The following is a 72,089-nucleotide window of genomic DNA, read 5'->3' as shown; positions in this document are numbered from 1 at the left end:
AATAAAGTAATTTCAGAAAGCTTAAATACAAACTGTGCTGACTAATAATAGAATGTTCTTGATATACAAAGCATTTTAATGCTATAGAGTCTTTAATGTTGCCCGAGTCATTAATTTGACTGTAGTAAATTCCACACACTGCCTGGAAGCAAAGATCTTTTAGTTGCATAGGTCCACAATGGAAGATAAAGACAATTAAACTGCATCTCATAATATGGGTTGAAGACAGTATACAAAAGTCCTAGAATATGCCTGAAAACGACTACCAAAAGGGAGCTGCATTTGTCTTGGCCATTTGACAGCTTTTGTTCCTCATTCCACAGTTTTAAACATTAAATTGCTTTTACATTGACTCACTGTTTAACTTTAAACTTTATACCCAGGAGCCTTTTGGGAATATCTGGTAACACACAAACAGAGTTTCTACAAATGGTAGCATTGTATTACACACTCTGGCTTCACAGATTCCAAATTTTCAGCTCTCAGCCAATGAAGCACTTCTAGAAACCTTCAAATGCCACCCCAGATGTACAAGCAACATTATCTTTTTTACTTGCTTCCTAAAGTTGATACAGATTTTTCCCAGTACATTTTCCGAGACAAGTTAAAATTTGGATCTACATAACTTCTAAGTTGCACTGACTTTGTAGATATGTTTCCATTACCATCAGTATCATGAGTCAAAACTATTGTGAAGAAAAACAACTTATTCTGCTTCACGTATCAGCTAGCGAGTTTTCTATTATATCGTGACACTAACATCTTTCTTGCTAATATGTTTTTGCAGTCTTTTTCCAAGACCTTTTAAAATATTTTATCTTTTTCTTAAAACATAATTCATTCAGCATAATAATTATATTTAACAAAATAGAACAAACAATTTCCATTTTGGATGATTATAAGTCATATTACTTTATAGCCATATATTCCAGATCATTGCTGACCACTCACAGCTGAGACAGGGGTCCTAGTTTGACTGAAGTTTGCATATTGCAGTTACTGATAATCTAAAAGATATTCTAGAATGAGAAGTTGTTTTTCTGGGTAGCATTCGCAAAGGCACCTCAGTGACTTAATGACTAAATATCCTTTTTAAAATCAAATGGGCACTTATCTAGGAGCCCGATTTTGAGTGTACAGCCAGCTTTCAATGCACAGACCTGCAGTCCTTTTGATCATGCAGGAAAGCACTTGCATAATTTTGAAAAGCCCAGTAGGTTCTTTAGCTGATCTTAAGGCATCTAAATGCATTCAAAATCCGGCTTTAAGTCATAACTGATAGTGAGACTTGGTTTATAAGCTTCTTTGATTCTTGCTCTAACTTCTGAATATTTTACCTACTATATGACACGATAGAGAAAAACAATACAACAGCCTTCATGCAGCATACTCGTGATTACATGGAGTGATATGAAAGCCAGCTTAAATCAGTGTAAGGCATTTCATTGACTTGAACCGGTTTTGGATCTGGCCACAACTGACAAAAAACTCTGTTGATTACTTTTAATAGTGGCACTTTTCATCTATTTAATTATTCCTCACAATAGCCTTTAAAAGGATTTCTTTTCTACACAATGCATAGATAAATTATACTGATAAAACATAACGTGACACCATTATTCCCTAGGAAAATGGTCATGGCTTTTGGTTTTTTTTCTAGATGTTTAATGCAACTAATCCTCCATTTTCCCTGAACAGAGAAACCTACGTATATGATCATTTCCAGCAAAGATCAAAGGAGAATTTAATTTCATGGCTTATCAATAAGAAAATCTTTCATTTTCCCAACTAATGTTTATATTCATAGGTTGGAAATTGAGATAAACTCCCACAGAAGAATAAAAAGGCATTAACTCTCCTCTGAAGGCTGCAGTCTGCTCAGTTAGAAGGAAAGCAGCTCCTGCCAGACTGCTTGCTCCCTGACTAGATGGTGGGCAGAAAACAAGGACAGACTTAGTGCTGCTGCTTCTGCACCAATGTGCCAGTTAAGCACAGTGAATGCCTCCACCAAATAAAGAGGGAACAAGGACTGAAGCGTGACTTCCTGGCTTGAGAGGGTCAGAACGGTGCTACTCCAGTCCCTGTGCTCTGTTGCAAATGGTATCACTGCTGTTCTTCAGTTTGCTCTTCTGAAAAATGAGAAGAATATTTACCTTATGCAATATGTAGGGATTTGATGATAAAAAGCACAGAAAGCATCGATGTTATAAGCTGCTGAGCAGTTCTATCAAATATAATTTGACGTTAGTCCAGGAGCTGATAGGGATCCTAACCTTACAGGATCACAGCTTCAGAGAATTCAGCCATCTTTTCAAGTATGCCATGAATATCTGCCTACTAAAGACAATCATTTATGTTTGACTAGGGTATAGGTACAGTATGTGATAGAGGAATATATATTAAGATGTCCTGAACCTGAATTCATTAACAAATTCAGAGCATAATTAATTACTAGCCAAGGTTATGTCTCCAAGAATGACTAAGTATGACTGGCAGGACTGCTCTGATTAAACAAATGTCCATCCTAAAAGCAAAGGAGCTGTGAGAAATAAGGAATGTGCAGAATCCCAGAGAGAATGACGCCCATTCATCTTGTCTATACTTGCAGAATCATCAGCCTTGAGTAAGAAAAGACATATGACTACAGTTTTCTAATAAAAGCCTGCATTATATGAGAATGAGATTCATTATGTTGATAAGGATTTTAAAGTATTCGTTTTGGCTAACTGGGAAAAGTCAGTCAGAGAAGCAGAACTGTTTTGTAGTCATTTTTTAGCATAAAAGGCAAGTATTGGGATGGGATGATCCTTGATTGGCAACACTGCAAAGCAAGTAAACACCTGTTCAATTGTAAGCATGTGATTAATCCCCAACCTCTTCAGTGAAACACTCAGGGTTGTGCTTATGACTCTGGTGCAACTCACAGTTCATTACTCAGACACGCAAAGATAGCCTCAAGAGCCTGTTTCAAGGAAAGAAATCTCCAAGAACGTCATTTTGATTTCAAATCCACTTCCATCCTAGAGAAAAAGTCTGATGTGAAAGTACCTTTCTTTCGCCTACAAGAGGCGAAAGAGATATGTTCAGGTCTCCTGGCCTGCGGGCCTGTGCCATTCCACCACAATCAAGTAATATCTGTAAAAGTTTTCTGATGAGATGAGGAGCATGAATTCCAGGTTCTCCAAATCACCAAGATTGTATTAGAGAAAAACGAAATATATATATACTTGAAGTCACCACACGGGTTTTTACTGGAAGAGGAAGGCTTGGCTGCAGTACAATCCTGTGCCTAAAATGTAGAAGAGGAATATGGGTTTTCTTCCCTTTGGGGTTTAGTCTTGTTTATTTTACAAGGCTAACATCTCAAAAAGGTGACTTATGCTCCAAAGCTATGTGTGAGTAATTTATATAATTTAGTATAATTTAAAAAACAGATCACTGAAACTCTGACTCAGTAAAGCACTGAAAGATGTGCTTGAATGCCACTGTCAATAGATGTCTTTTCCTAAAACTAAGCTGGGCACATGAGCAGACAGTGGCAGGAAGAAGTAAACTTTTATCAAATCCACTTATTCATTTGGCAGCCCCATATTGTATCCTCTGTTGCATCAGCATTTTGCTTTTTATTTCCAAGAATTTTATCCAAGTATTTTATTTAGAACCAGATTGATGAAACAATAGGGATCGCCACAACCAAAAGACTGGCACGTGTCACCAAAGACAGACACATGCAGGACAACCCCTTACGGGCAGAAGAGCGCTGCTGATTTTTCTTTCGTGAGAGAGAAGTCATAGGAAATGAGAAAAGTAACAGCTACAGAATACTGGTGTTGTGTCCCAGAGGGTAAACTGGTAGATTAAATTATGAGGTAAGAGCTAAAAAGGAGCTTCCAGTACCTAATATTTTAACTAAAAGTCTAGAAGAACACCAGAAAAGCTGTGCTGACAACCATTTTCACATAATATTTTTCTAAATTTCTTATTCTACCCTAATGCGTCAACGTAACAATATTGCCTATCTTGTCAAGGCTCAAAAGGAAACACATAGAAAAGGAAAAGCTGAAGAGACAACAGTGAAAGAGTAAACATAAGTAAGAGAAATGCAACTTGACAGGCAAGTTTCAGGCTTTTTTTTTTTTTCCTCCTAAATATAACTGCAATTTCCTAGGGTACAGTAGTGCTCAGATTTTGACCCACTAGCGTTTATCGTATAGGCATCAATGTCATTCAGCCTTCATTCTGATTTCATTAGTCCTTACAACAACTCCATGTTACAGTCTTCTCACCCTTCACTTCAGGTCTCTGGTTATTTCTGTCAAAACTAGCAGCCTCTCACTACTAGTGACTTCTGATGAACATAAAGGAATTTAGCAATTAGGAGGAGCCAAAGGCAGCAATATCTGAACTTCCTCTGCCCTGTAGAGTTCTCTTACATTACTGTAGCCAAACATGAGGTCTAACAACTCGCTGTGTCTTGTTTTCCAAGATCTTACTTTAAGAAGATTTATTTTATTTGCCAAGACTACTTCTTCCTCCAGACAAAATGGATGTAACCAGGCCTCTTATCTTTTCTGCATGGGAGTCTGTCGTGGTTCAACCCCAGTCAGCAACGAAGCACCACGCAGCCGCTTCCCCCTCCCCTCTCCCAGTGGGGTGGGGAGGAGGAGGGGGAAAAAAAAGTAAAACTCATGGGTTGAGATAAGAACAGTTTAATAACTAAAGTAAAATAAAATACCCTACTAACTAAGAATAATAATAGTAATATAATAATAATTGTAATGAAAAGGAATATAACAAAAAAAACAAATAACACCCAAGAAAAGACAAGCCATGCACAATGCAGTTGCTCACCACCTGCTGACCAATGCCCGAGCAGCGATCCACCCCTCCCGGCCAGCTCTCCCCTGTTTATATACTGGGCATGACGTTCCATGGTATGGAATACCCCTTTGGCTAGTTCAGGTCAGCTGCCCCGGCTGTGCCCCCTCCCAGCTTCTTGCACACCTGCTTGCTGGCAGAGCATGGGAAACTGAAAAGTCCTTGGCTGAAGACAAGCGCTACTTAGCAACAACTAAAACATCAGAGTGTTATCAACATTATTCTCACACTAGATCCAAAACACAGCACTGTACCAGCTACTGGGAAGAGAATTAACTCTATCCCAGCCGAAACCAGGACAGAGTCCCACTTAGTCACATTTTGGAGGACATTCACACTTCTCTTTGAAACAGAAAAAAAATAGAAGCCCTACTACTGCAACTAGGCTACATAGCTAAATTATACCAGGGAAGAAAATGTGACAAGGGCAACTAGAACAGGACCAGTTCTTCAAGGTGTAAATTTTATAGGATAAGTCAATTAGTACTGAAGGAAAATACAATGCATCTAGAAATCACTGTCTGCCATAAGCATCAGTATTTCACAGTGGCGTAAAAATGAACGGTCCAAATTGTTTTCCTATCTATCATTTAAAAACACATGGACACACAAAGTGAGCCAATTTGCCAGCTGCAGCTATACAATTTTCAAAGGTAAACTGAGATCTTACTTAAACACTAGTCACAACTGCACTCCTCCTTGTGCTCAAAAAGAGCAAGTTACTTTTAAATCAAAATGTACCAGCGACCTTTGCAAAGTGCTCTTGCAACCATTCCTAAACATCTTTTTTCCCCCTCCATCACTATTTTGGAGTTTCTGCTTCAAAATGCTTTAAATTTAGTTCTGTCATTTCCCATATTACTTGAAGGGCAAGCAATAGTTGCTTATAAAATTATGTCATAATTTTATGTCAAAATTATTGTCATAAAATTATGAGATAGCAATTTCAGCTTCCAATGTATCTGTTGTTTGCAGCATTGTTTACAGTCCTTGACATACACAGCGCTGGAAGTGTTCTCTCATAGTCGCAGAAGCGTGTGGATCTGAACCTGGCTTCATATGGTTGCATTTTTCAAGTTAGCCAAAGCAGAAATTCTGAAATTCTGGCTGGCTTACACTTTTATGGAACATTACTCTGGCTACAAAAGACAAATACTACCTGTTCAGCATAAATGGACTGGTACAAAGTTAACTTGTCAATAATTTTAAAAGTTAACAGAACCTGCAAAGGGTTTTACACAGGGTCAGCATTTTTGCCATGTGCCTATAGCAATTTTTCAGTACTAAAAATACTAAATTGGAATTTATTCTGTCATTAAAACACAGCCCAACTCTGCAAGCTACAGAGTATCTGGACAGAAGTGCAGTCTCCTGAGCGGAAAGGCCACAAAATCAGTTGACAAATCTAGGAATTATCATAAAACAAATGTATAAGGTGGCAGTGGAGACAGCGGAATGGAACGGAGTAGAGTTTAACCCAGTGTCTGTCAAGGTTTAATAGTACAAGAATCATAAAAGACCCAAATATTCCCAATTTATCAAATGCTTCGAAGTCCATGCTAGGTACCTTAGGGAATTACAGCGGAGCACTGAATCCAAGTAGCAATGGAGGGACATCTTGCCCAGCTGCATCTCGGTCAGGTGCTGTCCTCAGATGTACACACATTCAAATTTCTCTACACAGCTGAGGGTCGTGCGTACCTCATCTGCTTACATCTCCGTGAATCATGAGACACGGTATCATTCTACCCTCCTTCTACACTTCAAAAAACCCTCTAAATCCGTCAGGATCCACTGAAGTTACTCACATCTAACACCTCGCCTTCCTAAAGCCTGCTGCTCCCTTTTAAGATTCAACAAGATTTGGCAGTATTGCCAAGAGGAATCGGCCTATATGAGCATGCAGCTTTAAATTAAGTAAGAGCATCTAAACTTCATTATGTGTGGTACCCTGGAAGGCTCAGCTGAATGACGAGTTTACAATAATAGCTCAGCACAATAATTACACCAGTCCCAGATCCGTTGTTTTGAATTTCATCCCTAACCTTCAATTTGGGTTTCACACACATAGATACCATTGTAGAATTGTCATTTCAGTTCTGTTTTGCATATAATTTTGTTTAGCATTCTCAATTCCAGCTACCACTTGTACTACATCACATCTTTGTGACAGCTTTCTCTCAAGCTAAAGGTTCTTGGCAACGCACAGTAGATTAAAATCATTCTTATTAGTATTTTACCATACTAGCTCTATTCCAATACAGCTCTGTAATTCCATCTGCCTCTCAGCACTGATGTGTTTTGCTGAGCTCAAAAATCAACCTAAACTGATTAAACTATTAAAAAAATTGCATAATTTTTTAAAAGAATCTTGAATTATGCAGTATTTTAGTAAAAGGTATAATGGTCAGAGTAAAGTACCGCAGTTCCTAGAACATACTTTTTTCAGATAAAGTTCTTTTTCTCCCATTTCAATTAAAATATGAACTTCTGTTACTTTGAAAAGCACCTATTTCAGATATAAACTATATACTTAACATTTTAAACTATGTGGCAACTTCTTTGTTTCTAGAACTGTTAGTCTAACATTTCAGTATGATCTGACCTATTAATTTTACACTCTAAATATTTAAGCCACTTGCTTAAAATACAAAAAAATCCATATAGAGAGAGAGAGAGAAATGATTAATCATTTACATTTTTATAAAACCTTTCATCCAGGAAAATTAAGAATAGTTTTATAGATTGTACAGAAGTTAGTTCGTCTGTTACTGTAAAGCAGTACTTCTGCAAAGCAGTGCTTCAGATGTTGAATACAGGAATCATTTAACAATACATAGCAACCTTCCACAGCAAATAAAGAGTAATTTATCCAGCTGAAGTTGGAAATTCAATAATTTAATGTCAGTGTAGTACCCTAGATCCACACTGGGGCATTGCCTGATATTGGAGTGGAGAGTGCCTCACAACTAACCTCTGGGAAGCACCCACCTTTAGGCATACAAAATTGTGTCTGTACAGTTGTATTGGGTCTGGCTGAGATGGAGTTAATTTTCCCCATAGCAGCCCTCAGCGCTGTGCTCTGTATTGGGAGCTAGAACGGTGTCGATAACACACCAGTGTTTTGGCTACTGCTGAGCAGTGCTCGCACGGCAGCAAGGCTCTCTCTCCAACATTGTCCTTCCTCACCAGTAGGCTGGGGGTGGGCAAGATCTTGGGAGGGGACAGAGCCAGGACAGCTGACCCCAACTGACCAAAGGGATATTCCATACCATATGATGTCTGCCTAGCATAAAAGCTAGGGGGAGGAGGAGGAAGGGGGGGCATTCGTTTATTTACATTTGCCTTCTGGAGCAACCACTACGCGTACTGAAACCCTGCTTCCCGGGAAGTGGCCGAACATCGCCTGCTGATGGGAAGTAGAGAATAAAATCTTTTGTTTTCCTTCGCTTTCGCGCATGACCTTTGCTTCTGCTTTATTAAACTGCCCTTATCTTGACCTACGAGCCTTTCGTTTTATTTTCTCCCCCTGTCCAGTTGAGGAGGGGGAGTGATAGCGTGGCTTTGGTGGGCACCTGGCATCCAGCCAGGGTCAACCCACTACAACAGTCTCTACTGATATTGATAGGTTTGTGCTGCTCTGGCTATCATGGTGATGATGGCTCTACTGAAAAACGAACTCAAAATCTGAAATGTCATTCATTGTTCCAAAAAATACAAGCATGAATGAGAGCCTTGGCTGTTATAATGCTAGGCTGGGTTTCAACTCAGGAAGTGATACAGCCTCAATGATTTCATGACGGCAGTGGTACTGCTATACCTCTTAGACAGTATACGTGGTATTTCCTCTATTGATGATCCCATATGCTTAGTCTGTCATGCATGGTTTTGGTAAGCACAGTGACTTCTCTTCTTCATATTACTTGTTGACTTCTGTCCACATTATCTTCTTCAGTCAGTGTTTGGTCAGCTTGTTACAAGCCTCAAGACAGGGCATATATTCATCTTAAGAATGAAATAGGACAAGACAGCAACTCAGAGGGAATTTATGTAAAGTTGAAGTAGAGCAAGTGACTATGAACACATTCAATGGGTGTTTCAGAGCACGTAGGAGTGACCTGCAGTTTTCCAAGGTGCAATTTTTGACCTAGGCCCTGTCAGATCTGCTACCTGCCTAGCTGAAACACTGCCTCTGGCCCCCAAATGCAACGTGGCAGCTGAAATCAGCTAATGCCCTAAGGCCAGCCCTACGCTGAAAAAATAAGAAGCTACTTCAGCACCTTTACTATGCTCCTGCCTAATTGACTTGAAATAGCCAGTTGTCTGACCCCTAGGATGTGCTGCGAGGCTTTTTGGTATTGTGCCTTAAAAGTGCTGAAGGGCAAACATGCCGCAGGGGTATTACGATTAATCATTGGCTCTGCATAGTTACTGAATTAGGTATTGGGTGATTACTAGTTGTTTTCTTTCTGCACTGATTATAGTGTTTATTCACCAGTTTTCTGTGCTTTAATTTGATTGATTGAAGTGCCTGGAGAACAGATAGTTCTGGTCCTTTTATAAATTCAGAAGAAAAACACAAAATAACGCACAATAAATCTGCTCTGGCATTAACCTACATTCAAGAAAAGTGAACTACTTAGCTGATTTGCAGCTTTAATTGCGCTTTTCCTGATGCAGGGTAAAATCCTATCCTCAGTGGAAGAAGCCATTCTGGGGAAAAGGCAGAGTGCCAACCACATGTTGTTTCAAGACCCACCCTGCCATCCCAGGGCCGGCAGACAGCCATTCTGGGCACAGAGGCACACACTGCTACTTATTTTAGGAATGACTAGCATCTCCTCAATCACAGATAACATTAAACTAACTGGCCAGAACAGACTGAATTATAACTCCTAGTTAACCATCTGTGGTCCCTCAGGCTGGCTCCAGGAGTGCAGGACCTGTCCCCTACCCCAGTCCCACCCAACCCCTCCTATCTTTTTCCCCAGTGATGGAGAGCAAACTAGAATGCAACTGCCAAATGAACTGGTTCATGGAGCTGATTCAGAAATCCTGGAGCTGAAAAGCTTGTTTTTTCTCATGAGTTTTCAGTTCAGCTGCATGAACTGGCTGACCAACGACCTGCAGGTTTGCCAGTACCTCAGTGAGGACGATAGCAGGAATACAGAGCTGAGGGTGCAGCAGTGAACAGTTGAACCTGCAGGCTCAGCTGCTCTCTGGAAACTTTCTGGAGTGTTAGGTTGGCTTTTCACGGCTACAAAGGCAGGGAAAGAGCAAAAGGTATCTCGCCCAGTAGCATATGTGCAGATCAAAGGGGATTTTTTCCCTTAGACTTATTTCCTGAACCTGTATTTTAAATCTTTTCCTAAAACATAAACCTGAAGTTAATAGAAGTATTTGGACATGAATTAAAATCTCCCTCTTTAAAGTCTCATCTCCATCCTGCTCATCAATGAATACTGTAGCTAGGTTCTGTTTTTCTGTCCCATCTAGTTCTGGACTACCTGCATATGAAGGCAATTTAGTTATTCCAGATTCACATCAGTATAAATGAAAGCACAATTTCTCTCTCTTAACTTCACTAATCAAGCAGGGAAAAAAAACCCACAACAACCCCAAACAAATGCTCTCTCCAGGAAAAAAAAAAACAAAACCAAAATTGTGTAACTTCAACCTAATACCATTTACAAAGAACAAGATAAAGCATACCACTGCAAAACCTAAAATCTCTCCTCCCATAATGTTGGCAAAGCTTGCCATTTTTTGCTCCATCATCTTACTGTTATAAACTTTCTCTTGCAACCTTTTAAAAACACTATTTTCCACATTGCTTGTGTGTTGTATAAATTCACATGAAAAGTAACACACATATTTTAAACCATCTAATATGCTTTGATTGTAAAACTTAAATCTCTCAGTAAACCTTCCTGTACAGTAAAGACTGCCAACTTCATAGCCTCAGAAAGTCCTAAGATCCTGAATCTTAAAAAAAAAAAAAAAAGATAAAAAGTGAAGAAGTTATTATTGTAGATAACTTGGAAAGGTTTCTGAAAGTTAGGTACAACGTTCCCTTTTGCCTGTGGCCACTACACTTGAAATCTTAATCATTAGTGTCTCCAGCACTCTGGATATGAAGGTTTTAATAAAACAGAGCTAATAGACACTTTTAAGAGTCTCTACCCCTTTAAAAGCAGTAGGTGCACACATAATGTGCCATCTCCTAAAGAATTATTGGCACATATTTGATATGACCCACAAAATTAAGCCATGGCTTCACTATTTCAAACTTGAACTCATGAAACCTTTGAACTCATTACATTATCACTCTGTTCAATAGATACAGAATTGAGCTTAAAATCAATACATAATCCAATTACTAACCTTGTGAACAACAGATAGATCTTTCCCAATATTCTTTTCCCCCCTTACTGTAAATGCATACATGGGCTGATATAAAGATTTTTGGATGTCTAATTGTTTATAACTTGTTTCATGTTTGCAAAAGGAATGTGATTTTGATGATCGCAAATCAGAAATCTCTCTGATTAGAAACCACTCACCACCCAAAAACTGGCAATATATAAACAAAAAATCCTCGAAACATCTGAAATGGGGCATCCACATTATCACCATTTGAAAATAAAGCTCCACGTGCATACTAAAAGGACACTTCCCATAAGTTAAAGCGTAGATGGTGTACACTGCACAATGAGCTCTTTGGGGGAAGAACAATCTTTCGATTCTCTTCGGTTTGTACAGCATCTATATTGTCATACTAGACTTTTCAGTTTGGCCTTCACTGATGTACTGTCGATTCCACTTGGGAATTTAGAATGGTAATTTTTCCCCCACTTCCCTTGAACAATTAAACTGTAATCTGCAATGCAGTAATAATTTACAACGTGGCTCTAGGCAAAAAGCCTACTGCAGATTCTCTGTTAGAAATGCTATTAACAGAGCTAATATCAAGGTCATTCTCAAAGCCTGTCAAAAGCATCTATAGAAGTTCCCCATCTTTTTGCATATGGTTAAGCTTCAAGGTTGATTACATTAACAGATGCACATAAGATCTGATTTTACTGAATGAGGTGTAACATTTATTGCCAAATGATTTTAATGGCTTGGGAAGCAGAAGCTGCAAACACAAATGCGTCTCCAACAGAAACGTTAATATACAGCCTCATTTAAAAGTCTGCAAAGACAATATGTCTTGATACCATGACATATAAACATAGAGTATTTTGGGGTTTTTTTAGGGAGTTGAAATCGTGACCTCTGTATATTTTCTTACATACTGATAAAATAAACTAAAAACTTAAAACAACCTGTTACTTCAGTCGCTTGTAAGTTTTAGGCCGTTGGCAGTAAATTTACTTTTATATAAATAAATGTTATCTCATTACCAACAATCTCCATTAGGATCTAGCAGACCATGAAATAGACTTTGCAAGATCAAGCAATGTGCTAAGGCCCAGAAAAACATTATTTTAGCTCCCAGCTTCAGAAATTATGAGGGAAATGAAGCACTATATTACAGTTTGAAGCACGCACACTAAATAAGCCTTTTTAGTCAAGGCATTAGGAAAGAGAAGTGCAGATTACTCATAACTGTGAAAAGTACAGTTAGGTTATTTGGCACCTGCTTCTTAGCTTAATTTCCTGCTGTTATTAACTTCTTACAGAATGTGCTTTTTGCAGAGGAGAGGTTGTAATACTTCTAATACAGGATTAGGACAAACTCATTTTAGACACTAGGGGAGGCAAATATATTCTAACACCTTACCAGAAACAACTTCCCTGTTCAGAGCAAAAAAATATTTACAGATCTATGGTAAGAAAAAGATCAAAGTAAAGCAAGAAAAGACAAAAATATTGTTCTGAATGCTAACTAAAATATTAGAGCTTTCATTCTGTTTGAATAGAAATAATGTCCAGTTTATAAAACACACTGAGCTTTATATCTCTTCACGAGGCTAAAAGGATACATTTTAAGTCAGTTCACTAAAATAACATAGGATCACATTTCATTCCCTAGATGCCACAAGACATCTAAAACTCAAACAAAATGTAAACTATCAACCAAATATGGTACTGAGCCATCATATCTTCAGTTAGCACTTTGTGGGAGAACAGTGATTTTGATTTTATAAAAGAGCAAGCTATTGCACCTGGCTTCAGACCTGGCAAAGACTTAAAGGCTTGGGGGGGGGGGGGGGGGGGGGGAGGATAATTTAAAAAAAAAAAAAAATCACAGAGGGAACAAGGTTTTGATTGGCAGTAGGTGGTTCAGGAAGGAGACCTGTGGAGGAGTTAGGGTTAGCCTGTTTTCCTACTAAGGCAATGCTTACACAGCCACACTGCCTGTCAAGACAGGTTTTAATCCTTCGGCTGATTTCAGGCAATTCTGAAAAAGGAGCTGTGGCTTCAAACTTAATTGTACTCCTCAAGGTTTCTTGTCAACTTGTGTTTGTAGAGAAGAGAGGCCCGAATTAGTACAGCCCAAGAGGGAAGATTAGCAGAATTCAATGATTAAAGATTTTTGCTTGTCAGCAACCATTTCACTGGTCAGCACTCCTCTCCTAACCATAGCACCGCTGTCCTTGTCCTGCAGTGGGATGGAAAGCAGGGGAAACCAACTTCTTCTGGGGGCTTATGGTACAACAAAGTCCATAGCAAACAAGTTTAATTCACTTAATACCTTAAGAAACAACCTGTTTCTCTTAGCTAAAGAAAAGAAAATCTATTTTCCAGTCTGTGAATACCATATAAAAAAAAATTTGAAAATGTTGTGAGTCACAATAAGAATGCTTTCAAAATTCTGTATTTAGCACTTCTTCCAGCCTTACTTTTTCTGTATCCATATTTGAAATTATCAGAATCAATTTTTAAATTACCATTTAATTTAATATGACCCTACACGTGTAACAATTAAAACCAAAGTTTTGTGACACTGAAATCAAACCATCACAATAAAATTATAATGATAGGTTCTAGAAGTGCATTCAAATATAGGTATATAGGTGCTTTAAATTGTCCATAATTGATAAATTAAACACACCTTTGTGAGAATTTATGGTGCACATTCATTTTCTCCAGCAATTCCAGCTTTTGTTTTTCAAAATATTAACAATGATCAAAATTCTTTCCAGAATCTGCAGTTATTCTGTGCAATTGGCTTCTGTCTTTGTATCTATACCATTATTATAAAATCGGAACAAAAAGAAAAAAAATTATTTGTTTGCCATGTTAGTGATGTTTATGGTAATAGCAATTTTACAGGTTAAAAGTCTAGGTATTATGAACTCTGTACGCTTTAAAAAAAAAAGGGGGGGGTGTTTACAACCAATTTCTCTATATTCTCTCCCCCAAATGACTCCAAAATGATGCTGTCTCTTATGTATATTATTTCTCCCAGGCCACACTCTTGAAATCAATTGAAAAGCTTCTACAATGAGAGATCTCGAGAGCTTGAGACTAAGACTGTAATTCCTTTGGGCAATTATAGGTTTTTCAGCCTTAGCTGATAAACAATAGAGGCCAGAAAAATCAAGCAACACTTTTACTGAAACTCACTTATGCCCCATTCCTGCAGCTCCTCTACTGTGTTATATCCTGAAACAATGCACAGACTTGGCAGCAAACACACCCCAGCACAACCACTGCTTTTCACTGTTCTCTTGGTCCAGCTTCCAGGTCTTTGGGGCCATTTGCCATCATTTTTATTATCATGCAACTAGTAGGAAATGTGTATCATCTGTTGGACTCGAAGTACAAGATTACATTCTCCACCACTGTTTACTGGCACATTTCAGGCCATTTGAAATAAATACTAAACTGTGCAGCCCACAGAACCTCGTGTTCAAAAAAATAGCACTGTCCTGTGGGGTTGCTGAGGTAATAGGTAATCATTAATCTCTATGGGGAGAATTTTAACTGCTAAAAACTCAAACCCATTTGAGAAAAGTACTGTGGGCACTAATTTGTCTGTCTGTCTTTGAGAGACATAAGCTCACTCACTGCAGGGCTCTCCAAAGAAACTGTACTGAAAATCACGCTGCTGCTCTGAAGTGGATTTAGTCCTTTTAATGACTTCAAACACGTCTGAATTACTCTATCTGGGTTCCAGTATAGCTCCTATCATCCAATTATCTAAGTGCCTGGAGCAGTCTCTCAAGAGTTAACTTCCATTCATCCCCTCCTGCCATGGTTGAGACAACCTCGCACAGCTCTTTCCCACAGAGCTTTTCTCAGCCTGTCAGAAAATATCTCCCCTTCACCTCATTATAATTAGGTCATGTTCAATAAACCACTAGTCATTTGAGATCGGTTTATCATCATCTCTCTTAACAAGACAATATTACCCCCAAAATCCGAGAGACTTAAACTAAGCATAAATTGTTGAAATAAACAGTTGAAATGAAATACTGTCCTTACGTATTTTTCCTTGTAACAGCAGCCTTCGTGAGTCTCTCTTTTGCAGCTTCACCTGGATCATTTTTGTACTGGCTTTGGCCGGGACTGGGTTAACTTTTCACAGCAGCCCATATAGTGCTGAGGGTTGGATTTGTGACTAAAACAGGCTTGGTAACGCACCAATGTTCTGGCTATTGCTGAACCCTGCTGGCACTCTGTCAAGGCCTTCTCCATTTCCCACTCTGTCCCCCCGGGAGCAGGCTGGGGGTGGGCAAGAGGCTGGGAGGGGACACAGCCAGGACTGGCCAAAGGGACACCCCAGGACCACCTAGCGCCATGCTCAGCAGTGAAGCTGGCAGTAGAGGAAGAAGGGGGTTGTCTTGCCAAGGTGGCTGTTGCTCAGAGACTGGTTGGGCATTGCTCTGCTGGTGGGAGGTGGTGAGTGATTGCCTTTGCATCGCTGAGGTTTTTCCTTCACTTATTAAAATGTCTTTACGTCGACTCCGGAGTTTTCTCGCTTTTGCTCTTCTTATTCTCTCCCTCATCCCACCAGCCACTAGCCTGGGCCTATTTGACATTATGAGACTTCACTGCTCAGGTGCCAAAGTTGCTAGACATTTAGCACAGATGTTTCTGCATTCAACTTCCTTCCTCCCTCAGAAATGACTCTCTGTCATAATTTATGGAATAAGAGTCATAGGGGCAGAGGGATCCAACTGCCATTGACTTTCTGCCTCTGAACAATTTGCCTTTGTTCTTTTAAAAATATTTCTGGAAACGCTTCTATCCCCCCAAAACAATACAGCTTCAGTACCATGTTACTTAATGACCCATTGCACATATAATGTTTGGCAAATAAATAATAAACTAATCAGAAAAGCCAGTCTTCCAAAATACTGAATACAGTTGGGGGTACGCAGGCTAGCACATACTATGAATGAATCTGCAAACCAAAATAGAAAATACAGGAACCATATATTATCCAGCATTATTGGCTTAGTCACCTCATTTTTAAATAGTCAAGTTGAAAGACTGATTGTTCCAGATGGCACTTGGGTGATAATATGCAACTGCATTAACAATGTTTACTAGAGATGTTTTTAAAAAAAAAAAATGCAAATAAAAGCACAGTGTTACGGCAGCATTGTGAAAATGGGTTTCTTAGCTCTTGAAACTTTTACAGAAACAAGAGAGTAGCACTACAGATTGTATAGAGATGCTTTTCTTTGAGGACAGATTTTTCTCTTTTGCTAGGAAAAAATCTGTGTTTACCTGCTAAAAGGCAAAGTGTCTCTGTGGAATAGACCCATGGAACCCCAGTGACCATATATGAATGCTTGGTGAAAATGACAGCCCTGCACATCTCTCACCGAGGATTAATGTGCTGAATCTGAAATCCGTTTTGTTTTACTGTAACCACATTTAAAGGTTATGAGCCATATGTAATGGAAGTGTGACATTTCAGGAAACATTCATCTTTGAAGTTCAAAATACTGAAGAAGAACCTTTTACAATTTTAACCAGCTCTCCTATGCACACACCACTAGAGTGATCACTTTTAATTTTTACCTTTTTAATCTCATTTGGGAAATATTAAATGAGAGTCCCACATTCATATATGCCTCTTGTGTCAGAAAATCCACGTCAATAAATTTGACATCCATGCACCAGCATTTTGCTTTGTCTGTTTCTTTAGCAGAATTTCCTAAATATTATCTTTTCCTTTTTTTTTTTTCTTTTTTTTAGGTAATATTGTAAAATTCATATTTCTAGAAGTAGGTTTTAAATCACTGTCTGAAAAAGCCTCTCCATTAATTATAGAGGACCAGAGTACAAGAACTTAGGCACTTAAGAGGTGATGTTCAGAATTCCTCTCAATGAAGCCAACACTTTAAAAAAATTCCTCTGTTATCATGCCAAGTTGAAACAAGTTTTAGTTTCACTAAGGTTAACATTTTAAAATAACTACTCAAAAGATAGTTTCAAAAATTCGAAGCAGTAAAACTGACTGTGTCCCTTTTGTAAACCAAGGAAAAACAGCACTACACCGCCTGCTAAGGAGCTACTCTCCTCTTTTGCAAGTATATTTAACAGATATATAAGCTCTTTCCTAACTGAAAAAGTTCTAGAGATATGTGAAAAGGATGATGTCTTTTATTAAATCAGTCTACTGAATTTGCTGCCCTCCTTCAGTCAAATATTACTACAACTGTAAGAGGAAGTTGGACATCAACCTTTTTTTAAATGGTCATCTGATTATAGACTTAATTTTGCTTCTCTGCTAACTTAAACGCAACTACCAGCTTCCACACTTGTTATTCAACAGCTGAAAAATGAAACATATACAGACTCTAAAATTTACAGAGCATATTCTTTTCACTATTATTAAAGCCTTTTAGTTGCATGATCAGCTCGACATAGTCATAATAATAGTTTCCTAAATCTTTCATTTGGTTTTAATTTTCTATTCTGGTCATTAAAAACAAAAACTAATGGACAGCAATCGCAGTGCATATTAAGGTTACATCAAATCTAGACATAATCAATTTCCTCTGGTGTCTAATAAAGGTTTCCTGAAAAGATGCATGCACTTACTGGTCCTCAAACGCATTTTAAACAGACACAAATGTAAACTTGACTCTGTGCAACTTCACTTAAACTTCAGTTTAAAGTGTGTGTTTAAGTGCTTTGCTGAATCCATTCAGCATTGTGGTATAGGGAAGATTACAGTGTTTCAATGTTAATTTTCAAAACCAGTTCTATTAGAAAAGACTTGTTCTGATCCTTTCAAGCTGACAGGAAAGCACTGGAGAAAACAGAATCAGGAGCACAAAGAAATCTTTATTTTCTTTCCAAGACAGAACAAGGAAAAGTTACTGCTGGAACTCTTGAGTTCCCTTTTGCCACAGAGGTTTGCATTATGAAACTCTGTACAGGCAAATATTATCATATGATGGTATGGCATGTAAATGCATTCACTTCACAGCATCGTAAATCTAGATCTAAAAGCTGAAGAAAAACTAAGAAGAAAATTTGTACGCATAACCTGGGAGAAAGGTGGGGAAGGAGTAAAACTTTTCAATATATAAAATCCTAGAGAATCTGACCCAGCAATGCATACTTCCTGAAAATCAGAACTGTAGCCCAGATTTTTCATGTATTTTACATTTCAGGATTAACCAATTCTTTGGCACCTCTCAGCCTCTCTTCTGCACTTCAACTTACTTGCTACAACAAACTGCAAGGTATTTTCAAGCCCACTTCTCAGAGGACTCCTGGCCTCCGCTGAGCCCACGCACCTGCATTTTCCTTCTGTGAAACCCGGTATGTGCAAAGGAAACAGGCTGGAAGATTATTATGCCTCTCCTACCATGCTTCCTGTTTCATGCTTTACAAATAAATAAGTATATAGATGTTGTAGTACAAACCTTGAACATTCACTCCTCTGTAAGAGAGTTTTTCACACTTTAGCCACACTCTAAAGCCCTGAATATAGCGCTTTACTTACCCAAAAGGATTGCTTAGCGGGCTTAAACAGTTTCAGCAACTCTCAAGAGTTCCCTTCAAGGAAAGACTTGGCCTGGAACAGTCTACTTAAAATCCGTATGTTGTACACCATCTGCAGTGATTTCTCCTGTGTCCTTCACTGCTGGAACCTCACCCTTTCCTTGCTGACTTCTAAAGTGGTAAAAGAATCCCTAGTTCCCTGCTGCCACGATGCCTATGGACAGTACAAAATGGTAACAGTTAGCTTGGTGAACTATGACAGCAGCTTCCAGCGCTGACCAGGTTTGTTTTACTGTTACCTCCTCCCACACCTTTTGCTGATCCATCCACACGTAGACTAATGCCTAAATTGTTATTCTCTGGGTCAAGATTGTCTCCTTGCTTCTCTGTTTTACAGAGATCTTTCATGGAGAGGCTTGGTCCTTGCAGTGCCTAGACATTACCATAATATAAATTATTCTACTAATAATGATATAATTATTAATGTTACCACATATGTCATACAGAGAAAGATTTCTAACAGCACCATAAACAAGTCCAGGCTTTGCTTTGATGTATGTGAGCCCGCTCTTGAATAACAATACTAAAATACAACCTTAGCACTTAAACATTATACACATCCCCTATTTATGATCTCCATGCAGTAGCAATCAATATTGCCCTTTCTGAAACAGCTCTCTACAAAAAACAGTCTTCAAACACTGGTAAAGTCTCTGGTAACATACTGCACCTACAGGTAGCACAACAGTAAGGGAAATTCAATCCTTTGATTTTAAAACTTTGCACAAATCTTGACACACTGTCTGCCTCCACAGTGGTGTTTTAGTACTCAAACATTACTTCATGGAAAGCCCAGATGTAGATGTCTTTTCAGTAGGGGTAATCGTGTGACAGACTCGTCTGTCTCTAGCTAAGCCACGGTGACCTGCACTGCACTTCGTGGTATGTGTTAGCAGCAAAAGGAAAGTGCTGCCTAGGGGAAAGGAGACAGGAACTAGGTATGTTTACTATATTTTTGGTAGAAAAGTCACAGAACCCTTCCCCTGCTTTTCTGGACTATCGGTCTTCAAAACACAGCATTGTCTTCCAAGGACTTTTGGAGGAAGAACCTCTGGGACAGGGTGGAATAGCAGGTCAGGAAGTGAGTGAATTCAATACTTACTCAGAGATCTCTCCAGGAATTTTCAAGGATCCATGGCCATATCAATGCTCAACTTGAGGCAGATTCTTTTTTTTCCTTTTTCTTTTTTTCCTTTTTAATTTCTCCAGGCATTGTTTTATTTCACTGAAAACCAAAGTGGTATCAAAATCTCATTTTTTACGGAAATCTTACTGTTGTACATTGGTTAACTGTAATGAAAAGATCCTCTATCACATGGTATTATTAAAATAGAGACCTTCTGCACAGTAAACAGGAGAAAGTGAGAGGTTTACCATGGCCTGCTGTACTATTTTAACTGGCAATTAACACACCTATTATTTTATTCTATCTTTTTTCACTAGGAAAACAAGTTGGCTGTTAAGAGGATATAGTCTAGAATTTACACTATCAAAGTAGTTAAATATTACTGGATTTTAGCATATTCAGCAAGTACGGTAAATGCTACTACTTTCCACACTCAGCTTTGAAAATGTGGTCTGTAAGTATTAAAACATTCCCAAACATACAGGGAAAAAAACCTGCAGATATACAAACCAGGATGAATAAAAAGGGTACCTGTGAACATTTTGACCCCAAAATTGTACTCAATATATAAAATATATAAATTTTAGAAACACTGCCTGGTTTTGGTGCCCTTGAATGCATGCAACATTTTTCTTAAGAGACCAAATTCCTTCAAAGCATTTCTGACACCTTGGACATCTATTCAAAATTACAAAAGCTGTAAGGCATCGGTAGACTGTTGTCTCATTTTCCTCCATGGTTTGTCAAAAGTGGTACAAACGTCAAGGGCTACTTAAGTTATCTGTAAATAAGACAACTAGCAAGAACCTAGAGGCCTTATCAAAAGGCTAGAGAAGAATGGGCCTTAATTTAATATATCATTAAATAACATAGATCTTTGAATTGCAAATATATGATCTGAATACTCTGTTAAGTAGTTTTCTTGTAGGGGAATCATCTGACTGTACATCTCAGCCATTGTGAATTACTGCTCAGTATCCCTTTTTATTACATCCACTGATAGACAGTCAGAGACTGGTGAAAGATAAGTTCCCTAGAAACCGGATTCAGTCCAGTCACAGTAATTGCAAAGGAATCTCCAAGATACATGGCTACTCCCAGAGTTAAACACTGTTTTTTCTTCAACTGGGACCTGACAAAGGTGCACTGCCTAACAGCTGCCCCTGTAGGCTTCCTTTTGCAAGCTACTATTTTGCATCAAACTGAACTAGGAAACAATATATCCCAAGCCCTTTGAACTCTGAAACATTGTGAAGGTGAAGCATTCTGCCTCTACCTGCATGCTGCTGCGCTAACACTTTTTGTTCCCTGAAGAGCAACCAGTGTCCACCAACACTTGGCCTTGGACTCCTTTGTCACTAGGTAAGGAAAAGCATAAGTCAAATTTATTCTGGCTCTTGATTGCAAAGCAGAAAACAGTTACCAAAAGGAAATCGGGAGAACAAAAGATCAACATCTACCTGGAACTCAGGGTGATTATGGGCTGCTGAATAGACTTCCTTCCGTGGATATCTCTCAGCTGCCTGGACTGAGGCGCTACTTCAGCAGACATCCTCCCCTCATTGTTTCTTCTTCGGAAGAAACAACTCTTACCCTGGTTCATGGTCTTCTAATTATATTTCTTTTCTTTTTCCTAAATATTGAGCACAAATAAATCTTAAAAACAGATCCTGACCCCCCCAATACTTGCTCTTCCTGCGATTCAGTATGCTGATACCGTTGTACACCAGATGCAAAATACCATGTGTAGCTCGCTGGGAACAACAGCTCTTCTAAACGTAATCTCTTCTCTCTGGATGACTTTCCACTGTGTGGTTTTTTTTAAACATGGTTCACTCTCCGTGCAATGCATGTGAAGTAACTTCGACTTACAAGCCCACCGCTAGAGAATATTTTCAATTAGCCCACTTTCTCTAACCTAAGCAACTACGTTCAGCTTACTGCAATACTTCCTAAATCACCATATGCACTTAGAAACCATTTATCACTCAGATACCATACTACTAACACCATTTTCAACTTATCCCCAGGATTTTTACAGAGACAGAACACATCACAGAAATGGGTGGATTTAAGAAGGTACCATGTTTGCACTGTGCAGCACCTTCTTCCCCATGCATGCTGTCTGTAGGGAATCCACCACAAAGCTGTAAAAGGAGAAATGACCTGAGAAATGTTTTCAATATTAATTTAAAACTACAGCAGGAATGAGTTTTGTAATAGATACTTACTGTAACACAGGAGCGTGTTACATCAGAAGACTCTTAATCTCACCATAACATGGTGATTATAAATTACCAAAAGGTCTTTTGTGGATCTGTAAATCTCCCAGATGTCTTTAGCAGACAGTCAAGTCCCATTTTTTCACACATCTTCCAGTCACTTGCCTATACTCAGAGAGTATAGTTTCCCACATTGCCTTGACATTTCATCCTACAAGTTAGAATTGGCCAAAGAATATTAAATTTTAATATTGAATTTTAATAACATTTACATAATAGGAAAAACCCCTCTACCTGGAAGACTATGAATTATGAATATGTCTGAATTATCAACAAGATAATGAAGATAGTCGTAGGTAATTGATTTAATTGCAGTTTTTATGCACCCCAAGTCTTCCTGCCTACTCCGTGACTGATCTGGTACTTAAACAGTAACATGGGTTCCCTCCTTTACCTTTCCAAACCCAATGTAAGGTTAAGAAATAGCCTTGAATTAATTGTACACGTATTTTGAAGGTTTCACCTTCTCTGGAAGGGAAGATGGGAAATGATAACAGAAAATAAAAACTTTAAATGTCTAAGACCACCAAACGTAAGCAGATGCAAAATGGTTTCTGAGGCTCTTTTTCCTGCCCTTTGAAAGGGACATCATTAGCAAGGCAAAGTGCTTCTGCAGCAGGCACCTCCATCCTGTGAGCAACTTGACGATGTCTGATTTAAATTTGTAACAGGGAATATGCAAGGCCTTAGACTTTAGGCACTCAGAGACTGTAACCGTCACAGTCCTGATCAGAGCTGCTCTTAGTGTCCCCACTGTACATCTACCAGTATTCATAGTCATCTACAGTTCCCCTTTAAACCCTTGTCTCCTACATCTCCAAGTAGGAGGTAGGATTTTTATATAGTCTTTAAAAAAAATTGATAAAGGAAAAAATTGCTAATGAGGTCCTGTGTCCTTTATATATTTTCATCAGAGGTTCTCCTTAAGAATATTAAGTGGGAGGAAGAGATACACTTTCTTTTGTTTCTCTTTAAAACCAAATGTTCACTCTTAACACTTAATTTTTGTTCATCAAAAGCATAATTTAGAGCTGTTTAAATACATTTTGCTCATTTCTAAAATCATAAAAAGGTAAATCAAATCACATGATGTACAAGTGAAACCAAAAGCATGTTTTAAATTCTAAATCTGTGTTTAAAATTATTGTGAAATGCTATGAACTAGAGCATCTGGTAATCTAAATTCAATGTCCACAATGTGGGCTCCAAAGAAAAATAAGTAATACAGCAATCTGACTTAGCTCTTAAAAAAAGCTTTAAAAGCTGCTTTAAAAACTAATGGCATAAATGACCATATAAGGTTACATTTCCATCATCTGAACTCCCTACTTACAGTTACCTCATTTTTCAAAATGTAGACTTAAAAATTAAGAAAGATTAATTGTAAGCCAAAGAATAGCAAGGTCTGTCCCTTGCTGGAATAACTCTTTAACCACTATAAATCTGAAATCTTGTTAGGGATGGTCTTCAAGTCAAAACAGTACATCTTTAATTTGAAAGTTATCTTCCTTGACTCAGAAATCCACTATTAATATTACTTAAGTGGAGTACTGCCAGTACCCATTTCAACCACGTCTGCAGTTCATTAGCCATCCCAGTGTTCAGGTACCTGGCCTTGAACCACTAACTTCACTGGGAACTGTCAGGTAATCCAAATATACCATTGCTCCACAATTACTAAGCACTTTTCCCTGTGTTTTAACTCACCTCTTTAGTTCAGGTTAGAGATCACCGAATCTAAAGGGCTCTTTTACACTTGTAGTAGCTTACATAGCTGGAGATACAAGTTGGAATTCAGGTATCATTTTTATATAGACTGACACCTCGGTCTATATATCACATTTTCAAAGAGGACTGAGGCAAAAAAAAAAAAAAAAAAAAAAGTAAGACATTGTCATACAAGATGATATAGGTCATACAGGTCTCCTGAAGCAGGATCCCATAATAGGATGACTAGAAAAGAGTCCTACAATCTCACAACAGATACATGTGGAAGTATGGAATCACTATGGAACTGCTGTGCTTTACCTTGGTGACTTTCTTGGGTACTTGCACATATATATGTTATTGCTCAGGTGCTCAGGCCCAGGCTAAGCAGGACCCCAACTAACAGCCCTTTTTTCCCCCCTTTTTTTTTTTCTTTTTTTTTAAACATGAACTCTGTAGAAAAATTATAAGGCAGTACATTGCTTGCAGTGTACAGCAGTACATGACACAATATACATTTATTCAAGCAGTACCACAAAAGCATATCTCGATCAATGTGTCTGAGCTACAAAAATTTTGTTACCTGCAATCTACTAAACATTATTCTGTATCTAACATAGGCTTAATTAGAAACAGAGAAAGAAGTTTTAACAATTTGTGATTAATTTTTATGTATTCTGTAAAAATCTCTAGGATGAAAACCATGTCCCTCTTAACAAAGTTATCATTTTTTAAAATTATTTCATCTTCCTTGAAGGGGTACCTTTCCCTCATGCCCGACAGAAGTCGCCTCCAGAGGCTGAGGGCTTGTGTCTTTTTTCCAATCGCCTTGTCAATGCCCCCTTCCCTAGAAAGGGATCCCAATTGCTTGGCTTCCTTACCCTCTAATTCCAAGCTACTTGCCCCATTATCCCAGCATCGGAGCAGCCAGGTGATAATGTGCTCGCCTGGATGACGGCTGAAGTCTTTTCGCATATCTCACAGCTCACTCGGGGATAGTGACTGGGTGATTATCTCCGGTTCTGCCTCTTCCTCCTGTTCTCGTGATGGCCCTGCTTCACCTTCATCCTTTGCTAAGCGAACTGATTTTTTTGTATATTTCCTCTTCTGTATAGGGGCGATTGATATTGGCACCAGTTGATTCTCTAGTTCAGCTGCATCATCCATCGCCAAGGTTTGAGTTGCCACAGTGCCTGTTGCTGGGGTTTGAGTAGCCACAGTGCTTGTCATAGGGATTAGAGTAGCTGCAGTAGCTGTCGCCAGAGTTTGAGTAGCCACACTGCTTGTCGCTGGGGTTTGAATAGCTGCAGTGCCTGTCGCCAGAGTTTGAGTAGCCGCGGTACCTGTCGCCAGGGTTGGAGTATCTGCAGTCATGGGAGCTGATCTCTGGGTGGTATTTTTAAATAGTTGTTTAGCCCTAGACAAAATCTGAATCACATTCAGGAACAGGCTGATTCCTAGCAATAGGATCAGACTAAGTTCAACATCCCAAGGATATTCAAAATTTACAAACTCCTTCAATGCTATTGTAATTAACCTGGCAGAGAAGGGGAAGAGTGGGAAGATGTCTCCCCAATAGGTTGGCTCCCCGAGGAGAAAAGGTAGAAAGTGCAATTATTAATGTTCTCTAGGAGATAGCACCCGAAGTACGGAGATTTCTCCTCCACAGATTGGTTCCCAGAGGAGAAAAGGTAAAAGGTACAATTATTAATAGTCTCCCATAGGAGGCTCCCAAAGTACAGAGGTGACAACAATGCTGAGTACAAACACCCGATTAGTTTCACGGCCTGCACTTCTATCATATCATAAACCAGTGTTACAAACAACAACAACGTGATAACTCTAGCCCGGTTCCCACCGATGATAAACAGCACAACAGGGAGCATATACTGCAAGTAGGGCATTACATAACGCAACTTCAAGAACCACAACACCAACTTTGAGAGCAAACGAACCCACATTGTAACCAGTAACTATCAAACCACTACAATGAATACTTATAACAAGTTTGTTTTAACACGCTCCGATCAGATCCGTTGTTATCTCAACCCTTCGAGCCCCACATTGGGCGCCAAAAAGGCTGTCGTGGTTTAACCCCAGTCAGCAACGAAGCACCACGCAGCCGCTTCCCCCTCCCCCCTCCCAGTGGGGTGGGGAGGAGGAGGGGGAAAAAAAGTAAAACTCGTGGGTTGAGATAAGAACAGTTTAATAACTAAAGTAAAATATAATACTAACAATAGTAATAATGAAATATAATAATAATAATAATAATAGTAATGAAAAGGAATATAACAAAAAAAGGAAGGGGGGGGGAAGAAAAAAACCCAGTGATGCACAGTGCAGTTGCTCACCACCCGCTGACCGATGCCCAAGCCAGCAATCCGCGCCTCCTGGCCAACTCCCCCTGTTTATACACTGGGCATGACATTCCATGGTATGGAATACGCCTTTGGCTAGTTCAGGTCAGCTGCCCCGGCTGTGCCCCTCCCAGCTTCTTGCACACCTGCTTGCTGGCAGAGCATGGGAAACTGAAAAGTCCTTGGCTTAAGATAAGCGCTACTGAGCAACAACTAAAACATCAGAGTGTTATCAACAGCATTCTCACCCTAAATCCAAAACACAGCACTGTACCAGCTACTAAGAAGAGAGTTAACTCTGTCCCAGCCGAAACCAGGACACCACATCTATAAAAGATCTGCTCTATGTTTCCTCAATCACAAAAGAAAAAAAAAATTAGAGACTTTTCATTTGTACAGTGCATATATTTCTTTTCTTTCCTTTCTCTGATGCTCCACCTGTCTGTCATGATCACAACACAAGTCTGACACGACATGGTAGCTTACATGATCTGTGGTGTGAGCTATATGAATACTAACAGAAACCCACTTGTCATGGCTAAAACATACCCAAGCCATTTGCTATACAGCAACAGCAGATTAATCAACAGAATGGCTCATTGCTTAGATACAAACTCTAGTATGGTTGGGGCTTTGGCATCTCACAGGAATAGTAATAAATCCAGACTAGTGAGGAAGTCCATAGGAGCACTGGTGGTAAAGGCTTCTCTGCTGCTGAGCCAAGGCCACTTTACAGCACTGCTGTTCAGCGCCCTGAACTCCTGCAATGCTCCTTTTCTGCTGAGACACAGAAACCCCAATCACAGCATTTCTTTTTCAGTGAGAAAAGAGTTGTGTACTGGGTAAATTCCAACATAATTTATGATGCTTTACTTACCCAAGTTGTGCTTGCTTCTTCCATGCAGTGATACCATTCTTTGTTTCACTCCTCAAACCACTATTTCTAATTTCTGGACTTCTGCTAGGTTGTAGTCTAAGGCTGGTAAACTGATATCTCTCCAAATCCACTAGCATACGAATATCTTTGTGATATTTTAATATTTGCTAAAAATGAGATTGATGGCAATGCATCTATGGAAACTTCTAATGCAGCTATTGCTTGCAGTCCCAGGTACTTTTAATTCACACAAATATATCTCATATTGTGGCTGATGTAATGGTACCTAAGCAATACAACACTTCTGTTTATTTGTTTGCATAACAGAGAAGTTCTGATAATCTACTAATAAAGAGCAGTGCTAGAGACCAAGGACAGGTATTACTCCAACCAGGACAGGGCAAGTGTAACTGCAATTGTTTCTATACCACACATCAATTTTAGCGATAACAGACAGGAAAGAGAGTGCCACCTGGGTAAAGCCAAGTCTGACACTAGTGATGTTTTTGGTGGGCTGTCAAAGTTCAATGTACAAAATAGACTGCTAGCCCAAACACGGAAAAAAAGTGTATGGAAACAATCATAATATAAAAAAACACTTGGCAAAAGTGTTTGCAATTACTGCTTATTTATGGAAATAGATCACATTAAAATTACAAAATTCTACTTAAAAAAGCACCACTATAAATTTCTAAAAAGTGACTTTTGCAAGATTTTAACATTATAAAGGCAGCATAATTAGATACATCTCATGAAGTGTAATCAGATAAACTCCAGACAAGTATGGAATACTGCAGAACAAAAAAGATATAACAAAAAATCATTAATAAGAATATATTTTCTCCTTTTCACAAGGTTTTAGCCTTAAGGTGGGGGGGTTACGGTTGCTCCAACACACAAGAACATTCTCATGCCGCCAAAATCCAGGCACTAAAAAGAAAGTCTGCCTCAATTCTGCATATAGTGAATGACAAGAGATGGGGTCCTTGTGGGTGCGTTTCAGAATTCCTACGATGGGCTCTGTTGACGACCACTGGACATCTAAAAAGTCAGAGTTGCAATCCTTCTCTTACATTACTGACAAAATATCTAAAAGTCTGTAAGACTAGTATTCCAAATCGAGACAACATAAACACCTTCATAATTATCAAAACAATCAGAAATCAAAACAATCAGTTCCTTATCAGTAAGGCACTAAAATATAAATACAACAGTGACATGTAAGCTCAGTTATCACACTAGAAATGAAAAAAACTTACTTAAGAATGACTTAAAATAAGAATAGGAAGATCATTAGTCTGTTCCAAATAATAGCTGGTTACAGATTAACACCAGTATAAGATCAGTTTTTAGGTACTTAAGACATCAGATCTGTTGATCAAAGTTACTTAGATGAAGACAACAAAGCAGGGAAAAGATATTATCAGACTTTTCACAAGTAAAACACTTCCATTAAGTAAAATATCAGTCTTAGTCGAGAACTTGGGAGTCCAATCAGCATTTTGCAATAGCAGCTTATGCTAAATATACACGTATGTACATATATGTATATACATGTGTGTAGATATATACAAATTTCATTTTTATATATTTAAGTAAAATTTGTGTATATATGTATATAAATGTATATACCTTTGTATATATAGATAAAATTTGAATATGACATTTGTAAAAAATAACAGATAAATGATATATAAACTTAAGAACTCAGAGGAAGTTCAGTCAATGCAGGGTCCTCATTCTGTCTAGTGAAGAACACATTCAGCTATTATTTGTTTTGGAGAAGTAAGGCAGATTTGAAGTGAATCTCTCAATCATCTTCCCACTTCCAGGTATTGCTTTGGTTGCAGAGCAGTGTTGATGCACGTGAACCAGGTTCCCTGCAGAGAAAACTAAGCCAGAAGCTCTTATCCATATGCACGCCAAATGTCTTCCAAGCCCGAGCAGATACGTACAAGTTCAAACGGCTAATTGAGCATAAACATACCGAAGATGTTCAGTCGAGGAGACAAGTCTCAATTTAGGCTGAAGCAAAATCTCAGACATCTCTACACAGCGAAGATGTAGAGGCTTTGGCGCCACTGCTAGTCTGCTGAGCGGCTCTTACTGCACTGAACTACTCGACAGGAGAGACATAACCCCATACTAGCAGACACAGTAGAAGACAGTACCAGGGGAAAAATGTCTACGGCCAGGGGACAAAGACCTCCTAAGTTTTTGTTTTCTTCCTACCGTACTTGCTGTTAAAGTATCCGGATAATGCAGTTGTATACACAATAAACCTTTATAAATTTAGACAGCTGTGTCCAGAAGCAAAGAACTTCTACAAAACTGAAAAAAAGGTTCCTGACAATGTATGTATTTGGTCATGGGGCAGGTGTACATCATAGCAAGTACATGCTGTATAAAACTAGATATTGGTCCATACTTTTGTAGTATAGCACAATTTTTCACGTTTTAAACAGTGAACACCACCATGCTTTCATTAGCCAGTTTCTTTTTACCCAGTCCCCACCTTCCTGAAAGGAACAGGGAATGAGATGACCCTAATCCTTTGTTTCAATTGCCAATTAATTATTAAGGAAAAAATACAATGTTAGTAGAAAGCAAATCCAATCTATTTATACTATGATTGTACTTAATAATTAAGCTGAAAATAAACAGGACATAAAAAGAAGAAAGAGAAACATCATTTAATATCATATGTATACATAATTTTACTATATGACAGAGATAAAATACCACCTCTTCTAACAAAGACGTTAACAAAAACTCTAATATAAAGTTTTGTATAATACCTTTGGAAAAAAACTGCAGTATTCCAAGTAATTAGAAAAATAATTAGAAAAATATTGTAATGGTCTAGCTGACAGTATCTGCAAAAAAGACTGGGGAGAACTGTAACAGGACTGGAAGATGAACAGCTGAAGGGATAGCTATAAAACCAGTTTAATCTTCCCTGTCAAGTTCTCCTCCTTTGTAAACTAGGAAGTTTTTAAACAAAACATCACCACCAACAAAAACAAATACAACCAACAGCATGTAAGTCAAAGAATGTAAGGCTGTAGTCTGAGAAAGAAACGTTTTTCCATCCTTCGTCAAGTCTCATCTTCCTCTAAAACAAATTAAGTGACAGCTGCCAGACTTTAAAAAAAAAAAAAAGTCAGGTGTTCACATGTAGAGCTTTTATAAAACAGTAAGCAAATTAAAAGAGAAATCTTTTTTTTTTTTTTTTTAAGTATATTGATTAATGTTCCATATTAGAACTAGATAACAAGCGGGAGATGAGTTTCAAGAAACTGAAGCCCAAAGTATGCTTTGCCATATTCATGTAACTTTGTGCATTCACTGTACAAATATTCTCCACTCATTCACTGAGTGTGCTAGCTGTTGATAAAGAAAGAGCTCCCTTAAAGAGAGCAGTTCTTAAAAGTTGTTGACAACTACATCTGCTTTCTGCCAGAGCTCTAAATTTACCCTTAGGAAAGCAAGCACGAGCATGTTAAGCTCAACCATCTCAACATATAGTTTCTAAAATGAGTGTATCTAAATAAACAACTAGAACTGCTCTTGATATTCTACAAGAAGTGAAATAGTAGGCCTATTATTGGTATACTAATTTCCTACTGTGAGGCATTGAAGTCAGCAAGTTCAAAATATTCCCCTGATTTTTTATTGCTTCAAATTCTGATCATTATTTCTTCGTGCTCTCTCCAGATGGAGGTAGGCCCTTCTTCCCACAGTGAAACTGCAAGTTAATTTGCAATAGTAAGAAAAATGTTTGATTTTTTTAGGAAGGAACTGCCAAAAATCCCCACAAAGTAAGAAAACCGTAAGTTTTCTTGTAAGGAAAAAATATCTATTAAGGTTCAGGTGACATAGCCGCACACTGCGAACTGCTAGATTTTACAGAAGACCAGACATTCCTACCCCAGCCTGAACAACCAAAGAAGATGAGAACTTTCAAGTCAAAATTAAACTGCATTAATGGTTGGCAGCAATGAAATCAGCTGCTCAACTATTTCGAGGAGTTTCAGAACTACTTTTGGAGAAAAAAAAAAGGTACAAAATAAAAATGCACTAAATTTTGAAAACCACATTCCTTTAAAAAGATACAGGGCATCTATTTGGGAATCTGTAGTTATACCAAGGGCACATTAAATGGATGCACTAAGCCTCCATTAATAATATCAAAAGCTAGAATCTGTAGTAAAAGTTAGGCATATACAAAAGCATCATGTTCAGAATAGAAAGATGTGTATCAAAATTGTTTGACTAATAGACAAGCTACTTGAAACCCTGACACCCCTCCAGCCCCCCCAAAAAAGCTCTTCTTTCTATCTGAACACAAGCTGTAAATTAAACAGTCTATTTTGCTTTGAAGTATATTCTGCTTTCACATTTCTGTTCTCAGAGACTGGAGTTAACCCACCAACTCTAAGAAACAGCCTTAGATATTTTTTCTTTTAAAGTCGGAACTTTCCTGCTCTGACCTGAACATGCAAGTCAGTATTCGTGGCAAATGTTCATTACTAATGCTTTTGAACCACACAAAACAGGTATATTCTCATACTTCCAGCATGGCAACAACAGACTCATCTGCTGCCAAAACAAGAGGCTCTTCATTGTCCTAACATCACATGCACACTCTACAAAAGACATCTAGCAGGCACAAGGCCTTTCTGCATCTAGCAAAAGCTCATTAGTGTAGTGTACAGTACAAGTCAGACTACCAAATACTTTTGCCTAGAAGAATAGTGAAACGTGTTTATAAAACTCAGTATGAAATATAAAAAGAATGTGATGCTTAGAAGTACCCCAGGCAAACCGACATGTCAGATCTGGAGAGTCACATTAAAAAAATGACAAATCAGCATAGGAAAAATTTCTTTAAAACACCCTAAAATGAAACTAGAAGGAGATAAAGGTCTATTTAAACTAGTTGTACATCTTTGAACATGTTCTGGAAATAAGGAAACAGAAAACAAAAAACTGGCAGACATTTAAAGTCAAAATAACAGTGACGCTAATAATGAGTGAACTAGTCAGATGAAGGCTACCAAATAAATTAGCAGGTCTGTATATTGCAACTTCAACAAAAAAAAGTAGGTGAAATCAACACTAATGAAGTTTCCATTTGATGGACTGGATTTTTAAAGGCTTGGGAAGACTGTGAGATAGAAAGAAACCATAAGGAACTTCAAAAGCAGTTTAAGCAGGCTGCACACCAAATCTTCAAATTGAGAAATATACTTCCCCAACAGAACATTTCTCTGATACTCACTAGACATGTGCATTTTACAGAGGTTTCACAGCCCAATCTATCCTAATCTCCAAATCACAGGTTTCAAACAACATACATAACTAACAAAAGAGCTTAGAAATTAGTACTGAATTCAGACACGTCATACGGAAAAACAGGAATCCATGAAAGCACCATTGTTGGTTTCTACAAAAACATTTGACTGTAGAGAAGCAAGACATTTTAGTGCCTTTTAAAGGTAGCCAAAGTCTCCACTCTAATAAATGTAAAGAAAACCGCATTTAACCCAGTCTTTGTGGTAAATCAGAGTAGCATACAAAGTTTAACATATTTGAAGTGTCTCATAAGAGAACATCTCACAATGAGAAAGTACCTGGTAAAAAAGTACCAGATACACCATGTCTTGAAGTTCAAGGCAACCAGGATCAGACTATGCTATACTCTAGAAACTGTTGAAAGAAAAGATGCAGCAGTTATTCATGCTAGTTTCTTCTTAAGATCATAATGATCTTGACATCTGAGGCACACTGGAAAGTTTACAAGTTTCAATCTGCATGTTTACAGTTCCTGGAGAGGTAAGGTGAGGCAGCAGGAGTGCAACTAAAAAAAATTTAAAAATCCAAGTGTTTTTGAGACAAGTTGCTCCTATTATTTACACAGGCTCACCAAGTCAGAAGGGAATATATGCTCTAGTATAACTGCAGGACTTAAGTTTCAAATGCATATGCTCACTGAAAAATCCAGAGTAAAGGAGAAACATCAGAAGTCATTATGTATGTACATTACATAACTGCTACAATATTGTACTGAAGACATAGTGGTACTAGCAATATAAGTGACTCTAAAGACAAGGAAAAATAAGTTTCTCAAACGATAAAGAGAGAAGATAACAACTTGCTTAACTTGAAAATATTTTCTTTCAGTTAACAGAACACAAAGATATGGCTTGATCAAGTTATTTTTAAGAAAATGAGTCCTACATATGATAATCTCCAAAACAAAGATTCCTGACAGATCATTCATACTTTGGATCAAACAGTCTACTAGAAAGAAGGAGGGGAAAAAGAAGTTCCTATCTGTCACTTTTGACAATGGTGCATTCTGCAACACTACAAAACTAGTTCTACGTATATTTTAATGCATCCTAGACTTAAGTCAATCTTAAAAGACTTACTGATCTGAAAATGAATATCTGAGATGAGGTTCTTAAAGTATTCTTTATTAATATCATTAGAAGTTGCAGAAACAACTTTCTTGTAATATAAAGGCACAGGGAGACAGTTTTGATAAAATATTCCAATCAGACAGTAACTTACAGTACAAAAGGACAATTGTAATGCACATACAAACTCCAAACATCTCATTCAAAAATATTTCACCATATTCATCAATAATAATGGGCAATGACTAAAAATATAAATTGTTATTGTACAATAAATATCTGATAGGTGCAAACGGAACAAGATTTATTGCTCTCCACAATGTTTTCCCTGTAGTGTTTTTTTTAAAGTTCCAAATTCTTTTTATAATCAGCTGTAGTAACTTATTTCTGAGGGAACTAAACCCCAAACCAAATCTGACAGGACATTCTGACAGCTACAGAACTGCCTCGAGTAGTAACCAGAACCGGCAGTATTTGTTTCTTTTACAACTTTAACAATCATACTCCACTCGCTCATTGGGAAATGTGGTAGATGTTTAAAAATCAACTTTAGCGATAAGTCAAGGCTTTTATGGTAGGGTAGTATTACCTAGTCTGAGGGTTAGTCTATTTTCTTCAAATAAGTGGATTTTATGATCAAAAATAACATGAACCTTCTCTGACAGCTTCTGCCACAGCAAGGACGTAAAACTGTTTTCAAATGAGAGGACGGGAGAAATGAAAATTAAAAGCTGCACTGGGCATTCTAACTTCAGAAAATGAGACAAGGGATTGGGAGCAAATTAGGACTACATAGGCAAAGATGACTTCAAGTGAGAATTTCGAATTCTAAATGTCCTTAATATAGCCATCTAAGAAATCAAAAAGCACTCTGCATCTTTATATGGCTCCACTTTTTGAACTTTGAGAAAGGGCCAGTCAGTGAGTTTGCCATTTTCCTCACCTTGCACTTGCAGCAACAGTTTCCATCAGTCTTTTGATGCAGTATGAGAGGCATACTAACTTTGCTCTTGAAAGTAGCACACATTACCTTGCTCAGAATACTTTTTAGCTTGTACAAAATATTGTTTTATACACGCATTTAAGAAATATTAGTTTCCTTCATTACTGTTACAAGAAGTAATATGCATACATTTCCTAAGACTATCTTTTTATGAATAAGACTTCAGGAAAATGAAGCATTATAGTAGTTGTAAAAAAAAAAAAAAAAAAAAAAAAAAAAAAAAAAAAAAAAGAGGCGCAAGCTTTGAAGTGAGTTCTTGTAGCAGTAACTGCGGTTTTTATAAAAACTGTAATTTACGAGAACAACTCCAGATTTACACAAACCTCAACAAGTTAATTTTAACTGCAGTGGGAATAGTCAAACTTAGTTCAAGAAAAGGTGTCTAGAGTGAATACAGCTTAATCAATTTAGCTGGTAAACCAAAAGATGAATATTCAGTAAACTCCATTACACTTGAATTCAACAGAATTGGGAATGATGTAAAACAAACTGCTAACTTTCTAGACATTATTATTCAAATTAGGGTTTTCTTCTAGCATAAGCACAGTTTTAGAAGTTCTTCAAAGAGTAACCAAGGACCACTGAAATTTGAATTTTGAGAATTATTAGCTTCACTACAGTATAGCATTTTTTCTTTACTATTTGTTTAGAAACTAATTTTCTTTGGTTTATGCTTAACTACACTGGACTAGTGAACTTTTATTTTTAGTCAAGCTTCTATCCCCAATTTAAATTAATACAGATCTTTTTATTGTAGTCTCTCTCCAATTCTCAAATTATCTCTGTTAAAAATAAGGGTTTGCTCATACCATTATTTCCTGCTAAAGAGTCATGTGTATATACTGGCATGAAGGGTAAAAGTTTTGTACATTAATTACATTAAGTGATATTTCCAATAGCAGAACTACAAAAGACATCAAATGAATGTTAGTTCAAATGACATTTGAGTTTATGATGATCTTAAAAAAAATACACAATGTCTAAGCATAGTAAAATACAGTGTAAAACCCCCTAAAATTAGACAGTAAACATGGGAATTCTGCACTCACAGTAGGAATGTACTGCACAGCATTAACATGAAAGCCCGTTAAATTTGAAACAATGCAGACAGCTAGATTTACCTGGATGTAAATGCCACTTCAAGGTGTTTAAACAAACACAAAAATGAGACAATGATGACAGGAAAAAGGCCTTTAAAACAGGCCATCAGTCTAACTTGACTTTCCAAGTAAGAACATCAGCTTCACAAAACTGTGACACTAATGCAGTTTTATGTAAAGTACCCTTTGACACACAAGCTGTCAATTAAGCTATCACAGTCTTTTTTGATTTACTCCCTTTTAAACAGTTAGGGAGGAGAGTCAATAGTAGCTCAAGTTTTAATTCAGCAAGTACCTTGTCTGTTTGCAAAGGAACATTATAACACCATAAAATTACATTTTTATGGTATTTAGAAAACTAATAAACTAGTTTGGTTTTTTTTTATTTTCTCTTTTTAATACATAAGTTCAAAACTTCATTTTCTATGTGTCTTTGCAATAGTGTTTTAGCCAGTGCTGCAAAAAATTTTCACTGTGGACTACCTCACATTGTTACTCAATTGTGCAAGGTATTCACGCAGTTCTTTTGCGGCTTGGAATCTACCATATCGCTTCTTTGGGTTGGCACACTCATCCAGCAAGGCCTCAAGTCGGCCATCTTTGGCAATTTCAGCTGGGGGGTCATGAAGTAGTCCTCCAGAAGTGCCACGCCATGTGGCATGTCTTGATAAAAGGTTCTGACAAACAGCATAATAATTGTGGTCCACAGTGACACGAGCACAAAGAATCTCTTTTGAGAAGGACAGACAAGCTTCTTTATCACAGTCATCAAATTTGCTTTCATACCATACATCCCAGTTTTCAGGTTTATCTGTGAAATATAAGGAGACAGTAAAAAAAAAAAGTGAGAGAGAGGAGGAAAGAGCATATGTGTGTCTGAATACAATCAGAAGCTCAATACACAGCAAGCTGCTAATATTTAAACTATAAAGCAACTTTGTTTAGATGAACTCTTAAATGTTCTAGTCTAAGATTGCATCTGACAGTTTGATATACCCTTCTGCTGAAATGGTCCTGGCAATACAAAAAATAAGGGGAAGAAAGAAAGAGGTAAAATAGCAAAGAGAGGGAAGCAGAAAAAACAGCACACTAAACACGTGAAATCTACATTCACACACATACCCAGAGGAAAAAATGTAGCACAAACAAGTACAAGAGAATGATCCACAGCTGAAGTTGAGAGAAAAAACAAACAAGCAACATGATTTATTTTAGCAACGTAGATTTGGTTTCTCCAGTTGCCCTGGGAACTAACACTGGCAAGTGGTCTACTAAAGAACAAAAAAAAACACATTGCAAAGTAATTCATAAACTTCTGAAACATCATCTTCCAACATCTTACTTTAGACATGACAGTAACTAAGAAGTGCGTATAAAAAAGCAGATGCATTACATATAATCTTTGAAGAAAGAAAAAAATTCAACAAAACAAATGGCATTTATGTACATGTATAAACTCTTCTTTACATATATTTTAAAAGTTATCAAAATTTGAAGGTGTAACTAGTGGCCTTGTCACAAAGCTTTCTTTAACTTAAAACCTGATTTACAGAAAATACCTTATACAATAATAATAAGTAAAAGGTTACTAAGTGTGAGATCTCCTGAGTTCTTACTACTTTTTGTTAGAAAACTTTCATCTTAAGTTTCTGGATTACTGCCAGCTTTGAGAAGAGGTCCTTATCATGGAGCCTCATAGTTTTGCAGATCTCTTTTAGCACTGTGATGTACAAAGAAAAAATTATCTGTGTTTGGTAGTCTCTGAGCTGAATATTGGTCTACTCGTTTATGGTGCACTGCAAGCCAGTCTAGAAAAAAAAGCGTACTGAAGGATGACTGCTAAAACTATAAAAATATGATGTAAAGTTTGTACAATGAACAGCAAACTCAAAACGGAAAAAAAGCCAGCAACAAAGGAGAATGGGAAAAAAGGACGTCAGCAAACTCAAATATGATATCCCACACAGAGTACAATTAGATATTACTGTACAGTGCAATTGGACAGAATGTACATATTCAAATATCTAAACAGGCATATTAATCACTCTAGACAGAGATTGTTTAATCAGACTTTCCAGAAGACTAATGAAATCAGTATTAAATGTCAAGTTTATACAAAGACTGAGAACTTTCTTGTGCCCTCATTTGTCTTCTGTGTTCTTGATTGTTAGATTACAAATCATGCAGCAAAACCCTAGTTAGATACAAATTAGTCTGAGAACTATAGACAACATGTAAGCGTGACACTTTCAGCATTCAGCTTCTGCAAGAAGCTACTCGCTCCTATTTCATGTACACATCAACTTTTTCAGAGTTCATATGGTCATCTTTGTGACAGCAATTCAGACATGTTCCAAAAGTCAAAGTCTTCAGTAATATTTTTTTAAGGGGGCGGGGGGGAGGAAAAGAAAGTTTATTTGTGTGGCCCATAAGTACTAAAGTAAACATACTGGATATCCAATACATTGAAAGGTTTTTTTGGTAGGCTCAGATAATTTTAATCTAAGCACAAGAATGTATAATAAATCTAATTTAAAAAAAAGAAAAATAAAAAAAAAAACCCAAAACATACTTCCTTGTAGAAAAGTGTGTGGATAGAAAATATAGTCTTAAAGTTAATTCAGCAGCACAGCATATGAAGTCTATTTGCAAAGCTTAAAAAAAAAAATCCATTAACCCAAAGCAAACTGGAATCACTTGACCTATTGCCATGAACTTCTGCAGAATCTAGGGTTTCATATTCAATGTCCCTAGCCCTCAGGTCTGTAAAGTTTTCCTTATAAGCTCAAAAGGAATATAAACCCATGTAATGCCACTTTGTCAAACACCTCTCCTGCTGCCACTGCTTTGAGCTTTTACAGTTGACAGAAATATGAACGAATTTTCACTACTCCCATTTGGAAACAGCACTAAAATTACCCATTTCTTCAGTCCTATTATTGCAGAGCACCAACCTGAACAACTGAACCAGACGCAGGCTATGTAACTAAGGCAAAGTGGGCAGTAAGACTGTCTTGTCATTCACAGAAAACAGAATGCCAAGACTTCCATCCCTACCAGACGTCTGGAAAAGACGAAAGGAACCTCTCTCTTTTAGCTAAGGTAGACAAGTCAGTCAGCCAGCCCATCTGTCTATCTGTCCATCCATCTGTATAAACCTGTCAAAGGTCCAAACCCTCTCCTCCCACCCCCACCTCTTCATTTAAGCAGGATTACAGAGATTAAAAGTATATGTAAATCAAGTTCAGGTAAACGCAACACTTCATAAAATTGACAAATTGGTCAAGTTAATTAGTAGTCTAATTGCAGAAGAACGCTAATTAGTTTGTTAATTAGTAGTCTAGTTATAAAGCCAACAAAATGGGTATTTAGCAACTACACATACTTTAAATATTGTGTTTGCAGAGAAAGAAGCAAGAGACATGGGGGGAGGGGAGGGGAGAGAAAGAAGACACTTACTCTGTCTGATTAACCTTTTGTCTGCTACCAGAACGTTTTCTGCATCTACAATGATAACTTTCCCATCTCTTGGTCCAACTGCAAAGTTGTCAAAGCTGACATCAAGGAGGTAGAGTGCAAATTCAAAGTCATTATTTGTCAGCTGCTCAGCTATTTCCATTAATTGCCAGGCCAGATCCACTCGTTTCTCCCATGGTGCATTAAAGTAACTCCACAGCTCTTCTCCAACGTAATTGACAGCCACCATTCTTCCACATGCTCCTAAGTACTTTGCGAACGGCCAACCCTCATCAGATGGAAAACTCTGTATATAAAAAGATTTTTTAAAATTTTCATTAATACAAAACAGCTTAGATTTTAAAAGCCTGTTCAATAAAATTTAGAAGAGACACCTGTAAATACCCATCAACACTACATTTCCATAAACCTCTAAGTTTTGAAGGGAAAGAAAAAAACAACACAAAATATATTTATGTGCGCAAAAGGCCCTGCTGGACTACTAAAGGGAAAGAGTTGGAGGACCTGAAATAATATACAACCCATATCTAGCTTTCCATGTACTATATATATAGAGAGAGAGAGATATTCACATACACATGCACAATCCCACCAACTATATTCTTCTACCGGTGTTTTATACACATCTGTTGTACTAATGCAAGTATACTTCCCACCAAGATAATTTTGCATCTGATATTTTTAATTAAAACCAATTATTTTAATAACCTAAAGGAAAAAGCTTTAAAAAGTGACACCTCCTTCTCTCTAACACACCCCCCTTCCCATTTTTCCCAGTTGATTGGATTCCTTTGAGGATTCTCTCACCTGAAGATCTCTCACAGAAAGGATTACAGAACAGATTAAGGTACAAAAGAAAGCTTAGGGTTTCTTATGCCTCTAGTACTCCTTAACAATCTACCTCTTAATTAATTGCTACATACTCTGTGTTTATTACACACAGCCACATAACATTTTTATCAAAAGTAAAATCTGTCTCCAATAGTGGCTTTCTTAGAAGTTAACATAAGAGACTGAATAGTAATAACATGCTACAAGCAATTTAAAAAAAAAAAACCAACCCCACACCAGCATATTTTTCCTACTTCAGTTGTGCTGAATGTGCCCTAAGACTTCAATATGAACAGACAAGCATTTAAAAGGTATCCTCCATACTATGCACCAGGAAGAAACCATAAAAATATTAAATTAAAAGGCCCCAAATGCATAGAAGTTAGCACTCTTTAAGAATATAAGGTACACTAATTTTAACAATTAGGAGATCTCACTATGTGCACATGCTCCTTCCTCGTGCGCTACCGTGGTAACATGTCACCAGAAGCAATTCATAATCAATTCAGCAATGATGATGTAGCAAAGGTTTTACCACACTTGGGTTGAACGGCATGGTGGGTTTCAGTCTGAATGGAAGCTTTATACCTCCTGGAATCCATGATGGCAGAAAACATTTACAGTAAATTGAGAAAAGAGACACTGGAAGGAAACACATCATGTAGAACAGATCTGAACTACAAGACCAGTCAGGGAAGAGGTGCCCAGTACTCACCCATCTGTGTATGTATCCCACTTAAAAAAAAAAAATTTAGAAAAGTTAGAGTGCTTACATACCCAATCACCACAGCCTCAGAACACATACCTCCCCTACAAGAATCCTTAATTTTACCCATGTCTGTGCTTCCTTTGATAACAAAGTTTCGATCACTTTATCTTAAGCACTAGGCATCAGCTGACGCTAAGCCAAGGTTAGAATACTGATGTTGGCCAGAAACACTAGAAGCTCTGTAATACACAAGGAACTGCAAGCCACATCTACTCCCAAGAATTAATACTTATTCTTGAAACGCAACCAGCAAAGTTAAAGCTATAGTCAATTTACACACTAAGACTTCAAATTTAGTATTAAAAAAGCTCTGAAAAAACAAAATAGATTTGCTTAGATCATGACAGTCAATACAATAATCTTTACTCACAAAACTTGCTTGCATATTTCACTAGTCATTTTCTGTGTAAGCATGCTCCCATGGCAGGAGCCGAGTTTCATTAAAAAGACTACTAACTGGCCTCTGACCCAAAAGGTCATTGGATCAATGAATCCTCTAGCAATATCCAAGAGGAAAATTCTTGTAGTTGTCTTCTCTACCTTTTAAAAGACGCTGCTGGTAAACACACAGGAAGAAAAAGCGAAACAGGAACACTTGCTTGGCACTGCAACAATAGTTTCTCTTGGTTTTATCGAATTTTCAGGATTTCACAACAGCTGCAGGCTTCAGGAGGTAAAAACCAAAATCCTGTGGAGAGATTGTCTCCATTTACTAAGTTATTTCACTACAAAACTGGAATCTTAGTTACAGAATTTCTAAGTACAAATGCTACTAATAAAAAGGTTTACTAAAGCACATCAAAGCCTCTGGGAAACACAAGTGCTTCCATTGTGCTACTTCTCCCAGCAATTCATAGGCAGCCACAATTCCTTTCTCACCCATTCTGAATCATTATCTGAAGAAGTACAAAACTATACAGAGGTGACTAGGAAAAAGGACCAGTTATTACTGAGAGTCCAGATGACACTTCCTCCAGCCACCCCCCCCCCCCCCCCCAAAAAAAAAAAGGTAAAGAAAAGGTGTGGTGGGTTGACCCTGGCCGGATGCCAGGTGCCCACCAAAGCCGCTCTATCACTCCCCCTCCTCAACTGGACAGGGGGAGAAAATAAAACGAAAGGCTCGTAGGTCAAGATAAGGGCAGTTTAATAAAGCAGAAGCAAAGGTCGTGTGCGAAAGCGAAGGAAAACAAAAGATTTTATTCTCTACTTCCCATCAGCAGGCGATGTTCGGCCACTTCCCGGGAAGCAGGGTTTCAGTACGCGTAGTGGTTGCTCCAGAAGACAAATGTAAATAAACGAATGCCCCCCCCTTCCTCCTCCTCCCCCTAGCTTTTATGCTAGGCAGACATCATATGGTATGGAATATCCCTTTGGTCAGTTGGGGTCAGCTGTCCTGGCTCTGTCCCCTCCCAAGATCTTGCCCACCCCCAGCCTACTGGTGAGGAAGGACAATGTTGGAGAGAGAGCCTTGCTGCCGTGCGAGCACTGCTCAGCAGTAGCCAAAACACTGGTGTGTTATCGACACCGTTCTAGCTCCCAATACAGAGCACAGCGCTGAGGGCTGCTATGGGGAAAATTAACTCCATCTCAGCCAGACCCAATACAAAAGGTTTAGGCATTCCTTTCCATTTCTATGCCACTGATATTGGAGAACATCACTCTAACACTCCATATGGCTCTCACTTTGGAGAGTCTCCAGCCCAGCAAACCAGTTCACCTACCCACAACTTGCTCATTTCCATCCTTCTTCTAAAGGCCTTTCAGACAGAGAGAGATTCAGGATCGAAGTTTCTGCTCTGGAAGCATGCTCCTTGCCAACTTCCATGCTAAGTGACTCGGAGCCCTTCCTTGTTTTCATAACATCAAGTAAGGATTGTTTATATATCTTATTCCAAATATATACCTGTCAAATAAGAAGGAATTGATGTACTTCTGATCACATGGCAGGGGAGAATCTGAAGTGCTTAATCCTCCAGCATAAGGGCAGCCTTTACTAAATTTTTATTTTGATAAAGTTAAGAACAGAAAAGCTTAAGGCAAGTATTATTACCAAAACCATAAAATCCTTAACAAAAGGTAGCATCAGAGCATACAAGATTACCATTTTAAGATTTCTGTTCTGAATACACGCCTCACGATATTAGGACATGCTGTTGAATGTAATCTAGCTACTCTCATCAAGAAGATGAGCTTTCTAGTTTGCACAAATCAAAAATGCCCACTTTCACATTTAAGTGGTTTTTGTTAAAATGGCATGACTTAACAGTCATTAAAACACTTTTTGTTTGATACAATTAAAGCGTTTAATAAAATGTTATGGAGGCCCTAATTGAGCCCGTACCTAAAATGAAGGCTGAGTACTAGGTTAACTTGTACCTAGCTTCCAGCTCCTTGCTTGGAACACTTAAGAACATTGCAATTTGTTCATCTACAGTTTTAAAATTATTTAATATTTCAAATACAATTTTGAGACAGTAAAAATACCCATTTGTTTATGTGTTAACACTATTTGATAATTGGATCCTACTGGAAGCTGAGCATCCATCCCCAACTATTCTGGTTCAAGATGTCCTCTACGGAATTTTCAAGGACTCTTCAAATTTTCTACACAGCAAATCTTGTCTATATAGTACATGCAAAAAAATTAAATTCATAATTAATATATATTGTCGACATAGTTTGCCATCTTTATGGCAAAAGCCATTAAGCTAACCTCTAACATGGCAAGTGTAGACGATAATTTTAGGGGAAATAACTGTGTTTACCACTGCAAAGAACCACCTTTCTTGGTTGGTCAAAAGGACATCAGACCCATATTAATAACAGAATAGGTTCAAAGTTTTTGAGGTGCCTAAGTGTCTGGACTTCTACTCTATTTTGATCACCTGATCTACCCTCATAGGCGAATCTGGACATGAAAAATCCCAAGGATGATACAGAACTAATTTGATGGTTTTGAGACCACTATGATACTTTCAAGTTGTGATACCATATAACTGAGCAGAACTAGATCTCTCTCACTACCTGAATCTACTATGCAATAAGGATGACATTATCCAGTCTTCAGGTTTTTTATCTGTAGGCTTCAGGGCAATTTATGAAGGGGGTAAGTACGGGCAAATATCCAGTAGTTCAGGGCAAGTCAAGTAATACATTCCACAGTTAAGAAGTTGGCTGGGTTTTTTTGCTTGTTTTGTGGTTAGCAAAATAACCTTCCAAGAAATGAAGTGTGGGCTAATTCAGTGTTCCTTACTTATTCTACAAACAGACCAATATAATGAAAACTCATGCCTGTAGCATCAATAAACGCCACCAAAATGAGATTTTATGCACATTTATCATTACTGTATTCAGTCCTGGATCAAAACAATAAGCAAATGGCTGTTGTCCATCAAATGAAATTAGTTATTTACAAAGGAACATGTCATTTCACTCAAAAAGAAGCAAGCAGGAGTTGGTGCTAAGGCATAACCTCCAGAGAACTCTGAGCAAGCAAAAGTTTTTCATTCCAGTGAGTGGGATCAAGGGGCATACAGGAAAATTCAAAATACTGCCTACCAGTATCTATCACGAAAAAGCCATATAGCTTAGTATTGGGGAAGTCTGAATGCGTGTACCTATCAGTCCTGTACCCATGCAAGTCTACTTTATCTTATAAACTCAAATTTATATCTTAAATTGGAGAAAATTTACCTGATTACATTTTCTGATAAACACAGGTTTAACTGATTTCACCAACTGTGCATAACATTTTCGTACTGCTGTATTTTATCAGCACTCAATGCAATATATTCAATTCAACTGCTACAGCAATGATGCCTAAATATTTTTAAGTATGACTTTGGACCACCCCACTCCTTTTCTTTTCCACCCCTCTCCTTTCGTATATTCCAGTCCTGCTCTGCTTATGCCTTTGCCTCCCTTTCCAAATGCAAATTCAGCTACAAACAGCTGAACTGGCAAAGTCCATGCCACCATCAGAAGTGAAGGTGTCCATCCCTCCCAGCCCATCAAGCACACTCATTTCAACCCCCTCCTTCATGTCACTAGGAAAGCAATGCAGCTGGTACTTGCTGGGATGGTGTTCAGTTGGATCAGTAGCCTGATCCAGCTCATCACATCACCACATCATGCCAGTACTGACAAAATGAAGGGAGAAGGCCTGAAGAGCCAGGTGCAGAAGAGAGGAAGGGAGCTAAGAGGACCTTTCCTTTCCAGCAGCAGCAGGGATTTACGTACTGGATTAAACTGATTTTGAAAGTACAGCGTTAGTCACAATGGTACACTGATCTTCAAAACACATCTATTATGCTTCCTGCATTGTGTACACTGAATTTCATTTCACAGAAGAAATTCTAGGAGCAGTTTGGTTTATTAAGAAATGAACATCCCAAACATTACCAGTAAAATACCTGCATGCCATACTGTAACACAGATATATTTATAACTCTGTGGCAATAAAAAGATCTTTTGACAACAGGAGTGCAGGGAATCCTGCCAACATCTGCACATGTACAAACAACATCTCTGTTTTGGCTTCCTTCCAACTGGCATGTAACAGCCACATCTCCACTTCATTACCCAAGTCAGTAGCCGAAGAAGGGGATAAAAATATGTACAAGTGCCTCATTCAGCAGTTTTATATTCACTCGGTGAATTTGACAAGAATATTAATTGAAGTGCAGATCTGTTATCTTTGCAAGCAGAGATTTGTAACTTTTTATACTATTCTATTTGAAAGCATCTTTCTAGATGAAATTGCAGCGAACTTAACATGAGGATTTCTTTTTCTTCATGTAGTAAAATTCTGAAACCCAGTAAGACATGAACACAAATTTGTACGGTCATTAAACATGTTTTCCATGAACAAGTTGCATTCAGAAACAAAAACCTTAGTAGATAGCTGCCAAAAATCTCAGATTTCTGTGGAGTAATGCATAACATTATTTTAGTTTTTATTTTAATTCTCCAATTATTAGTACAATAAATATTTAATTAGATAATTTTGTACTTGAATATGCTATTTGAAGACTTAAAAATGTGCATTTGACAATTAAGATAAAAACTAAGCTCTTGTTCAAAACCAGAAACAGCTATCTGACAAAAGAATCTGCAATTCTGATGCACCCACTCACATTTTATCTGTGAATACACACACAAATGCCATGGAAACCACAGACAATTAAGTTTTTAAAAGTGTTTTAAAATATAATAATGCATATGAAAAACTACAAACAGGTAGCTTAGTAAGTTTTCCCTCATTAAAGTTGTTATCTTTCTCTATTCACAGACAAATATGTATAATCTTCTAACAGAAAGATAGAAAACAGTAAATATGAAAAACTTCTGCTACCTCCATTCCCACTGACACATACATCAAAAAAATATTTTACTTGCCCTTGTTAGCGTAGCTACAAGATATCTCTCTAAGCAAGGCTTAAAAACCTAAACAAACCCTGTCAAAGCGACAAAGGACATTTTGTTCCTGAAAGAATAATACTGCATTTATGTCTTTAAAAAAAATACACTGTAATCTCAGAATAAATATTGATAATTAATAGGGTGAATTTATCATTTCACTGAAGCATAAAACACACTATCAGTGCATTTGTCTTTCTCACTTCCATCTGTCTAAACATGAGAAGATAGACGAATCTGCCACTGGTTTTGAATGTTCAGAGCTGTGAATTAGATCATGCAGTGAAGACTCACCAGCTTGAAGCTGATAAGGCCTATTGCAGTCTGCAATAACACAAATCCCCTTTGAATTAAACACTTAAAAGAATATTAGTTTATCATAATCAAGCATATAATTCATCCTAATAATCAAGTCCAAAAAAAGCCAAAACAGTTTAAGTAACAACTGATATCTTTGAGCTACTGTTCCATTGTACCATTAAAAAAATATGCTTTTCATTTTCAAAACTGCTCTAGAACCACCAATTTTTGTATAAAGTGAGTTCCATCTAAAAACCAACCAAACAAAGAGCTACCCCTTAAATATGATGAAATTAAAAAAACATATGCAAAACAGAGTGGGGATTTCTCTTCCTACTCCTTATGACCCTGAAGACCTTCATGGCAAAATTACACTCTTTGTGATGCCTTTGCGAAAATCATCCTACTAAACTGTGTTTGCCCAGGCAAACTGGCATGGCAAGTAGAATTTAAATAATACGCTCTTCGTCAAAAGGAAAAAAATTAGTTCTCTCACAGAGTACTGTTGATTCTGCAGTGTAAACAGAAGTAGCACTTGTATTAGTCACCAAGGCAAATAAGTAAAGCTCTGGAACCATGAAGAGCTGAGATCAGATTTTACAATGAAACTCTTCAGATCAAAGAAGGTTAAAAAGCATGGTCTAAACGCAGATGCCTTCTCTCGTCAGGAATTGATCTGCATTCTAGAAGATATGTATTCAACTGTGTTTGTGAATGCTAGTGAGTATAATGAAAACAATTTCATTCTAAACTATATGCCAAATCATTTGACATTCAACTAGAACTCCCACAGAAGTTAAGCATATACATATATATAGCCTACACACACACAGTGAAGAGTGGATTTCATTGAATATTCCAAATATTAGTGTTCTGATTGAAACTACATTTCTTTCATTTATTTGACTTTTGTTCAGTTTTATTACATTTCGACCAGTTACTACATACAATTCATGCCAACAAGAGGTACATATCAGGCTGAACTGACGCACTATAGGACAAAAATACAGACAACTCTAAAAACTCAGAATTAGAAGTTGCTCAATGATTAAGTTGAACACTTGAACTGTAAAAGTTATATTTCACAATGTTAGCAGAGGTATGTCATTTCTCCAAACAAATCAATGAATAATGATTAAACGCGAAAACCATAGTAAAGAAAATTTAATGTATTGGTTGTTACCTGTTCAAATTAAGTTTGTAGTTCATAAAAGTTTGTTCAGATTAAATTTGCAACAGATGAAAATGATCACTATCAACTTCTCATCAGTTATACGTCTGGAATATATCACTATAAAGAAGTCCTAGCAGAGATGGCCTACATTTATTTCTGAAAGTTCATTTGCAAAATTAAAGAGATTAAAACAAAGCCTCAATTACTTAATTCAGGGAAGTAAAACACAGCTCCCCCTCTACATCAGACATACCAGAAGCAGATGGACAACAGTGGTATTTCAAGGTTTGGAATGTGGGGTAACACACTTTTTTTGTGTTACTGAAAACTGCTAAGAGTTACAATTTATCAGGAGGATTTCTGTTTAAGTCTGTATAGTGATTTCTCAGCAGCCTCTAGATTAAGACAGTCATTCATCATAATACATACCCCACAAGAACTTCAAGAATTTCTAGACTATTCTAAAACATTCCTTATACTTTACTTACATGTCTTCACTTTAGGAAAGTTTCACCAGAAAGAAGGATGAAAACAGTTTTGATCATTTAAGGAACATAATTAAATATGGTAACATAACAAGTACAAGCCAGTGCTGGCCTAATACATACACTCATATGTCAGTGCAAAAAGTAACTTCAATTTTCAATATAATCAAATCAGTGGAATATTCTTGTAACACAAGGCTACTCAATTTTAATTCAACAAAACAATAATTTTCCATTTCTTTTTAAAAATGTGCACAATGGAAATTCAGGGACGGACAACAAATTAATCTCCTTTCTCCACAATACTTAGAAGCATGTAAAACAGGAATCAAAAAAGACTAAAGCCTCACTTTGACACCTAAAATTTAAATCCTTTGCTTTCTAAATTATCTTTTCTACAGGTATCAGTCGACTACTTTGTGCAAAAAAGAATTTTAAGAAAAGTTAGGACCTGAAAAGAAAAAAATAAAATCAATTTACCCATAAAGTAGCACTTGTAGAGACATTCCTTAAGCCTAGTTTATGTTTACTGCAAAAAGAAAAAATAGCTTTCAAACAAAAAAATAGTCCAACTGCATGGGAGTAATTTGGGGTGGAGGGAATTCATGATTTATAATCATCTGTAGCAGACTACAGTGAATCTTTGAAATAACATATTAAATTGCAGATAATCAAAAAGCTTCAAAGCAACTGGAGATAACATGAGTAGTAACAACTGATCTCAAACTAGGTTTTAACTTTTTCATAAAGATCAGAGGAAAATAGTCAACATTTTAAAATACTACACACTAAATACTACTCAGTATGTCAAAATTCCAGTACCTGTATCAGCCAGGACTTAAATACTAGAAGTCCACTAGAGGACATATCAGGTAGTGCAGATAACTGCCTTAATTCCACTACTTGGTATTTAGCATAGGAATTACGTATCAGAAACACCAAATTCAGTAATGAAGAAAGTTTAAAAGGCACCAAGTATTAAAACTGGATGGCATTCTACCAATGTATTTAGAATAGAACTACAGAAAATAACCTATGACTAGAACAGTGTGCATGATAAAAAAAAAAAAAAGAGAAATCCCAGGCAAGAAAATTTGCCCATTTGCTTCTTACGGAGTTATGTATGGATCAGCAAAATAATTCTGTAAAACATTTGGCTAAATTGCTACTTTGAGTGAATTCAGTGCAAGAAATTGTTTCAAAGAGATCACAGTTAATGTTTTAATATATGCTTACCAGATGTCAATTATTGTTCTTTCCGTAACAAAACCAAACAGAAACCCCCATGACGACATGAAGAGAAACCAGAAGAATTTTAGGTTATGTGGCAACAGACTGTTCATGCAGAGTAATTATACTAGGAATAGAGATACAGCTGTTGGTTTGGGGTTTTTTTCCCACAAGGAATAACAATGATCAGAAGTTGTGAGAAGAATAAAGCCATTAAGCTTAAGTATTTAGAAAGCTAAATACTTATCTGAGGGAAGGGCAATGATTTACACAATCTATTTTAAAATGCAGAAATGCTGCTATTTTCCATATAGGTATTGGAATTTTTCTTAGAGTCAGAAAAATAAGACTTTGAGACTTGTAATTTACATGCAAGATACAAACGTTCACCATCATTCTTTGAAGAATCTCCGTTTTAAACAGGTTGTTAAAAGCTACAGCTCAAGACAAAGTTGCATTAATGCACTCTGGATATAATTCAGAGACACCTTCTATAGTTTGGGAGAAAAGGCCACATTACTTGCAAGCATTTTATTTACTTTTATTTTAATAGCAAAGCTTGTGTGGAAACTTCAAGTTTGCTTTGAAAACAAAGCAAATGCACTGTCATTTTAACAGTGCATCTGACGGTACTGTACACCAATACAATAGCCAGCACAAAAGCGAGACTGAGTATTGCAAGACCAGCTCTAGATGCACTTTTGCCACAGCAGTTTATAGAACCTATGTTTCAGTTTCGCCTGGACAGATGTAAACTGTCTTTTCAGCTAACCATAAGATCTTAGGAGAAATACAACCACTTAACTGAAAAACACAATTTTCTTATCTAGAAACAATTTCTTACTTCAGTAGTGAGTTATACTGTAGTTTTCCCAACTCCCAGAACACAGAATTCTCTGCTTTGCCCTGTTTTTTTGGGCATTGTTGGTTTGGGGCATTTTTTTCATGTTTAAGTACAAAACTTAAAACTTTGCCACAGGCCTTCATGTGTTGGACAATGCATGGTTGCATACCATGCCTCACAGCATGGCAGCTATGGTGGCACAATGACAGCAGCTCAAAAGCTGTTAAGAGACAGCCACAGTGGCTCTAAATAGGAAATCTGGAGGCTGATAGAGATCAGTGCAGGAGCTCCATGGAAAATAAGAGGTATGTCTAGAGAAAGCTTAACTATTTCCCCAAATCTTTCTGTTGAACTGCCTTGGTTTTGGAACAAAGCTTGTTACGAATTGGGGGGGGGGGGGGGGAATTGTGTAAGAGTCAAAGACTGAACAACAATCTTAGCCTCTATGGAAATTAACAATAGGCAGCAAACATTTTTGGTTCTATAACAGTAAGTTTATGTTTCTGTTTGCCAGTGAAGATAAAAATTAATCATGCTACTTCGTTGTCGTGGTTTAACCCCAGCCAGCAACTAAGCATCACACAGCCGCTTGCTCACTCCACCCACCCAGTGGGATGGGGGAGAGAATTGGAAAAAAAGTAAAACTCGTGGGCTGAGATAAAGACAGTTTAATAGGACAGAAAAAGAAGAAAATAATAATGATATGACAATCATAATAATAAAATAATTAGAATATACAAAACAAGTGATGTACAATGCAATTGCTCACCATTCGCCAACCGATGCCTAGTCAGTTCCCGAGCAGCGGCCCCCAACCAGCCTTCCCCCCAGTTTATACAGTGGGCATGACATCATATGGTACGGAATATTCCTTTGGCCAGTTTGGGTCAGCTGTCCTGGCTGTGTCCCCTCCCAGCTTCTTGTGCCCCTCCAGCCTTCTCGCTGGCAGGGCATGAGAAGCTGAAAAATCCTTGACTTAGTATAAACACTACTTAGCAACAACTAAAAACATCAGTGTGTTATCAACATTATTCTCATACTAAATCCAAAACACAGCACTATACCAGCTACTAGGAAGAAAATTAACTCTATCCTGGCCGAAACCAGGACATTCATAAAATTGAACAACATCCATTATTTGAGCGCACGTCATGGTTAAAAAAAAAAAAGAAGAAAGTTTCTCTGCTACAGTTATTTTTAAAAGACAAACTAGAAGGTGGGTGGTTTATAAAAAGTCATAGGTGAGGATAAATCTACTTACATCTATGCTGGTTCTATGAATTCTGCATGAAGTGAATATTCACACTATACTCAGTCTGTAATCCAATTTATTTTTAAAATTTTGCTATTTCTTCACAAGGCAACTTTTGCCAACCTATCTTTGCAAGTGTTTGACACACATAGTCATCATATTCAATTATGAATCAGATGTCATGCACAGATCCTATCCTCCAGGTGATTCCTATTTGAAGTACTGTGTTTTCCATTAAATGAGTTGAAAGGAACAGCAGCAAGTTTTGTTGTTGCTTTTCTCCGAATAAGCTGTTCATGTTTATATAAAATATTGGTTTAGATGTAGCAAATTTTGATTACAGATCAGAACTTACTTTACTAAAAAGTATTTGCCCTTATTGCAGAAAAGGACTATTAGAAAGAGGAAGGAAAAAACCCAAACCTATCAGAAGTTAAATCTTAAACATTTACACTTCAAGTTAAAGAATTCTTTCCTCAACCCTCGCATATAGGTTGTTTCATTCAAATGTGAATTCAGATAAAAAAATGTGAGAGGATTTAATTACTGACTAGTTTAGCGAGATTCTACGAAAGTAAAAATAATATTTTAATACCCAGAAAAGATGTAAACTGTACCAAATAATAATGCAGCTGTCCTTCCATTTGCTTCACGAAGTAAAATGGCAAAAAGGGCCTGAATTCTTCACTGAGTACATCTATGCAATTGTTTAACAAATGTGGATAACGAAGGTTAACAAGAAAGCTATGAAAAACACAAATATTGAATTAGGATTACAATAAGTAATCTATACAAAACTGTGCTGTTTTACTACTGTTCAGAGATTTGTAACAAAAGTATATCATGCTATGGGTTAAAATCCCACCTGAAAACTTCCTACAGCAAAAGTTGTAAGTCAGTTGTGACAATATGCAGTTTGTAAGCAACGCCACTTTAGGAATAATCCATACTCCAAATAGGCTTCAAGCTAAAATCCCAATCTCTGATAAAAAGTATTATAATCCACAAATTACTAGCTCTATCAGATTACTATAATGAATTTTCTATTATAAATTAAAGATCAAGCTTTAAATTCAGTGCCTATTTGCATTTGGCTGCTCCTGTAACTTAATTAAACAACACAGAACTTTAATGCACTGAACACCAAGAGTTTAGAATTTATCTCCACTTCTAAACCAAAACTGTTATTCATGACAGCGTTCTAAACTGTCACAGTAGTGTTTCATTAAAAGCTCAAGGCAAAAACTAGCAATACTTTTCCTTGTGCCTTCCGGTGACAGACAGACAGCATCAGTTAAATGCATCATTTATTAATTTATTTATTTAAAATTAAAATCTGATTCTTCACATGATGTCATGCAGGTTTCCTTTCTTGGAAGCACCTGATTTTTAGAACAAGCCTACAAGTCTCATCCCCATGCCAATATCTGCCCTCATCAATACTGCAGAAACTATACCAAAAGATGTTTTACATATCTTATGTATAAATACAAGCAAACTTCTCAGTAGTCAGTTATCACTTCTGGAAAGTAACTTCACCTCTCATAAAGAGTGCCTTGCATCTTGCTGTTGCAATAGCTGCATAGCACAGAATTATCCATTCCTTACGTGTTTCTCGGGTAGAGGCTGAGAATGGAGCGGTATGTGACATGTATGCAAACTAGAAGAGTTCATTCAGATTCATGTATTTAAGATATTTCATTCCTAACTGAGGGAAAGTATTCAAACCTCCAGTACCCATTACCAAAGTTGATGAATACTCTTCTGGAGAATACGTTAAGAATGTTTCAACACACAAAACTGGCCTGAAGTTCCCCAGAAATATTTTCCAGGATATGCCTATTCATCAATATTTACAAGACTCTGCAAAACACTTTTGATCTGATAAGAGGTGACAGTCAACTTTACCACACTCTGGACTGGTAAAGGCTGCCTCACTTCCCACCAATTTGACCTGCTCTGCTCTCAGCAGCACCTTCGCTAAGATAAATAGTGAGCAAAGTGCTTGTTAAGTTCATGTCCAAAGATTTTCATCTCTTCAACAGATTTGCTTGACAGCCTCAGGGCTCATCCACAGTTTATCAAGAAGCTGACAGGAATCAAAGCTCTTAAATCAACCAGTGCTGCCCACTGTCTTTGATCTACCCCACAACAGTAAATGCTGCAACTATGCCATACCCTTTGTCTGTAAAGAACACATTGGCCCCAGAAATTATGAAGAAACATACAGAGCTGTTTTCTGGCCATCTAGGTATATGCTCAGTATGTTGGAACCAGTGTTCAAAACCAAAACTGTAAGCTGTATGAAATGCAGCCAAAACAAATTGATTCTCAGAGAATTTCTAAATATACTCAGCAAAGCAATGCAGTTTTGATTTTCTTACTTAAGTGGAGTTTCCTTTTTCACGGTGCTCAGGAGCAACTTTACGGCAAAATGGAAGCGACTGTACCCTAAGTCTGCTGAGAAGCAAACTGGAAACTTAACAAAACCCGAGAGCTGTACATGGAGAGACTGAAGGCCAGAAGGCATACTACCCAAAACCATATTTTTAATTAAGTAGAGTTCCTAAATACATTCTCTAGAAATTAATCAGTAGGTGAATTTGCTGGAGGGTAAAGCCCGCAGCACTGCTTTTTGAGCATTACATATTTCTTGGCCTCTCACTAGAGAAACAGCACATGTTTGTAACATTAATCATGCAGTGATGCTTTCAAATGTATTTGCAAATATTCTTTTTATCATACATCGGATAAAGGCAAGGACAGTTCAGCAGTTAGACAAAACAGTTCTGCGTCCAAACTTGGAGTTCCCTAGATAGTGTTAAGAGCTGAAATGCAAAGCTCCCAATCTAAATAGATATGCAACAGAAGCAACTGAGTAGTGCCACAGAATAAAACAGTTTCCTACAAATTTTTCACCTGAAAATTTACTTAACATGTTAAAGCACAAATTTCTGGTGTGCGCACATAACCAGTCCTCCTAATTAAAGAATATAAAATATGTAACCGCTCGAAAAGAGAATACTGTTCATTTATTTGTTGCTCCATTTTCAGGCTACGAAATACCTATTTCTAATTTTTACCAACAGAAAAACAAAAATTATATTTAGTTCACATAAGAACATGACATGTCAAAAACTGACTCATGTGCTAAGCACAACAGCATTACAGTAAAGTCTCTATTCACTATCTATTAAACTAGACCCTAAGAAACTAATCACCGATTCCCAGAGCTGGCTAGGAATATATGTATTATGGCAGACGCCATAGGATTAAAGCCTAACACTTAACTGTAAGAAAGGCATAAATCAATCAGAAAGCATCTGCCTTACAGCATGCCACCCCACCTTGCTTCCTGCGGAATAGCTGCCTGCCTTCACCATTCACTACCGAACAGAACAGCAAGCTCCCTGCCTAGATGAGAAAGGCAAGAAGGATGGAGAACGAGTTAAAGCCTTGAGGCACGGTAGCACCGAGGAGGAAGACAAACCAGGAAAACACACAAAGTCTTTGAGGAAGAAAGAAAAACCGTGAGACTGAGTGAGATAAAGAAACGCCTCCTGCCCAGAGCGGGAATCGGAGACCCTCTCCTCAGCCCACCCAGCTGCTATCTTTACATAAGAGTCACTGTGAGGGCAAAGACCTAGAGGAGGACCCCAGCGTTTCGCCGCTTTTTCTGAGGCCAGCTTCCCAGGAGCCCTGCTCTCCCCCGCCCAGAGACACGGCTGCGTGCGCCCGGCGCGGCGGCAAAGGAGACCCCGGCCACGGCGGGGGGGAGAGGGGGAGGCAGGGCCACGGAGGGCGCTCGGCTGGGACGGGGCTTCCAGCAAGGGGGCCCGCCCGCCCCTGCTTGGCCGGGGCAGGCGGGGGCGGCTGTGCAGCACCAAGGAGAGCAGGCGGGGGCACTCCCGGCCGGCCGGGCGCCGTCGGGCGCGCTTACCTGCAGCACCAGCGGCTCGGGGTTGAAGGCGAGGGTGATGAGGAGCTGCATGCGCTCCGAGTCCTTCAGGTTGCGCAGCAGGAAGCTGCCCGAGTCCTTGGTCTCGGCGTAGCGGCGGACCAGGCGGTCGAGCAGGCGCTGCGAGGGGCAGTGCACCAGGTCCGACCAGCCCTCCACGGCGTCGGGGGTGAGGAGCCGCACGTCGCCGTTGAGGCTGGCGAACTCGGTGGCGTGCAGGGCCTGGAGGAGGTCGCAGCGGCCCCTGCCGGTGGCGCGGCGGCAGATCTTGGTGTCGATGTCGGCGAGCTCCTGCGCGGAGCCGAGGCGCTTGAGGACGACGCGGCGGCTGCCCTCGCGGGGCTCCCCGTAGCGCGCGAAGTAGACGTTCTTGACGTTGAAGAAGTCGAAGAGGCGCAGGCGGCCCCAGCTCTCCAGCCGCAGCTGCCCGTTGAGGAACTTGCGGCACCAGCTGGTGCCCCAGCAGGCCGGGCACTTATTGAGCTGCAGGAAGCGCCGCTCCGACAGCTCGTTGCGCTGCAGCGAGGCCAGCAGCGAGTGCGTGTTCAGCACCAGCGCCGCCGCCAGGCTGCCCAGCACCGCCAGCTTCACGTAGCGGTACAGCCGCCCCAACTTCAGCGACACCAGCCGCAGCATCGTCCCGGACCGGACCGGGCCGGGCCGGGCCGGGCCTCCCGCCCTCCGCCGCGCTCGCTGCCCGCCCCGGCCGCGCCGCAGCTCCGGCACCAATAAACTCTCCGCCTCGCCGCTCGCCCGATAAAAGGCGGCCAAGTTACTGAAGGGACGGCGGGGAGGGGGAGGGGAGGGGAGGCGGGGAGGCGCCAGCAGCCCGCCGGCCCGGGCGGCCCCGCCCCGGGGGTGGGGCTCCGCCGCCGCCGCCGCCGCTCCCGCCGCCGCGGAGGTGGGCGCGAGCCGCCCGCCCCCCCCCTCCGGGGGGTCTCCTCCTCCCGCCGCTGCCCCCGCCCACCCGGGGAGGGGCCTCGCGCGAGCGCAGGAGGCCGTGGCCGTTGGCTGCACGTGACGCGGCGCGGTCGCGTGCGGCCCACCCCCCTCGGAGGCGGAGGGAGGGGCCGCCACGCGCGCGGGGTAGAAGCGGGGAGGGCGGGGCTCGGGGAGGTCCGTGAGCGCGCGCTGAGGCACGGGCGGGGCGGGAGGCGGGCAGTCGGAGGGGGCGGGGCGGGGCGCCCTTCCCGCCTCCTCGCCCCCGGCCCCCGCCGGACTCTGGCGCCACCTGGGTGGGGAGGTAGGGGTCGGCAGATGCGGCCGCCATGTTGTCTGCCTCCCGCCCCGCGGCGCAGGGCAGAGGCGCTCACTATCTGCCAGCGGGAAGCGGCCTGCCTAAGGCCGGCCCGGGCCAGCGGTGCTACGCGACCGGCGGGACCAGACCTTCTTGCTGCCAGTGCGGTTTCCATCACCCCGCCTAGCCCTGCCCGCCCCTCACGGCCCGCCGCAGCCCGCGCCTCACACGGCTGCGGGCGGGCGCCGCCGCCCCGCCCGCCTTCAAGGGTCGCCGCCGCGGTCCCTCCGTTACCGCCTGGCACGGCGGTACCGGCGCCAGCGCGGCTCAGACCTGCCGCTAAGCGGCTGCTCACTGAGACGCATCGCGGTGCCGCGCCTCCCGCCCACCCGGCGGGTGCCCGGGACGCCCCGGCGCGGCGGGACCCGGCCTCCGGCCCTCGGGGAAGGCACGGCCCGTGCGGTGCCGGCATGCCTAGCTGACTGGTGCCCGGCAGCCTGCTGGGGCTGCAGCCCTGCCTTTCGTGCCCGATTTACGGTCCTTTTCGTGAGGAAAAAAGCATAGAACTGAGGTTCGTGCAAAACACCTCATACAACTCTCTGTAGTTTACGAATAACTGATACAGTAAACCCAGCTGCACAAACCACTTTGGTTTGCCGGGGCCACAGGACAGGTTTTCCAGTTTAAAGTTCCAGTGCTGGCATGGGCAGTTCATGTGTTTGATAATGTCACGGTTTCACTACACCTGATCCTTTGAAATGCATTCATCCCATCCCAAATCTGGAGGGAACAACCTACAGGCTGTAGCCATCTAGTCAGCTGAATGAAGAATGTAGCGTGCTGTGCAGAGTGCCTTCACAATCTTTCCGTGTCGATGTTACTGGCCACAGTTTAAGAACCATTCCATAAAATAACACAGACAGAGAAAAAGAGGTTAAAAAGAAAAAAAAGTGAAAGTTTTAATTCTTTCAATACTGCTTAAAGTGAGCCCATACTCCCCCAAGTTAAAGACAACCTTCATATTGCCTGTTCAGTCTCAAAAGTGCAGTAGGGATATGATTGTTGGGGGAAGAAGTGCAGCAGACTGGATAATTTCCAGTTATTTCATTTCCATAATATATAAATTTAAGTGCTTAGTATCTAGAATATTAGAAATACATTTGTCTTTTTGCATTAGCACGTACATATCTCCCTAGGTACTGTGTTTTGACATTTATATGTATAAAACCATCTTAAAGAATCCATCATACTGAGATTTTGTCACTGTTGAATGTGTACAGTGAACTTGCACCTCTTGGTGTACATTGGGCACGACCATATCTCATTCAACATGCCTTGTTAAATGCTGTTTGTAGGGTGAAATCATCCCATCAGCAAGTTCTAGCCTACAAACCACTGGTTTTACTAGAATATAAATGTATATACATAACCAATAAATATATATAGTCCCTTAACTCAAGTCTTCATTTGTGGACACACTGCTTGAGGCCACATTTCAAATAATAATAATAGATCCTGAAAGGTGAACTGATTTTTTTGCTGGATGTAAACTCCAAACTCACTAGCCAAACATGTTTGGTCTTCTTTACATGCTGGTAGTGTTTTTTCATGTAACAATATTTAGTCTGTAACTTATTAAGTCATTAACAAATCCAAATATAAACAAATACATTGAATTAACATTTATTTTCTACATTGCTTATTTCTCAAGCTTTCTCATTTGCTCAGTTATAGGGAAACAGCTTGATCCTTCTGAATGTGAAAAGAATATTTTAATCTTTACTAGGTGAAAACATTTGAAAGTATAAAGAATCTTTTAAATAGTTTAACTAATATGCTTTTCCAACAACAATGTAGTGTTCTTAAAGCATTTGACATTGCAAATCCATAAACAAATAAATAAATCTGCTATTTCTAAACAGATCAGAAAACTTGTACTGAGTGACATAAAAATTGCTATTTCTGGTTTCATTGGTATTCATTGGAGACTTTGGGCGTTGTTTCTGAGGGATAAAGGAAGGAGGCTGCCTTTTTATACAATGTGGCTGTAATTTGGTTTCACAGATTTACAAATTTTGCTTAAAGAAATGGAGGAGACTGAAAAGAAGATGCAACTGATTCCATTTGGAAGACTGAAAAGTGAAAAAAAAAGTTGAGGTGGAGTTGGTAAGTAAAAGCAAAGGAGGGAGAGCAACTAAGTAAAAACCGGTTAATTCTCTGAGAACGATGGATATACCTTGTAACTCTTAAAAAGCATGATTTGTGAATGATGCATTTCATGAGGAAAGGGGAATCCATTTCAAGGTGCAGGGGAATGCAAAATAAACTAGATAATGCACTATAATATATGCATTTCCTGGTTTTCTATAGAGTCGCCGCCTTCTGAGCAAGCTTCAAAATAAACCACAGTAGTTTTCCTGTGAAGACTTCATTATATATGACGATGTAATTCATCAAAGATTCCAGTGACTGGAATGAAAATACAGACCATCAGTGGAGTGCAAGTGCATGAAGTTCTCTGACGTATAGCAGGTTAGTTTAGTTACAGAGGGCTTCTTTGCAGTAGCTCAGCAATAGGGTCTCAGTTTGCTGTATGTTATGAAGTGTCATTCTAACAGTTACCTATTATTGCTGGCTCCATATATGGATTTTTTACATCTCCCATAACAATTTTGTGTTGGAGTTATGCATAGACCTTTAATATAAGTCGACATAATATATTCCCACTGTTTTCAGAGACATCAAGAGGCTTCATGAAAATCACAGACTGTATGGCTACAGAGACATCTTACACAACATTAAATTATATAGTATATTGATTTGAAAGAAGACTTGAATAGATCCAGGCCTTTTCTCTCCATAATGAGAAAGCAAACAACCACCCAGAATTTAAACAGTTTAGAATGAAAAGATAATCCAGCAACTCTATGTAAAGGTCTGATAACAGACTCTGGCTTACTAGGGTACTTCACTCTGAGCTTTTCTATTTCAAACTACAGAATGAGCAGCTGTCCAAAATGACAGCTATCTCAAAATCCTTGCAGATACTGCAAAATAGAGTATCCTCCTTCTTGTTTTTGGTTTTAAATTGTCTAGAGACTCATTCCCACATTCAATCACAGAATCACCTTGCCACTTTCCAAATAGGGATCATTGTCATTTTAACCAGGCAAGTCTGAAAGATGTGCCAGGAAGAACAATTCTAAGTTCTGCACCTTTATAGTCAAGAGTTTACATATTTGTGTTCACATGCATCAGACTGACTGCATACACATAGTTCAGAAGCCTGTGCCACAGGAATGGCTGGAATGGGCATGCCTGAGATTTCTGAATATTTTGCCTTTTTATGTTGGGCGATATCCACAGATTGGGACAAATGTTCAATATCCTCAGCCATCTTTCAAATTTGATCTTTTGGCAGAAAAGGGAACATATCTGCAGAAATCTGGATATATGGCTGGGCTGTGTAAACTATCTATCCAGCCAACCATCTATCCCAGTCGTCTTGGAGACCAAGAGGGAGGGACGCTGTTTGCAGTTGTCAGAGGACATGTAGCATAACCTCTGTTCTGTGTTCTACTTTCTGCAGATTCAAAATCTATTTTACTACATTGTACCACTTACTGCATGGCAATATGAAATTAGTATTGTGGTTCTGGAAAAATAACACCTAAAAGGTGGTTTAGGTCAATCTGTCATATGAGAAGTGGGAGGGAGTGACGTCCTTTAACCAATAAACCATTGCAGTAAATTGGTGTTTTAATTGTCTATGTACAATACGAATTCCTGCTTAGAGTGCAAGCAAAAATGAAAAAAGCAACAAGGTTAACATTTTTTATAAATAATCAAATTTTTGATTGGGTTGAATTTCATGCACATAACATACTGTACATGCTGCAGCATAACACAGAAATACCGTCTCTGTACAATTTTTGCCTTGAGTAATTTGGTGTTTTTCCTCAATTTCTTCTTCCTTTTAATTGCTAAGTATTACATGCTTTGAACAGCTGAATAATGTTACAAGTTATTTTGCTGAATCAACATCCTAGCAAATGTGCTTTATCATCATGATACGCACATTTGCTGATTATAGCACTGAACTTGAATATCAAAAGCTGCAAAAGTATTTTTAAGTTCTCCTTTCTCTCTCCTCACATCTTCAAGTATAGATTAAGGATTGTCATTATTTCTGTCCTTTAAAGTCACCATCTATTTTTATTCTGATTTCATGTGGTATGTTCTTTATATTGGTGTAACAACAAGGTGACAGTGCTTATGTTATTGTGTGAAGTCTATTTAATTTGTTTCTCGTGGAAATTTTGAAATCTCTCAATGAAAACAATGATTTGTTTTCATCTTCAAACTTTACAGAATAGTTTTACCATAAACACATAAGATCTTTTCTTTCAGTGCAGAATTTTGCTACTTTTATGTGTAACTTCATTTTGTTCAGTTAGTTCTATGTGTAAGTATTATATAGCATTTGATACATCTGTTTATTTAAATGTATCATTGCTTAATGTGGATTTTCAGGTTTGTCTGCTGAGAGGGTTTAGGGGTTTGGTTTTTTTTTTTTTTTCTTTCTTCCTATATGTCACTCAGTGATCAGTCTGCAAGTTTTATTTTATAGTAATCAGAATTTTCATGGCATGGAAATTGTGGGCCCCTGAAAAAAAACATTCTTCTTTTTGTATAAGTATGAACCTGATAAGACTGCACCAAATTTAATACAAGATCATTGATTGGACATTGGCTTGGACTTTTAGTGAGTTGTCCTGGGTCTGATGTTACTGATTTCAAATGATTATGTACAAGTAATTATTCAGATTGGAAGAGAGGAACTGAAAACCAACTCTCTAATTTACTTCATCATGTTCCTTCAGTGGTGACTGTCCATCTGTTAATAAAGTTATCTTATTGTAAAAGTGAAAATCTGTAATGCAGGAAACTACATGAGTGCTATTGGCAACTTTTGCATTCTTCTTTACTAAAGCTGCTATTATTACAAATGAATTTCTAAGTGACTATGGGAATGCATTGCTATGGTAACTATGATCCACAACAGCAGCTGCTTGCTTTTCATTGCTGTTGCATATATATGTTAAAGATGACAATGTCTCTTCTTTCAATTTTAATGTGTTTAACCTGAAAAAAGACATCAGCATTTCAAAAGCTACACATTTAACATCAAATGAAGCTGATCTATGAGTTAAGTTTATTTAGTCTTTCAGTTTCAGTCTTAGAGTTGTTGAAGATTAGCTAAAACCTTAGCTTTAATGTGATTTTGTGCCATTAGAAATTACTGTACAAAGGGTAACACAGTGAAGCCCCTTCCATACTGTTTTGTCATATTCAAAAGATTTTTTTTTTTTTTTTAATGTCCCATACTCTAAGAACTAAAATCCAGTCAGTTGTCCTCTGGTTCTCTACTGTACTCTATTTTACATTTTCAGAGTTGTCTTTAGATCTAAGCTATGCCATTCTGCTGTGGCATTTAGATACTTCCTAAACAGCATGTCTCTTGGTCCAGCAGGCAGAGGAAGTACAAAGTGTGTTCCTTATGCCAGTAAGAGTAAAATAATCCCATTAATCTTCTTAACAATGTTGTGAGAAAAGTATTTTATGTTATCCCTGCTTTAAAGATGAGGAAAATATAACACAGAAAGATTACAAGGCAGATTGAAATCTCTAGTATTACTTATAGAAGTAGAATATTACTTGGCATAGAAAAAGGTCAAAAGAATTAAAATCCTGTGTTACGGTTCACCGTGCTGGTCCTGTTACCTGCTATATCAAAAAATGTAAAGTAGGACTGGAAAAGGTTCAGAGAAGAGCTGAGGGATGATCAAAAATATAACTTCCTTACTAGGAGCGATTAAGTAAACTAGGACTGTACAGTTTGAGAAAAAGATACCATGGAGGGATATGATAAAAGTACAAGATGGTGAGTGTAATGGAAAGGCTGGATACGTCTCAGATGTTCATCATCTTTTCTACTGCAAAAACTACAAGAACCAATTAAAAAACCCACAAATTAAGCTAGTGGGATCCTGTTTCAGAGCAATAAAATGAGTACCGCAATGGGTAATAGAGCTGTGGAACTCCTTGCCAAAGGGCATTGCAGACGCTCAGAGTTTATATTGGTTCTAATGAAGACTGGGCGGGTTCACAAAAGAGAAGCGCGTTGAGGCTGAGTACACAGAAACTGTATCTGACTTTGGAAGTCCCTGAGCTGAAAAGGATTGCCCAGGTGCAAAAAGTCTGCAAGAGTATTAGGCGAAAGTAGATGTCCACCCTATTCCTACTGCTTCCTAGGCACCCACTTCATGGATACAGTTAATGACAGGATATTGGTCTGCATGGATATTTGGTTTGGCCCAGTAGGCTTGTCCTTAAATGTCCATACCCTTTAAACAGCATTGCCTTTCAAAATATAAAACAACAGTAAGGTATTTAGTCTTACTATATTTGGTTTTCAAACATGAAACAAATGCAAATATTTGAAAGTTGTTGGCAGATCAACTGTTTGGCAGTAGGTCCATTATTATTCTGTTTATAAAACATTGCATTTTTAAATGCTTGATCTTCAGTGTAAGCTGAAGGGCTTAAACACTTCCTTTCATGTCCATTTATTGACATATTTTTAAAAACCTAATTGTAAGTTTTCTGCCACTGGGATGAATCTTCTAAAGGATGTAGAAGTTCTCTTAACTGCATTTTGCTAACTTTCAAGAGCAGGGAACATAATATGAAATCACCAAGCTCATTAAGATTAAGTCATACTGGAGGAAACAAAGAAACAGTTGTTGACTCTGAAAGTGCTTACCACAGTAATGAAACGTAGAACTTGACTTAGAAATTGCTGCCACAAAGGACACTACTTTTTTAATAGTTGAGGTTTTTTCTATTCCTTTATGAATATAGCTTAAGGTGTGTTCATACCACCCCTGCAGCTCCCCCGCAACCAAAACTTTGCCACATAAACCCAATACAGAAATCTTGGAGGAAACTAAATATTTTGAATATGCTATACTTGGCAAACAATCTTAAAGCTCCACCTAGCAGATGAATAACTATTCAAAAGGAAAAGAGAAATTAAATAAATTTTACTGTCATACAAAGTATGTGCTAGAACAGTTTATGACAGCTAATGAGAGTGGTATTAATGAGAAATACAAAACTAAATTCTAAACTGTGATAACAGGAATTAAGTTTTAGTAAGGAGAGTAAAATACGAAGAATAAGGACAGGATATACTGTATGGCAATAAATCTGTTTAAAAATTAAGGTTACATGTAGAAAAGATAGAACACAGGTAGGAATTGGTAGATAAGTCCAAGCCTTAGCATCTCAAAATCTTAAAATGTTCCAATGCCATCTAACCATGGAGACACGTTTTGCTCGCAAAAATATGTGCTTGAAGTTCTGCTGTGTTCAGAAGGGCTGAGCATCTCTTACAAGCTTTAGTCCCTTCAGAATCGAAAACAACAGTAAGCAATCCTTTGCCAATATCACCTGAATGGCTTAATTCGATAGGATGAAGGACACATCTACCAGATGTATCGCATCTATCAGTCAAAGCTACTTACCTGTCATCCTGTCTTTGCATTGTATAGGCCCTAACAAAGGATTTTGGTTCCACTTTGAGGGTCAAGAGCTGAAAAGCAGTATGAAGCATTCCCTGTAGTGGTGCCCTTCATGAATACAGCCACAACAACCCAAAGACCTTCTTCCTTCAGAGTCTGCTGAATTGAAAAGTCTGGGAATTTGGCCCAGCAATTTTTTTTGTTTTTTCTTCATTTCCTAAATGAAGATTTAACCTAAAGGAATCTCTTAAATCTCAAGAAGTTTATCAAAATAATAAAAAAAAGCAAGTCTTGCACAAGGTAAAAAAAGGTACCACTTACCTTTTTGTCTTCAAATGGTTTTAATAGGGCTGCCAACGTAACTGTGTCTTTAAGTAGAGCTTCTGTAATACACTGCAAACTATTGTAAATAATTATAACCAAGGGACTGCACCATTTTAAGAATTTTTGCTAAGGAAGTGAAGATCTGAAATTGGCTTCTAATTAGAAAAACGTTGCAGTCAAGATTAGGCTAAGTAAAGGATTAAACACTGAAAGTGTTACCATGATCCACTAATTGCCTACGTGCCCCTCCATAACTAAGGATACTTTTTTTCCTGTGGGGACTCTTCCTGCCTTGTTTTCTCCTGCTTAGGTCAGAACTGAAGTCATAGACATCTCAGTTGTTGCCAGAACTACCGCAGTGTTCCAGACGCACCAGTATGAATTCCTTACAGGTTCAAGTGTAAATAATAAATGAACCACTCATTTTAAACACAATTATATCTGATAAGTGAGAGCATCAAGGAAGTATATGTTAAAGCAACAAACAGAAGAAGGTTTTTTAGAAGGCATGGAAGGCTCATTCACTCAATGAGAACAGGACTACTAAAGAGAGTTGAGAGATTTTCTTCTGCTTTAACACTAAGTATTATATAAGTGTTTAATTTTTACAGAATGGAGAAAATCCCCAAAAGGTGAAATAAGGCTTTTTATCTTACAATAGTGGATAAAACCAAACTAGTTTTATTACTCTTATATGAAAGGGAACACTTAGAGACACAACCTGGAGAATAACAAACCACGCCAGGAGATGCGGATTTTTAAAAAATTGTAAGGGTCATGCTTTCAGAGAAAAGTCTGACCACATAAGAATTTAGCCCACCTTTTCCCAAAAAAATACAATTAAAAAAAGAATGTAAGGTGGGGGGTTTTTGTAACTGTTAAAAATGTTATTTAGTGCAGAATCAGCACTATGACCATATAGGAGCTATGAAAAATTCCAGGTTGTCCAGTGAGAAGGATTAGTTTAGTTTAGGAACAAATCTCTCCTAAAGTATTTGTCTAACAAAAGAGAAACTTATTCTTATCTCCACCAAGGAAATAATTCTCTAGAACAATTTTACGTTGGCTTATGCAGGCAGTTTTTTCTTTTCTTTCTTCTTAGTCAAGCAACCACTGAGGATTCCTAAAAATTCAATAAAACAACCAAAATGTCTTGGAAGCAGAATTCTTTTTCAATGTTGCAGGCTGTTTTACAAGTTTGGAAAAACTCTTGCTGAGAGGCAGAATACACTGTGTCACAGTCAGCACCTACCAACTGTAGCCAATGACTGCTCATTCAGAGCTGACATCAGCTCTGAGCACGGCGGCATAGTTCGTTCCCATCTACCTGTAAAGTACCACAGAGCCATACCACTGCTGTCCCAAGGTCTTATAACAGGTTGATAACAAGCCTAGAAGGGCAGGACTGGGGCCTTGTGAAATTAGCTGAAGGCAGCCCAAGCTGGACATACTTTCATCAGGGAGATGGACTAGATGATCTTCAGACATCCTTTGCAACTTAAATTAATCTGTGATTCTGTGATTTTTCTAATTCAGAATTACAGAATAAACTGTTGGTTGATTAAGCAATGGATTTAGCTTAATAAAGGGGTAACTGTCTGAAATTTAATTGTATGCAATATGTAAGACACCAGACTGGATGATTTAGTAGTCCTTTCTGGTCTAGGAAACTATGAAGCTCGTGAAAATGCAGCCCATCTCTTAATGTTACAATATTAAATATACCACAAGTAGAAAATGGATTTGATATATACCGTCACCTGCTTAACACTCTACTGAAGCTTTGTTGAGAAATAAATCACAAATTACTGTCTAGTTGGCATAACTTAAAAGCCAGTTCTAGCTAGTTTTTGCTTCAGCCAACAGTTTCACATATGAAAAAAACATACAGTGCTTACCCTGCTTTGCAGATGAACACTATAACAAGGCCTGCATGTTTGCAAACCTCATAATAAAGATGACTAGAATAAGGAATATCGTAGTTAATCATGCCCCAGACTTTCAGGAAAGTTGGTTATGTCCACACAACTTTGGTTTATATAGATCACAGCCACAGCAAATTCAGTTTAAATAATCCAGAAGGATATGTTTCTTTTATTATAAGAAGCACAACTAAGTAAAAAAGTATTGCTTCAGTGCTTAGTAAGGTGGCTACAGAGCTAAGTAAGATAAAAATGAATGAATAGGGAGCAGACAATTAAAAGGCAAAAAAAACCACTAGTAAAAAAATTGAGAAAAAAATCATAAAAAATAATCAGAAAATTCATTAAGAGAGAAATGGGTTTAACCACTTGGTAGTTGAAGTAAAGTCCACTGATTCATCTGTTAACGGACAGCTAATTAAAATTCGCTAGTCACAGCAAGTTAACAGGCAAAGATACCAAAAAGGGGGAAAGCATTGAATTTGTATCTTTAAAAAGTAGGGAGCAAAACCACAACCATTGTTAGAGCTGGAATGGTCAGGAAAGACTTGGGAGATGAATATCTTGAAAGTGTGTGTAGAATCCCAGTGCAAGACTTCAGCCAAACTTGAAATTCAGTGATATTAGAAATGGTCTTTTCCTTCTGTAAGTGTTGTTATGGTGGCCCACAGTACATTTTTTACTTTTGACATGCATTTGTCTACAGAAGCAATACCCAGTTTTGGTTTGTATAACTAGAAATATTTTTTAAATGGACCTCAACAGTGTTACATGGATTTATTCTTGGATAACATGGATACAGTAGCACATTCAAAATAAGCAAGAGTGTTAAGATGTACTCTTATAGAAATAGAAACAGTAGTCTAAAAGTGGAAAAACCGGCATATGGATCAAATTACAGACCTGTCATAGTGGGAAGAACAAGAGAAATGAGTAAGCTTAGATTCACTAATCACAACACAGATCTAAAGAAAAAAAGCCACAGATAGAATGAAAAAGAAAAAACTGATTTCATTTTAATTCACTTATAGAAATGGGAACTAAATTATTAGGAATATAAGAGAAAAGTTAATGACTTTTTAAATATGAGTTTGGGAACATAAATTAGTCAATAGTAAAAAAGGCAAAGCAAAGTGATACACGGAATTTTGGCATCATATCTATTAATCACCTTAGTACTCTGACAGTGAGCAAAATGTAATCACCTGTGTTCAAATACAGGTTTGGAATGCAAGTGCACCATGATCAGAACTCCCATTAAAATCATTTTACTCACTACAGTTCAAATATTAGAACTAGAAAGTGTAAACTTAACCCAAAGCTAGTTGAAATGAATATCCTTTAGTCTGGCTTTGCCTGCAGGAAAACAGTGTGCAGAGGTGGAGGTTGGGTTTTTTTTCCTACTCATTAATTCACTGCATGATCTAGACTTTCATTAACTAGAAAAGGTCTACAGACCTAAGACAAACAAATATATTTTAAAAAGCCATTATTCACTTACTGTTTAACTGCTTACTAAAATAAGAATGAAAGGAAAATTGCTTGACAAGGTGAAACATTTGGACAACAACGAAGACAGCATTGCCAGTAATACATATTTTGAAGTTTCTACCCTAATAAATACTTTTTCTTGTTTGTACTGTAAAGCACTCAAAAAAAAAAAAAGTAAGTTGAAGGCTGGATTTCTTCTATTTACCTGCCTCCTGTTCAGGAGACAGCTATACCTCCAGTTTGATTTCATAAGTTGCATTAGCCTTGAACATTTGCCAGGCTCAAAAGACAGCTTAAAAACGTTTGCAGTGTTATTCTAGTCATAAACAATGACATAAAAAAATAAAAAGGTGCCCCATATTTCCTGGAAAGCAACAGTCTGGCTGATTTTTTTTTTTTTTAATTAAAGCACTGGAAGAAGTGAGGGGTTACAATTAAGGTAGCACTTTTTATTTCATTTTCATTTATTTCAAATCTGATTTTCACTGTTTTTGGTTGAAAAATGAGTAGTTCACAGGAACAAACATTAGTGACTGGTTTGACAGATGACCCTACATTTTTTTAATTGGGTTCCATAAAAGACCATAATGTGTTGCTGGTTACATAGTTAGAAAACGTTGATTCATTGATTCTGACATATTTCATTTTAAATATCTTGGGTGCAACAAACTTCTGCTGAATCCAAGGTAGGGCTTTCTCAGAACTCTACCAGGGTACAGCCATGATAGTAACGGACAGTCTGAGCATCTTTCCCTGTTACGAGATAAAGTGATAAAGAGCATGCACCCAAGCAAGCTGTCCTGGTGTAGAGAGAGCGAGCTGCTTTTTTTCCTCCCTACATACCAAGTTGTGAGGGTTCTCAAATAGTTCCCCTGTGGGTGCACTACCTGATGTTTTGTAATTGACTGAAAGTTAGTGACAGAACCTGAAGGTAACTGAAAGGTTGGTGCTTACTGGCCACACTGTGTTAGGAGACAATGTGCTTTGGGTCTTCAGACTGAAATGGTTTATCCAGGGAAGTTTGCAGATCAATTACAAAGCAGCCTGATTTGTGTCTGAAGTTTGACTTCAAGATCACAATCTGAAAATACATGGTTTCTGGCATGTAACCATGAAAATGAATAGAGCCGTATTTTGTAATTTGCAATCCAAAGAAACGTATTTCTAGGTATGTGAGGTCATAGGATTGAGAAGCAGTGTTATAGAGTGTTATTTTACTAAAAAGGCCTGTCTTTCAAGTTCACAAATCATTCAAATTTCAGAGCAAGTTTTGCAGCAGTCCTTGTCAATCACTGATACATCTTGTATGAGAGAGAAGAAAAGAAAGAAATGGCCTCACCAAGTCAAAACATCAATAGTTTCATCCTCTGATTCTGAATCAATTCCTACAGAGACAAGGTCAGTTAAATTACATACTTTCTGTACTTTACTCCGGCTGACAATCTGCTGGTTATAATGCAAGAACACAAGGGCTCAGATAGATTTTTCTGACATGGTGTGCCATCTGGCACAAAGCAGTCTTACAAACGCTGCTTCCCTGCTCTGCTTTTGCAGATCTAGTGATGGCATAATTGTAAACCCTGTCAGTTTTCGGTAGCAAAGTTAGCCTAATACCATCTATCTGTAGGTATCAAAATCACTGTTGCCAGATGCAAATGTTTCATACTCCCAACTTAAAGATGTAATTATATTTCCATGCAGAAAAATTCTCCAACATTAGAAGTACATTTGAAAGTATAGCAGCATTAAAACAAGTAGGGAATTATATCCGTGACTGGTTGGTATATTGGTGCTTAACAGAATAACACATTAGGAAGCAAATGAGTTATTTCACTGTTATGGGGCCAAATTGTGATCTCATTTCCTCAGATGCAAGAGAGATGAGAATCTGCCTTTAATAAGTGAAGCAGTAACAGAACGAACCATCATGCAGTAGTGCTGCTTAAGTGTTCCCAAGCAGCACTACCAGTACATCTCACTACTGAGGCAAGGATGCGTGTCTTTGTAACTTTGATTTCATAGCATTCTGAATGATGCTAGAATGTGCAGTAATGTTGTGACGCTGCACAGATGGTGACTGGCATAAAATTACTCTTTCGTTTGTGACCCAACTCAGAATTCAACCTTAGCTCTCCAGCAGGGACACGACAGTAAACCAACTCACTGTGACAGGGTTTTTTTCATAAAAACTGTCATAATCTCAACATATATTTTTTGATATGCCACTGTAATCCTTTACTGTTTAGGCTGCATGACTGGCAAGATTCCAGCTTTCTGTGATTCTGCAGTTTTAGAAATGCCATTCTCCCATGGAAACCTCTGTGCACTGTGGAGGTAACTTAAAAATGGAGGCCCATGAGTTCTACTCCATAGTTTAGTGCATAAGGAACAAAGACACATTAGTTTTCTGTAAATGGGATTGAAATGGAGGGCAGAGTTGAAAGAAAAGATGCATCTTCTGTATAGCTATTGGCAGCTTTTCTTCAATAGCATATCCAAATAAAGGATTGTGCGTGGTGGCATCAAAATATTAAGCCCCTATATACCTGAATGTGTTACTTTAGGAAAATGCCTGAATTACTTGTCAGTTCATAACAACACTACTGAACACTTGTATAGTAACTATTCAGGGATCCCAAAATCATTCAGAAACATCTAAAAAAAGATCTATTTCTGAAAAAGAAAGCATCATTGCCCCTGAGATAGTCATGCTAGGTTTAAAGAGGAAACAAAAAACCCAGAAGAGGTTTTGAGAAGTGGCTTCCTAGTACCTTTGTGCTTTGGGACAGTATTTTCTCTCAGTTTACAAGATCCATACATTTGAATGATGCTGCCTTCTCCGAGTCCATCTCAACACTAGTCTTGGTATTGAGGGCTCAGAGTTTTTCCTTGATTCTACGTATTAGCTGAATTTGCCTGTCCTTCCTATATGAGTTTTCTTACAAGACAAAATTACTGTCCTGGAGGAAATGGTTTCTCCCTCTTCATGAAAGAGGGAGGGGGCCAATTCCTAGTTTCTTTGTAGATGTACTACCATGAGCTGTAACGGTTGTCCAATGTCTCAAGAAGAGCAAGATGGAAAAATACATGGTGACCTGTTCAAAAGTAGTTTCGTTTCAGAAGCCCTTTTACATTTTCCTTCAAGATTTCTTAATCACCAAGTGTTTTATGTTGCTGGTTTTTGGTTGGTTGGGTGGTTTTTTTTTAAGAAAAGCCCCCTTTTTTGCTCACCCTGAGCAGATCATGTGAAAAAGAGTGGGAGGAAAAAAAATAATTCCTATTTACAAAAAACAACATTTTTTAGTATTATTTAAGAACTAAATCTTTCTCCCCGTTAAATAACACTGTATTGACTTCTATTTGCCTTGCAACAGAAGCTCAAAGAATGGTATTGTTAGCAACTTTTGCTTATTGGTATGAATGCTGGAAACAAAATCCATTATTTACAGTGCTTTTGAAAATGTTATCTCACTTAAAGATGCTTGGACAATTTAAAGTCATTTCAATGCTTCCTTAGGACAAAGCATATACTCTATTTAATCATTTTAGCTAGTATTTTCAGAAAGAGGACTAAAGTGTCTAAATTCATATGTAAAAATATGAAATGGGATTTATTTTTATAATGAATCCAGGTAGAATGGCAGAACACAAGTAACAAGTAGTGAATTGCTTGTTTTTATGGCAATATCACCTTTATGAACTGCAAAACAAATGTGTCAGCATTAGATTTAGATTGCACAGAAAGGAAAAGCCAAGCTGAAGCAGAATAACAATTTATGGCTGAGCAGATGACTAATCAGGCTAACTCTAGATTTGATTCCAGAGCAAAAGTTCTGTTTAAAATACATTGTTTATCTGGCTAGCTATTCTTATGGTCCCTCCCATCCATTTCAAATGAGTGATAACTTTGAGGATTGTCTCAAAGGGGTTCTTTCAATATCAAAAATTGTACTATTTTCCTTTACAAAACTATCATTTTAATAGAAATTCTAAAAATGTTAAGGAAGGACATATAAGTTTGCCAATTCCCATCTGGTATGCAAATATTCCTCT

General features: G+C 38.3%; 1 protein-coding gene across 2 annotated transcripts; it reads right to left on the bottom strand.

Annotated features, from left to right (window-relative positions):
• Positions 1-36,113: 36,113 nt before the first annotated feature.
• On the bottom strand, positions 36,114-56,112 carry DIPK2A (divergent protein kinase domain 2A). 2 transcript variants are annotated; one of them, XM_050902485.1, is made up of 3 exons: positions 55,459-56,112; positions 39,198-39,501; positions 36,114-36,549 (listed from the first exon to the last, which is right to left on the bottom strand). In XM_050902485.1, the coding sequence occupies exons 1-3, from the start codon at positions 56,110-56,112 to the stop codon at positions 36,218-36,220; spliced, it is 1,290 nt and encodes a 429-aa protein (XP_050758442.1). In that variant the 3' UTR covers positions 36,114-36,217. The 2 variants fall into 2 exon arrangements, with proteins under 2 accessions (XP_050758442.1, XP_050758443.1); XM_050902486.1 differs by lacking the exon at positions 55,459-56,112 and adding an exon at positions 40,484-40,577.
• Between the last annotated feature and the right edge of the window lie 15,977 nt (positions 56,113-72,089).

The sequence above is a fragment of the Gymnogyps californianus genome, chromosome 10, assembly GCF_018139145.2.
Source record: "Gymnogyps californianus isolate 813 chromosome 10, ASM1813914v2, whole genome shotgun sequence".
In the NCBI taxonomy this organism is placed as follows: domain Eukaryota; kingdom Metazoa; phylum Chordata; class Aves; order Accipitriformes; family Cathartidae; genus Gymnogyps; species Gymnogyps californianus.
This window is presented reverse-complemented; position numbering and strand designations above follow the sequence as displayed.

What these genes read in the sequence shown, in the direction of transcription:
- DIPK2A (XM_050902485.1), bottom strand. Translation starts at nt 56,112, where the DNA reads ATGCTGCGGCTGGTGTCGCTGAAGTTGGGGCGGCTGTACCGCTACGTG. An exon ending in CCGAGCCGCTGGTGCTGCAG is followed by an intron (nt 39,502 to 55,458) that starts GTAAGCGCGCCC and finishes TTTTATATACAG; the next exon opens with AGTTTTCCATCTGATGAGGG. An exon ending in CAAAAGGTTAATCAGACAGA is followed by an intron (nt 36,550 to 39,197) that starts GTAAGTGTCTTC and finishes TATATTTCACAG; the next exon opens with ATAAACCTGAAAACTGGGAT.